This window comes from Hyla sarda, unplaced genomic scaffold (assembly GCF_029499605.1).
Source record: "Hyla sarda isolate aHylSar1 unplaced genomic scaffold, aHylSar1.hap1 scaffold_326, whole genome shotgun sequence".
Classification (NCBI taxonomy): Eukaryota; Metazoa; Chordata; class Amphibia; order Anura; family Hylidae; genus Hyla; species Hyla sarda.
The window spans coordinates 3,790-61,255 of record NW_026609999.1 but is presented as its reverse complement, the minus strand read 5'-3'; the positions used below and the strand labels follow the sequence as shown (position 1 = coordinate 61,255).

At 50.8% G+C, this 57,466-nt stretch overlaps 1 protein-coding gene across 3 annotated transcripts; it reads left to right on the top strand.

The window, feature by feature from the left end:
- The first annotated feature begins 2,525 nt into the window (after positions 1–2,525).
- Positions 2,526–53,826, top strand: LOC130329911 (thialysine N-epsilon-acetyltransferase-like). 3 transcript variants are annotated; one of them, XM_056553536.1, is made up of 4 exons: positions 2,526–2,593; positions 25,833–25,946; positions 26,028–26,079; positions 53,577–53,826. In XM_056553536.1, the coding sequence occupies exons 1-4, from the start codon at positions 2,549–2,551 to the stop codon at positions 53,705–53,707; spliced, it is 342 nt and encodes a 113-aa protein (XP_056409511.1). In that variant the 5' UTR covers positions 2,526–2,548; the 3' UTR covers positions 53,708–53,826. The 3 variants fall into 3 exon arrangements, with proteins under 3 accessions (XP_056409511.1, XP_056409513.1, XP_056409512.1); XM_056553538.1 differs by lacking the exon at positions 2,526–2,593 and adding an exon at positions 11,116–11,166 and having other exon boundaries at positions 53,577–53,818; XM_056553537.1 differs by lacking the exon at positions 2,526–2,593 and adding an exon at positions 25,506–25,616 and having other exon boundaries at positions 53,577–53,817.
- The last annotated feature ends 3,640 nt before the right edge of the window (positions 53,827–57,466 follow it).

The following is a 57,466-nucleotide window of genomic DNA, read 5'->3' as shown; positions in this document are numbered from 1 at the left end:
CTTTCTGTGGCGCTTTGTTGCAAAGTCCTAAATCTTTTCCGATAAGTCTCAGGAGTCAGATAATTTTTTTTTAGCAGGGCAGAATTTATTGCCTCATAGTCCTGGTCACTTTCAGAGGGAAGCGAAGCAAACACATCCAGAGCTTTCCCTCGCAGCCGTGGGGTTAGATATCGTCCCCACTGTTCCTTAGGTAGATGGAACTGCCGGCAAACCTTTTCAAATCCCCTCAGGAACACATCCAGATCACCATCTTTCTCCAACATGGGGAAATGTTCCAAGTGGGGTTTGTGGTCTCCTTGATCCTGCACATCACTCCGTGCGGATGAAGCATCCCCTCTCAGCCTCAGAACCTCCAGTTCATGCCTCCGCTGGGCCTCTCTTTCTGTGGCTTGTGCCTGGGCCTCTCTCTCTGCGGCTCGTGCCTGGGCCTCTCTTTCTGCGGCTTGAGCCTGGGCCTCTCTCTCTGCGGCTCGTGCCTGGGCCTCTCTCTCTGCGGCTCGTATCTGGGCCTCTCTCTCTGCGGCTCATGCCTGGGCCTCTCTCTCTGCGGCTCGTGCCTGGGCCTCTCTCTCTGCGGCTCGTGCCTGGGCCTCTCTCTCTGCGGCTCGTGCCTGGGCCTCTCTCTCTGCCTCTCGTGCCTCTCTCTCTGCAGTTTGGTACTGGAGAAGCAGTTGGAGTTTCATATTGGCATCCACATTCCCAAGGTGTTGTAAGGCAGTCCGCATATAAGAGTCCGCGGCCTCATGTGGAGTACTGTCCTGATGGGGAGTAATGTTGTATTCCCCAGTTGATATCAGTCCTTGGATGGCAGTTCCAGCTGTAGGACTTTGATGTCCGTGCAGAAGAGCTGAGTGACATGAGGCCTACTCCACAAGATCAGCAATAAGTTGTTCCTTGTTCTTTCCTGCAGTAGGGATGTCCTTTTCTTGGCACATTAGCTCCAGTGCAGGCTTGGACTGCCTGCGATATGCCTCCATATTTCCGAGACAGAGGAGGTAAAACAGGAGATGGAGAGGACAGAACTGTCTTGCACTCTTTTTGTATGACTTATAAACCAGCACTGAGCTCTGTCTTTGGAATTTACTCACAAAAAGATGTCTGCAATTTCTTTTTAGAGCTAAGATTTCCTTACAGGTAAAATCCAGCAAGCACTAAAAATCTCTAAATATATCCCGACGCTGCCACCAGTTGTCACGATCACACCCTATCGGTCCAGCCGAGACGCTAGAGAGAGTGTGATGGTGCAAGGGTTAAAGCCACCAGACCTCTGGGTATCCACTACTAGTCTCAGCAAGTCACCAAATTAACCCTTAGATAAACGTGTTTCACCAGAGCTGCCTTCAGAAAGGTGAGCTCATATATTTAGAGATCAAAGACCAGAGCTGATTAATTAAACATTTAATCTGATAAAAGGTATCACAGTGCTAAATATATAAAAATACAGGAACAAATGACATACAGGTATAAAAATATATAAAAGAGTTTAGCAAGACAAGTTCAGAAAGCAAAAGATGAAGTTCTTACAGCATGATGGTATAGCAGTCCATGAGAGTGAGTTCCAGCTGTTCTTAGGATGGTCTTGTCAGCTTGGGGCACAGCCTTGAACCGCCTGAATCTAGCATTGTTTAAATATTATATATCTGCCTCTTTGGAAGGGAGACTCCATTCCCCCCTCCCCTCTGATCCCACCAGGGGGACTTCAAAGGAGATGTAAACAAACAGCCAGACCCCCAATAAAATGCAATACACAAGCCCATAGTCTGAATGACCCCTCACCCATGTCTTGGATAATACATCACACAGTTATAATTATAATACACATATAGGATTTTAATAATCAGGCCTTGGGCCTGACAATGGGCATTGGAACTGCGAGGAGAGGAGCCCCACTACTCCCATCATCCTCCATTCCACTCCCCGGTGAGGAGCCTCACTACTCCCATCATCCTCCAGTTCCCGGTGAGGAGCCTCACTACTCCCATCATCCTCCAGTTCCTGGTGAGGAGCCTCACTACTCCCATTATCCTCCAGTCCCAGGTGAGGAGCCTCACTACTTGCATCATCCTCCAGTCCCCAGTGAGCAGCCTCAATACTCCCATCATCCTCCAGTCCCCAGTGAGCAGCCTCACTACTCCCATCATCCTCCAGTCCTTGGTGAGGAGCCTCACTACTCCCATCATCCTCCAGTCCTCGGTGAGGAGCCTCACTACTCCCATCATCCTCCAGTCCTCGGTGAGGAGCCTCACTACTTCCATCATCCTCCAGTCCCCAGTGAGCAGCCTCACTACTCCCATCATCCTCCAGTCCTCGGTGAGGAGCCACACTACTCCCATCATCCTCCAGTCCTCGGTGAGGAGCCATACTACTCCCATCATCCTCCAGTCCTCGGTGAGGAGCCACACTACTCCCATCCTCCATGTCCCTGTTTCTCCTCGCTCTGTCTGATGTTTCCTTTGTACATAACAGCTTCTTATTTCTGGTACATGTCCGCCCTCTACTGACCTACCAGGGTACTGCGCCTCACTGCAGAGCTGCCGACTGTGACGCCATGAGTCAAAGGTCACTGACAGTCCTCCATATTGTCTGCAGAGAGGTAAGAGACAGAACGACAGCACATACTACACTACATATATATATTCATACCCCTCATCACATTACATATATATTCATACCCCTCATCACACCACATATATATTCATACCCCTCATCACATTACATATATATTCATACTCCTTATCACACCACATATATATTCATACCCCTCATCACACTACATATATATTCATACCCCTCATCACACCACATATATATTCATACCCCTCATCACACCACATATATATTCATAGCCCTCATCACACCACATATATATTCATACCCCTCATCACACCACATATATATTCATACCCCTCATCACACCAAATATTTATTCATACCTCTCATCACACTGCATATACCCTGGGGAGAGCGTAACTTTATCACTTTGTGATAATAATCAGTAGAGGCTCTGGGGGTGCTCGGGTGCAGTGCAGTTGGTTCTGGGGGTGCTCAGGTGCAGTGCAGTTGGCTCTGGGGGTGCTCGAGTACAGTGCAGTTGGCTCTGGGGGTGCTCGGATGCAGTGCAGTTGGCTCTGGGGGTGCTCGGATGCAGTGCAGTTGGCTCTGGGGGTGCTCGGATGCAGTGCAGTTGGCTCTGGGGGTGCTCGGATGCAGTGCAGTTGTTTGTAGGTCGCCGGCTTCTGCAATGTGAGGCTCCAGGGAAAATATTTATTGTCTTATATATAGACAGGACTAAACGAGGCCAGAAGGACTGAAACTGTGACAAATCTATGGTGCCTCCTGTATGATGGTGCTGCAATGGTGATGTACAGGGAGGGGTGAGAGCAGCTGCAGAGGTAATGTACAGGGAGGGGTGAGAACAGCTGCAGAGGTAATGTACAGGAGGGGTGAGAGCAGCTGCAGAGGTGATGTACAGGGAGGGGCGAGAGCAGCTGCAGAGGTGATGTACAGGAGGGGCGAGAGCAGCTGCAGAGGTAATGTACAGGAGGGGCGAGAACAGCTGCAGAGGTAATGTACAGGAGGGGTGAGAGCAGCTGCAGAGGTGATGTACAGGAGGGGTGAGAGCAGCTGCAGAGGTGATGTACAGGAGGGGTGAAAGCAGCTGCAGAGGTGATGTACAGGAGGGGTGAGAGCAGCTGCAGAGGTGATGTACTGGAGGGGTGAGAGCAGCTGCAGAGGTGATGTACAGGAGGGGTGAGAGCATCTGAAGAGGAAATGTACAGGGAGGGGTGAGAGCAGATGCAGAGGTGATGTACAGTAGGGGTGAGAGCAGCTGCAGAGATAATGTACAGGGAGGGGAGAGAGAATCTGCAGGAGGTGATGTACAGGAGGGCTGAGAGCAGCTGCAGACGTGATGCACAGGAGGGGTGAGAGCAGCTGCAAAGGTGATGTACAGGAGGAGTGAGAGCAGCGGTAGAGGTGATGTACAGGAGGGGTGAGAGCAGCTGTAGAGGTGATGTACAGGGAGGGATGAGAGCAGCTGCAGAGGTGAAGTACAGGAGGGGTGAGAGCTGCTGCAGAGGTGATGTACAGGAGGAGTGAGAGCAGCTGCAGAGGTGATGTACAGGAGGAGTGAGAGCAGCTGCAGAGGAGATGTACAGGGAGGGGTGAGAGCAGCTGCAGAGGTGATGTACAGGGAGGGGTGAGAGCAGCTGCAGAGGTGATGTACAGGAGGGGTGAGAGCAGCTGCAGAGGTGATGTACAAGGAGGGGTGAGAGCAGCTGCATAGGTGATTTACAGGAGGAGTGAGAGCAGCTGCAGAGGAGATGTACAGGGAGGAGTGAGAGCAGCTGCAGAGGTGATGTACAGGGAGGGGTGAGAGCAGCTGCAGAGGTGATGTACAGGAGGGGTGAGAGCAGCTGCAGAGGTGATGTACAGGAGGGGGAGAGCAGCTGTAGAGGAGATGTACAGGGAGGGGTGAGAGCAGCTGCAGAGGTGATGTACAGGGAGGGGTGAGAGCTGCTGCAGATGTGATGTACAGGAGGGGTGAGAGCAGCTGCAGAGGTGATGTACAGGAGGGGTGAGAGCAGCTGCAGAGGTGATGTACAGGGAGGGGTGAGAGCAGCTGCAGAGGTGATGTACAGGGAGGGGTGAGAGCAGCTGCAGAGGTGATGTACAGGAGGAGTGAGAGCAGCTGCAGAGGTGATGTACAGGAGGGGTGAGAGCAGCTGCAGAGGTGATGTACAGGAGGGGTGAGAGCAGCTGCAGAGGTAATGTACAGAAGGGGTGAGAGCAGCTGCAGAGGTGATGTACAGGGAGGGGAGAGAGCATCTGCAGGAGGTGATGTACAGGAGGGGTGAGAGCATCTGCAGAGGTGATGTACAGGAGGGGTGAGAGCATCTGCAGAGGTGATGTACAGGAAGGGTGAGAGCATCTGCAGAGGAGATGTACAGGAGGGGTGAGAGCAGCTGCAGAGGTGATGTACAGGAGGGGTAAGAGCAGCTGCAGAGGTGATGTACACGGAGGGGTTAGAGCATCTGCAGAGGTGATGTACAGGAGGGGTGAGAGCAGCTGCAGAGGTGATGTACAGGAGGGGTGAGAGCAGCTGCAGAGGTGATGTACAGGGAGGGGTGAGAGCATCTGCAGAGGTGATGTACAGGAGGGGTGAGAGCAGCTGCAGAGGTGATGTACAGGAGGGGTGAGAGCAGCTGCAGAGGTGATGTACAGGAGGGGTGAGAGCATCTGCAGAGGTGATGTACAGGAGGGGTGAGAGCAGCTGCAGAGGTGATGTACAGGGAGGGGTGAGAGCAGATGCAGAGGTAATGTACAGGAGGGGTGAGAGCAGCTGCAGAGGTGATGTACAGGGAGGGGTGAGAGCAGCTGCAGAGGTGATGTACAGGAGGGGTGAGAGCAGCTGCAGAGGTAATGTACAGGAGGGGTGAGAGCAGCTGCAGAGGTAATGTACAGGAGGGGTGAGAGCAGCTGCAGAGGTGATGTACAGGAGGGGTGAGAGCAGCTGCAGAGGTGAATTACAGGAGGGGTGAGAGCTGCTGCAGAGGTGATGTACAGGAGGAGTGAGAGCAGCTGCAGAGGATGTACAGGAGGAGTGAGAGCAGCTGCAGAGGAGATGTACAGGGAGGGGTGAGAGCAACTGCAGAGGTGATGTACAGGGAGGGGTGAGAGCAGCTGCAGAGGTGATGTACAGGGAGGGGTGAGAGCAGCTGCAGAGGTGATGTACAGGAGGGGTGAGAGCAGCTGCAGAGGTGATGTACAGGAGGGGGAGAGCAGCTGTAGAGGAGATGTACAGGGAGGGGTGAGAGCAGCTGCAGAGGTGATGTACAGGGAGGGGTGAGAGCTGCTGCAGATGTGATGTACAGGAGGGGTGAGAGCAGCTGCAGAGGTGATGTACAGGAGGGGTGAGAGCAGCTGCAGAGGTGATGTACAGGGAGGGATGAGAGCAGCTGCAGAGGTGATGTACAGGGAGGGGTGAGAGCAGCTGCAGAGGTGATGGACAGGAGGAGTGAGAGCAGCTGCAGAGTTGATGTACAGGAGGGGTGAGAGCAGCTGCAGAGGTAATGTACAGAAGGGGTGAGAGCAGCTGCAGAGGTGATGTACAGGGAGGGGAGAGAGCATCTGCAGGAGGTGATGTACAGGAGGGGTGAGAGCATCTGCAGAGGTGATGTACAGGAGGGGTGAGAGCATCTGCAGAGGTGATGTACAGGAGGGGTGAGAGCAGCTGCAGAGGAGATGTACAGGAGGGGTGAGAGCAGCTGCAGAGGTGATGTACAGGAGGGGTGAGAGCAGCTGCAGAGGTGATGTACACGGAGGGGTTAGAGCATCTGCAGAGGTGATGTACAGGGAGGGGTGAGAGCATCTGCAGAGGTGATGTACAGGAGGGGTGAGAGCAGCTGCAGAGGTGATGTACAGGGAGGGGTGAGAGCATCTGCAGAGGTGATGTACAGGAGGGGTGAGAGCAGCTGCAGAGGTGAGAGCAGCTGCAGAGGTGATGTACAGGAGGGGTGAGAGCATCTGCAGAGGTGATGTACAGGAGGGGTGAGAGCAGCTGCAGAGGAGATGTACAGGAGGGGTGAGAGCAGCTGCAGAGGTGATGTACAGGAGGGGTGAGAGCAGCTGCAGAGGTGATGTACACGGAGGGGTTAGAGCATCTGCAGAGGTGATGTACAGGAGGGGTGAGAGCAGCTGCAGAGGTGATGTACAGGAGGGGTGAGAGCAGCTGCAGAGGTGATGTACAGGGAGGGGTGAGAGCATCTGCAGAGGTGATGTACAGGAGGGGTGAGAGCAGCTGCAGAGGTGATGTACAGGAGGGGTGAGAGCAGCTGCAGAGGTGATGTACAGGAGGGGCGAGAGCAGCTGCAGAGGTGATGTACAGGAGGGGTGAGAGCAGCTGCAGAGGTGATGTACAGGAGGGGTGAGAGCATCTGCAGAGGTGATGTACAGGAGGGGTGAGAGCAGCTGCAGAGGTGATGTATAGGAGGGGTGAGAGCAGCTGCAGAGGTGATGTACAGGAGGGGTGAAAGCAGCTGCAGAGGTGATGTACAGGAGGGGCGAGAGCAGCTGCAGAGGTGATGTACAGGAGGGGTGAGAGCAGCTTCAGAGGTGATGTACAGGAGGGTTGAGAGCAGCTGCAGAGGTGATGTACAGGGAGGGGTGAGAGCAGCTGCAGAGGTGATGTACAGGAGGGGTGAGAGCAGCTGCAGAGGTAATGTACAGGAGGGGTGAGAGCAGCTGCAGAGGTGATGTACAGGAGGGGTGAGAGCAGCTGCAGAGGTGATGTACAGGAGGGGTGAGAGCAGCTGCAGAGGTGATGTACAGGAGGGGTGAGAGCAGCTGCAGAGGTGATGTACACGGAGGGGTTAGAGCATCTGCAGAGGTGATGTACAGGAGGGGTGAGAGCAGCTGCAGAGGTGATGTACAGGAGGGGTGAGAGCAGCTGCAGAGGTGATGTACAGGGAGGGGTGAGAGCAGATGCAGAGGTAATGTACAGGAGGGGTGAGAGCAGCTGCAGAGGTGATGTACAGGGAGGGGTGAGAGCAGCTGCAGAGGTGATGTACAGGAGGGGTGAGAGCAGCTGCAGAGGTAGTGTACAGGAGGGGTGAGAGCAGCTGCAGAGGTGATGTACAGGAGGGGTGAGAGCAGCTGCAGAGATAATGTACAGTAGGGGTGAGAGCAGCTGCAGAGATAATGTACAGGGAGGGGAGAGAGCATCTGCAGGAGGTGATGTACAGGAGGGGTGAGAGCAGCTGCAGAGGTGATGTACAGGAGGGCTGAGAGCAGCTGCAGACGTGATGCACAGGCGGGGTGAGAGCAGCTGCAGAGGTGATGTACAGAAGGGGTGAGAGCAGCTGCAGAGGTGATGTACTGGAGGGGTGAGAGCAGCTGCAGAGGTGATGTACAGGGAGGGGTGAGAGCAGCTGCAGAGGTGATGTACAGGAGGGGTGAGAGCAGCTGCAGAGGAGATGTACAGGGAGGGATGAGAGCAGCTGCAGAGGTGATGTACAGGGAGGGTTGAGAGCAGCTGCAGAGGTGATGTACAGGAGGGGTGAGAGCAGCTGCAGAGGTGATGTACAGGAGGGGGAGAGCAGCTGTAGAGGTGATGTACAGTGAGGGGTGAGAGCAGCTGCAGAGGTAATGTACAGGAGGGGTGAGAGCATCTGCAGAGGTGATGTACAGGAGGGGTGAGAGCAGCTGCAGAGGTGATGTACAGGAGGGGTGAGAGCAGATGCAGAGGTGATGTACAGGGAGGGGTGAGAGCAGATGCAGAGGTAATGTACAGGAGGGGTGAGAGCAGCTGCAGAGGTGATGTACAGGGAGGGGTGAGAGCAGCTGCAGAGGTGATGTACAGGAGGGGTGAGAGCAGCTGCAGAGGTAATGTACAGGAGGGGTGAGAGCAGCTGCAGAGGTGATGTACAGGAGGGGTGAGAGCAGCTGCAGAGATAATGTACAGTAGGGGTGAGAGCAGCTGCAGAGATAATGTACAGGGAGGGGAGAGAGCATCTGCAGGAGGTGATGTACAGGAGGGGTGAGAGCAGCTGCAGAGGTGATGTACAGGAGGGCTGAGAGCAGCTGCAGACGTGATGCACAGGCGGGGTGAGAGCAGCTGCAGAGGTGATGTACAGAAGGGGTGAGAGCAGCTGCAGAGGTGATGTACTGGAGGGGTGAGAGCAGCTGCAGAGGTGATGTACAGGGAGGGGTGAGAGCAGCTGCAGAGGTGATGTACAGGAGGGGTGAGAGCAGCTGCAGAGGAGATGTACAGGGAGGGATGAGAGCAGCTGCAGAGGTGATGTACAGGGAGGGTTGAGAGCAGCTGCAGAGGTGATGTACAGGAGGGGTGAGAGCAGCTGCAGAGGTGATGTACAGGAGGGGGAGAGCAGCTGTAGAGGTGATGTACAGTGAGGGGTGAGAGCAGCTGCAGAGGTAATGTACAGGAGGGGTGAGAGCATCTGCAGAGGAGATGTACAGGGAGGGGTGAGAGCAGCTGCAGAGGTGATGTACAGGGAGGGGTGAGAGCTGCTGCAGAGGTGATGTACAGGAGGGGTGAGAGCAGCTGCAGAGGTGATGTACAGGAGGGGTGAGAGCATCTGCAGGAGGTGATGTACAGGGAGGGGTGAGAGCAGCTGCAGAGGTAATGTAAAGGAGGGGTGAGAGCATCTGCAGAGGAGATGTACAAGGAGGGGTGAGAGCATCTGCAGAGTTGATGTACACGGAGGGGTGAGAGCAGCTGCAGAGGTGATGTACAGAGAGGGGTGAGAGCAGCTGCAGAGGAGATGTACAGGAGGGGTGAGAGCAGCTGCAGAGGAGATGTACAGGAGGGGTGAGAGCAGCTGCAGAGGAGATGTACAGGAGGGGTGAGAGCAGCTGCAGAGGTGATGTACAGTGAGGGGTGAGAGCAGCTGCAGAGGTGATGTACAGGGAGGGGTGAGAGCAGCTGCAGAGGTGATGTACAGGGAGGGGTGAGAGCATCTGCAGGAGGTCATGTACAGGGAGGGGTGAGAGCAGCTGCAGACGTGATGTACAGGAGGGGTGAGAGCATCTGCAGAGGTGATGTACAGGAGGGGTGAGAGCAGCTGCAGAGGAGATGTACAAGGAGGGGTGAGAGCATCTGCAGAGGTGATGTACACGGAGGGGTGAGAGCAGCTGCAGAGGTGATGTACAGAGAGGGGTTAGAGCATCTGCAGAGGTGATGTACAGGAGGGGTGAGAGCAGCTGCAGAGGAGATGTACAGGAGGGGTGAGAGCAGCTGCAGAGGTGATGTACAGTGAGGGGTGAGAGCAGCTGCAGAGGTGATGTACAGGGAGGGGTGAGAGCAGCTGCAGAGGTGATGTACAGGGAGGGGTGAGAGCATCTGCAGGAGGTCATGTACAGGGAGGGGTGAGAGCAGCTGCAGACGTGATGTACAGGAGGGGTGAGAGCATCTGCAGAGGTGATGTACAGGAGGGGTGAGAGCAGCTGCAGAGGAGATGTACAGGAGGGGTGAGAGCAGCTGCAGAGGTGATGTACAGGAGGGGTGAGAGCAGCTGCAGAGGTGATGTACAGGAGGGGTGAGAGCAGCTGCAGAGGTAATGTACAGGGAGGGGTGAGTGGACCTGCATTGGTGATGTACAGGAGTGAGAGCATCTGCAGAGACAGGAGCGGACACAGACAGCAGAGGGCCCCTGTGCAAAGAATGTGCCTGGGCACCCCCCCCACAGCACTGTGCCCCCTCATGTACCTGGACCCCACCGGAGGGCCTCCACTTACCCCGCGTGTGTAGTGTCGCCACTTGCCTTGTCCACCACAGGTGGATGGAACGGCTCCTGAGGTGGGCTCCGGGTGGCCCCTGTCCCTCTCAGTGTGCGGCCCAGTGAGTACTCCCCCGGGTCAGCCTGACCCATATCTAGCTGGGAGGCAGAGGGCAGTGCTCCCCTTTACTTTCGCACCCCTGGACTTAGCATGACACCCCTTGGCACCCCCTGGTTCCTTGGCTTCTTATCCTTAGTGATAGAAGTGACTTACAGGCAGGGCCAGACTGGGACCAAAAATAGGCCCAGGCATTTTAAAATAAACAGCCCATTCTTATGGTGGGGGTCTGACTCATGGGACCCCCACCAATCACCTTGGTTCAAGTGGCTCCCCAGATGTTGGAAAGCTGCAACTCCCATCATGTCTGAAGTGACTACAGCTGATGGGACAGTCGGGAGACTACACAATGATATCAGTGACTACAGCTCTGATGGGACAGTTAGGAAAATACACAATGATATCAGTGACTACAGCTCTGATGGAACAGTCAGGAGAATACACAATGATATCAGTGACTACAGCTGATGGGACAGTCAGGAGACTACACAATGATATCAGTGACTACAGCTCTGATGGGACAGTTAGGAAAATACACAATGATATCAGTGACTACAGCTCTGATGGGACAGTTAGGAAAATACACAATGATATCAGTGACTACAGCTCTGATGGGACAGTTAGGAAAATACACAATGATATCAGTGACTACAGCTCTGATGGGACAGTTAGGAAAATACACAATGATATCACTGACCTGAGTGACGTCTTCTCTGTTGTCTTTACTTTTCTTCTTCATCTGGTCCAGACACCAGGATTTCTTCCATCTTCTCTGCAGAGTCTGACACCTGGACATCATTGGTTCCTACATTTGTCAGTAGATCCTCATCCTCTGTATGATGACAATAATCATTATAACCTTGCCAAATACTGTACCCCCTGAATATAATACTGCCAAATACTGTACCCCCTGAATATAATACTGCCAACCACTGTACCCCCTGAATATAATACTGCCAATCACTGTACCCCCTGAATACTGCCAAATACTGTACCCCCTGAATATAATACTGCCAATCACTGTACCCCCTGAATACTGCCAAATACTGTACCCCCTGAATATAATACTGCCAATCACTGTACCCCCTGAATACTGCCAAATACTGTACCCCCTGAATATAATACCGCCAAATACTGTACCCCCTGAATATAATACTGCCAATCACTGTACCCCCTGAATACTGCCAATCACTGTACCCCCTGAATATAATACTGCCAAATACTGTACCCCTGAATATAATACTGCCAAATACTGTACCCCCTGAATATAATACTGCCAAATACTGTACCCCTGAATATAATACTGCCAATCACTGTACCCCCTGAATATAATACTGCCAAATACTGTACCCCCTGAATATAATACTGCCAACCACTGTACCCCCTGAATACTGCCAACCACTGTACCCCCTGAATATAATACTGCCAACCACTGTACCCCCTGAATATAATACTGCCAAATACTGTACCCCCTGAATATAATACTGCCAAATACTGTACCCCCTGAATATAATACTGCCAACCACTGTACTCCATGAATATTGCCAACCGCTGTACCCCCTGAATATAATACTGCCAACCACTGTACCCCCTGAATACTGCCAACCACTGTACCCCTTGAATACTGCCAACCACTGTACCCCCTGAATATAATACTGCCAAATACTGTACCCCTGAATATAATACTGCCAACCACTGTACCCCCTGAATATAATACTGCCAAATACTGTACCCCCTGAATATAATACTGCCAAATACTGTACCCCCTGAATATAATACTGCCAACCACTGTACTCCATGAATATTGCCAACCGCTGTACCCCCTGAATATAATACTGCCAACCACTGTACCCCTTGAATACTGCCAACCACTATACCCCCTGAATATAATACTGCCAAATACTGTACCCCTGAATATAATACTGCCAACCACTGTACCCCCTGAATACTGCCAACCACTGTACCCCTGAATATAATACTGCCAACATCTGTACCCCCTGAATATAATACTGCCAAATACTGTACCCCCTGAATATAATACTGCCAAATACTGTACCCCCTGAACATAATACTGCCAACCACTGTACTCCCGAATATAATACTGCCAACCACTGTACCCCCGAATATAATACTGCCAACCACTGTACCCCCTGAATACTGCCAACCACTGTACCCCCTGAATACTGCCAACCACTGTACCCCTGAATATAATACTGCCAACCACTGTAACCCCTGAATACTGCCAACCACTGTACCCCTGAATATAATACTGCCAAATACTGTACCCCCTGAATATAATACTGCCAACCACTGTACTCCATGAATATTGCCAACCACTGTACCCCTGAATATAATACTGCCAATCACTGTACCCCCTGAATATAATGCTGCCAATCACTGTACCCCCTGAATATAATACTGCCAACCACTGTACCCCCTGAATATAATACTGCCAACCACTGTACCCCTGAATATAATACTGCCAACCACTGTACCCCCTGAATATAATACTGCCAATCACTGTACCCCCTGAATATAATACTGCCAATCACTGTACCCCCTGAATATAATACTGCCAACCACTGTACCCCCTGAATATAATACTGCCAATCACTGTACCCCCTGAATATAATACTGCCAACCACTGTACCCCTGAATATAATACTGCCAACCACTGTACTCCATGAATATTGCCAACCACTGTACCCCTGAATATAATACTGCCAACCACTGTACCCCTGAATATAATACTGCCAACCACTGTACCCCTGAATATAATACTGCCAACCACTGTACTCCATGAATATTGCCAACCACTGTACCCCTGAATATAATACTGCCAACCACTGTACCCCCTGAATACTGCCAACCACTGTACCTCCTGAATATAATACTGCCAAATACTGTACCCCCTGAATATAATACTACCAAATACTGTACCCCCTGAATATAATACTGCCAAATACTGTACCCCCTGAATATAATACTGCCAAATACTGTACCCCCTGAATATAATACTGCCAAATACTATACCCCCTGAATATAATACTGCCAAATACTGTACCCCCTGAATATAATACTGCCAAATACTGTACCCCCTGAATATAATACTGCCAAATACTGTACCCCCTGAATATAATACTGCCAACCACTGTACCCCCTGAATACTGCCAACCACTGTACCCACTGAATACTGCCAACCACTATACCCCCTGAATATAATACTGCCAAATACTGTACCCCTGAATATAATACTGCCAAATACTGTACCCCTGAATATAATACTGCCAAATACTGTACCCCCTGAATATAATACTGCCAACCACTGTACCCCCTGAATACTGCCAACCACTGTACCCCCGAATATAATACTGCCAACCACTGTACCCCCTGAATACTGCCAACCACTTTACTCCCTGAATACTGCCAACCACTGTACCCCTGAATATAATACTGCCAACCACTGTACCCCCTGAATACTGCCAACCACTGTACCCCCTGAATATAATACTGCCAAATACTGTACCCCCTGAATATAATACTGCCAACCACTGTACCCCCTGAATATAATACTGCCAACCACTGTACCCCCTGAATATAATACTGCCAACCACTGTACCCCCTGAATATAATACTGCCAAATACTGTACCCCCTGAATATAATACTGCCAACCACTGTACTCCCGGAATATAATACTGCCAACCACTGTACCCCCTGAATATAATACTGCCAAATACTGTACCCCCTGAATATAATACTGCCAACCACTGTACCCCCTGAATATAATACTGCCAACCACTGTACCCCCTGAATATAATACTGCCAACCACTGTACCCCCTGAATATAATACTGCCAACCACTGTACCCCCTGAATATAATACTGCCAACCACTGTACCCCCTGAATACTGCCAACCACTGTACCCCCTGAATATAATACTGCCAACCACTGTACCCCCTGAATACTGCCAACCACTGTACCCCTGAATATAATACTGCCAAATACTGTACCCCCTGAATATAATACTGCCAACCACTGTACCCTCTGAATATAATACTGCCGACCACAGTACCCCCTGAATATAATACTGCCAACCACTGTACCCCCTGAATACTGCCAACCACTGTACCCCCTGAATATAATACTGCCAACCACTGTACCCCCTGAATACTGCCAACCACTGTACCCCTGAATATAATACTGCCAAATACTGTACCCCCTGAATATAATACTGCCAACCACTGTACCCCCTGAATATAATACTGCCGACCACAGTACCCCCTGAATACTGCCAACCACTGTACCCCTGAATATAATACTGCCAACCACTGTACCCCTGAATATAATACTGTCAATCACTGTACTCCATGAATATAATACTGCCAACCACTGTACCCCCTGAATATAATACTGGCAACCACTGTACCCCCTGAATATAATACTGCCAACCACTGTACCCCCTGAATACTGCCAACCACTGTACCCCTGAATATAATACTGCCAATCACTGTACTCCATGAATATAATACTGCCAACCACTGTACCCCCTGAATATAATACTGGCAACCACTGTACCCCCTGAATATAATACTGCCAACCACTGTACCCCTGAATACTGCCAACCACTGTACCCCTGAATATAATACTGCCGACCACAGTACCCCCTGAATACTGCCAACCACTGTACCCCTGAATATAATACTGCCAAATACTGTACCCCTGAATACTGCCAACCACTGTACCCCTGAATATAATACTGCCAACCACAGTACCCCCTGAATATAATACTGCCAATCACTGTACTCCATGAATATAATACTGCCAACCACTGTACCCCCAGAATATAATACTGCCAACCACTGTACCCCCTGAATACTGCCAACCACTGTACCCCCTGAATACTGCCAACCACTGTACCCCTGAATATAATACTGCCAACCACTGTACCCCCTGAATATAATGCTGCCAATCACTGTACTCCATGAATATAATACTGCCAACCACTCTACCCCCTGAATACTGCCAACCACTGTACCCCTGAATATAATACTGCCAACCACTGTACCCCCTGAATATAATACTGCCAACCACTGTACCCTGAATATAATACTGCCAATCACTGTACTCCATGAATATAATACTGCCACACACTGTACCCCCTGAATATAATACTGCCAAATACTGTACCCCCTGAATATAATACTGCCAATCACTGTACCCCCTGAATATAATACTGCCAACCACTGTACCCCTGAATACTGCCAACCACTGTACCCCCTAAATATAATACTGCCAACCACTGTACCCCTGAATATAATACTGCCAACCACTGTACCCCTGAATATAATACTGCCAAATACTGTACCCCCTGAATATAATACTGCCAACCACTGTACCCCCTGAATATAATACTGCCAAATACTGTACCCCCTGAATATAATACTGCCAAATACTGTACCCCCTGAATATAATACTGCCAACCACTGTACCCCCGAATATAATACTGCCAACCACTGTACCCCCGAATATAATACTGCCAACCACTGTACCCCTGAATATAATACTGCCAACCACTGTATCTCCTAAATATAATACTGCCAACCACTGTACCCCCTGAATATAATACTGCCAACCACTGTATCCCCTGAATATAATACTGCCAACCACTGTATCCCCTGAATATAATACTGCCAACCACTGTACCCCCTGAATACTGCCAACCACTGTACCCCTGAATATAATACTGCACACCACTGTACCCCTGAATATAATACTGGCAACCACTGTATCCCCTGAATACTGCCAACCACTGTACCCCTGAATATAATACTGCCAACCACAGTACCCCCTGAATATAATACTGCCAACCACTGTACCCCTGAATATAATACTGCCAACCACTGTACCCCCTGAATATAATACTGCCAACCACTGTACCCCCGAATATAATACTGCCAACCACTGTACCCCTGAATATAATACTGCCAACCACTGTACCCCCTGAATACTGCCAACCACTGTACCCCTGAATATAATACTGCCAAATACTTTACCCCCTGAATATAATACTGCCAACCACTGTACCCCTGAATTTAATACTGCCAAATACTTTACCCCCTGAATATAATACTGCCAACCACTGTACCCTGAAAACTGCCAACCACTGTACTCCTGAATATAATACTGCCAACCACTGTACCCCCTGAATACTGCCAACCACTGTACCCCTGAATATAATACTGCCAAATACTGTACCCCTGAATATAATACTGCCAATCACTGTACCCCCTGAATATAATACTGCCAACCACTGTACCCCCTGAATACTGCCAACCACTGTACCCCTGAATATAATACTGCCAAATACTGTACCCCTTAATATAATACTGCCAATCACTGTACCCCCTGAATATAATACTGCCAACCACTGTACCCCTGAATATAATACTGCCAACCACTGTACTCCTGAATATAATACTGCCAACCACTGTACTCCTGAATATAATACTGCCAACCACTGTACTCTATTAATATAATACTGCCAAATACTGTACCCCTGAATATAATACTGCCAACCCCTGTACCCCCGAATATAGTACTGCAAAATACTGTACCCCTGAATATAATACTGCCAACCACTGTACCCCCTGAATACTGCCAACCACTGTACCCCTGAATATAATACTGCACACCACTGTACCCCTGAATATAATACTGGCAACCACTGTATCCCCTGAATACTGCCAACCACTGTACCCCTGAATATAATACTGCCAACCACAGTACCCCCTGAATATAATACTGCCAACCACTGTACCCCTGAATATAATACTGCCAACCACTGTACCCCCTGAATATAATACTGCCAACCACTGTACCCCCGAATATAATACTGCCAACCACTGTACCCCTGAATATAATACTGCCAACCACTGTACCCCCTGAATACTGCCAACCACTGTACCCCTGAATATAATACTGCCAAATACCGTACCCCCTGAATATAATACTGCCAACCACTGTACCCCTGAATATAATACTGCCAACCACTGTACCCTGAAAACTGCCAACCACTGTACTCCTGAATATAATACTGCCAACCACTGTACCCCTGAATTTAATACTGCCAACCACTGTACCCTGAAAACTGCCAACCACTGTACTCCTGAATATAATACTGCCAACCACTGTACCCCCTGAATACTGCCAACCACTGTACCCCTGAATATAATACTGCCAAATACTGTACCCCTGAATATAATACTGCCAACCACTGTACCCCCTGAATACTGCCAACCACTGTACCCCTGAATATAATACTGCCAAATACTGTACCCCTGAATATAATACTGCCAATCACTGTACCCCCTGAATATAATACTGCCAACCACTGTACTCCATGAATATAATACTGCCAACCACTGTACCCTGAATATAATACTGCCAACCACAGTACCCCCTGAATATAATACTGCCAACCACAGTACCCCCTGAATATAATACTGCCAACCACTGTACCCTGAATATAATACTGCCAACCACAGTACCCCCTGAATATAATACTGCCAACCACAGTACCCCCTGAATATAATACTGCCAACCACTGTACTCCTGAATATAATACTGCCAACCACTGTACTCTATTAATATAATACTGCCAAATACTGTACCCCTGAATATAATACTGCCAACCCCTGTACCCCCGAATATAGTACTGCAAAATACTGTACCCCTGAATATAATACTGCCAACCACTGTACTCCCTGAATATAATACTGCCAACCACAGTACTCCCTGAATATAATACTGCCAAATACTGTACTCTAGTAATATAATACTGCCAAATACTGTACCCCTGAATATAATACTGCCAACCACTGTACCCCTGAATATAATACTGCCAACCACTGTATCCCCTGAATACTGCCAACCACTGTACCCCTGAATATAATACTGCCAAACACTGTACCCCCTGAATATAATACTGCCAACCACTGTACCCCTGAATATAATACTGCCAACCACTGTACCCCCTGAATATAATACTGCGAACCACTGTACCCCCTGAATACTGCCAACCACTGTACCCCTGAATATAATACTGCCAACCACTGTACCCTGAATACTGCCAACCACTGTACCCTGAATATAATACTGCCAACCACTGTACCCCTGAATATAATACTGCCAACCACTGTACCCCCTGAATACTGCCAACCACTGTATCCCTGAATATAATACTGCCAACCCCTGTACCCCTGAATATAATACTGCCAATCACTGTACCCCTGAATATAATACTGCCAACCACTGTACCCTGAATACTGCCAACCACTGTACCCTGAATATAATACTGCCAAATACTGTACCCCCTGAATATAATACTGCCAACCACAGTACCCCCTGAATATAATACTGCCAACCACTGTACCCCTGAATATAATACTGCCAACCACTGTACCCTGAATATAATACTGCCAACCACTGTACCCTGAATATAATACTGCCAAATACTGTACCCCCTGAATATAATACTGCCAACCACTGTACCCCTGAATATAATACTGCCAACCACTGTACCCTGAATATAATACTGCCAAATACTGTACCCCCTGAATATAATACTGCCAACCACAGTACCCCCTGAATATAATACTGCCAACCACTGTACCCCTGAATATAATACTGCCAACCACTGTACCCCCTGAATACTGCCAACCACTGTACCCCTGAATATAATACTGCCACACACTGTACCCTCTGAATATAATACTGCCAACCACTGTACCCCCGAATATAATACTGCCAACCACTGTACCCCCGAATATAATACTGCCAACCACTGTACCCCTTAATATAATACTGCCAACCACTGTACCCCCGAATATAATACTGCCAACCACTGTACCCCCGAATATAATACTGCCAACCACTGTACCCCTTAATATAATACTGCCAACCACTGTACCCCCTGAATACTGCCAACCACTGTACCCCTGAATATAATACTGCCAAATACTGTACCCCCTGAATATAATACTGCCAACCACTGTACCCCTGAATATAATACTGCCAACCACTGTACCCCTGAATACTGCCAACCACTGTACCCCTGAATATAATACTGCCAACCACTGTACCCTGAATACTGCCAACCACTGTACCCCTGAATATAATACTGCCAACCACTGTACCCCTGAATATAATACTGCCAACCACTGTACCCCCTGAATACTGCCAACCACAGTACCCCCTGAATATAATACTGCCAACCACTGTACTCTATTAATATAATACTGCCAAATACTGTACCCCTGAATATAATACTGCCAAATACTGTACCCCTGAATATAATACTGCCAACCACTGTACTCCCTGAATATAATACTGCCAACCACTGTACCCTCTGAATATAATACTGCCAACCACTGTACCCTCTGAATATAATACTGCCAACCACTGTACCCCTGAATATAATACTGCCAACCACTGTACTCCCTGAATATAATACTGCCAAATACTGTACTCTATTAATATAATACTGCCAAATACTGTACCCCTGAATATAATACTGCCAACCACTGTACTCTATTAATATAATACTGCCAAATACTGTACCCCTGAATATAATACTGCCAACCACTGTACCCCTGAATATAATACTGCCGACCACTGTATCCCCTGAATACTGCCAACCACTGTACCCCTGAATATAATACTGCCAAATACTGTACCCCCTGAATATAATACTGCCAACCACTGTACCCCTGAATATAATACTGCCAACCACTGTACCCCCTGAATACTGCCAACCACTGTACCCCTTAATATAATACTGCCAACCACTGTACCCTGAATATAATACTGCCAACCACTGTACCCCTGAATATAATACTGCCAACCACTGTACCCCCGAATATAATACTGCCAACCACTGTACCCTGAATATAATACTGCCAACCACTGTACCCCCTGAATACTGCCAATCACTGTACCCCTGAATATAATACTGCCAACCACTGTACCCTGAATACTGCCAACCATTGTACCCTGAATATAATACTGCCAACCACTGTACCCCTGAATATAATACTGCCAACCACTGTACCCCCTGAATACTGCCAACCACTGTACCCCTGAATATAATACTGCCAAATACTGTACCCCCTGAATATAATACTGCCAAATACTGTACCCTCTGAATATAATACTGCCAACCACTGTACCCCAGAATATAATACTGCCAACCACTGTACCCCTGAATATAATACTGCCAATCACTGTACCCCTGAATATAATACTGCCAACCACTGTACCCTGAATACTGCCAACCACTGTACCCTGAATATAATACTGCCAACCACTGTACCCCTGAATATAATACTGCCAACCACTGTACCCCCTGAATATAATACTGCCAACCACTGTACCCCCTGAATACTGCCAACCACTGTACCCCTGAATATAATACTGCCAAATACTGTACCCCCTGAATATAATACTGCCAATCACTGTACCCCTGAATATAATACTGCCAACCACTGTACCCTGAATACTGCCAAATACTGTACCCCTGAATATAATACTGCCAACCACTGTACCCCTGAATATAATACTGCCAACCACTGTACCCCTGAATATAATACTGCCAACCACTGTACTCCCTGAATATAATACTGCCAAATACTGTACTCTATTAATATAATACTGCCAAATACTGTACCCCTGAATATAATACTGCCAACCACTGTACCCTCTGAATATAATACTGCCAACCACTGTACCCCTGAATATAATACTGCCAACCACTGTACTCCCTGAATATAATACTGCCAAATACTGTACTCTATTAATATAATACTGCCAAATACTGTACCCCTGAATATAATACTGCCAACCACTGTACTCTATTAATATAATACTGCCAAATACTGTACCCCTGAATATAATACTGCCAACCACTGTACCCCTGAATATAATACTGCCGACCACTGTATCCCCTGAATACTGCCAACCACTGTACCCCTGAATATAATACTGCCAAATACTGTACCCCCTGAATATAATACTGCCAACCACTGTACCCCTGAATATAATACTGCCAACCACTGTACCCCCTGAATACTGCCAACCACTGTACCCCTTAATATAATACTGCCAACCACTGTACCCTGAATATAATACTGCCAACCACTGTACCCCTGAATATAATACTGCCAATCACTGTACCCCTGAATATAATACTGCCAACCACTGTACCCTGAATACTGCCAACCATTGTACCCTGAATATAATACTGCCAACCACTGTACCCCTGAATATAATACTGCCAACCACTGTACCCCCTGAATACTGCCAACCACTGTACCCCTGAATATAATACTGCCAAATACTGTACCCCCTGAATATAATACTGCCAAATACTGTACCCTCTGAATATAATACTGCCAACCACTGTACCCCGGAATATAATACTGCCAACCACTGTACCCCTGAATATAATACTGCCAACCACTGTACCCCTGAATATAATACTGCCAACCACTGTACCCCCTGAATATAATACTGCCAACCACTGTACCCCCTGAATACTGCCAACCACTGTACCCCTGAATATAATACTGCCAAATACTGTACCCCCTGAATATAATACTGCCAATCACTGTACCCCTGAATATAATACTGCCAACCACTGTACCCTGAATACTGCCAAATACTGTACCCCTGAATATAATACTGCCAACCACTGTACCCCTGAATATAATACTGCCAACCACTGTACCCCCTGAATACTGCCAACCACTGTACCCCTGAATATAATACTGCCAACCACTGTACCCTGAATATAATACTGCCAACCACTGTACCCTGAATATAATACTGCCAACCACTGTACCCCTGAATATAATACTGCCAATTACTGTACCCCTGAATATAATACTGCCAACCACTGTACCCTGAATACTGCCAACCACTGTACCCTGAATATAATACTGCCAACCACTGTACCCCTGAATATAATACTGCCAACCACTGTACCCCCTGAATACTGCCAACCACTGTACCCCTGAATATAATACTGCCAAATACTGTACCCCCTGAATATAATACTGCCAACCACTGTACCCCTGAATATAATACTGCCAAATACTGTACCCCCTGAATATAATACTGCCAAATACTGAACCCTCTGAATATAATACTGCCAACCACTGTACCCCCTGAATACTGCCAACCACTGTACCCCTGAATATAATACTGCCAATCACTGTACCCCTGAATATAATACTGCCAACCACTGTACCCTGAATACTGCCAACCACTGTACCCCTGAATATAACACTGCCAAATACTGTACCCCCTGAATATAATACTGCCAACCACTGTACCCCCTGAATACTGCCAACCACTGTACCCCTGAATATAATACTGCCAATCACTGTACCCCTGAATACTGCCAACCACTGTACCCCTGAATATAATACTGCCAACCACTGTACCCCCTGAATACTGCCAACCACTGTACCCCTGAATATAATACTGCCAAATACTGTACCCCCTGAATATAATACTGCCAACCACTGTACCCCTGAATATAATACTGCCAAATACTGTACCCCCTGAATATAATACTGCCAAATACTGAACCCTCTGAATATAATACTGCCAACCACTGTACCCCCTGAATACTGCCAACCACTGTACCCCTGAATATAATACTGCCAATCACTGTACCCCTGAATATAATACTGCCAACCACTGTACCCTGAATACTGCCAACCACTGTACCCCTGAATATAACACTGCCAAATACTGTACCCCCTGAATATAATACTGCCAACCACTGTACCCCCTGAATACTGCCAACCACTGTACCCCTGAATATAATACTGCCAATCACTGTACCCCTGAATACTGCCAACCACTGTACCCCCTGAATATAATACTGCCAACCACTATACACCACCCCACGCACTCCATCCTCAGTCTTCTCATCACCCCATACACTCCATCCTCAGTCTCCTCATCACCCCATACACCCCATACACCCCATGCACTCCATCCTCAGTCTCCTCATCACCCCATACACCCCATACACCCTATGCACTCCATCCTCAGTCTCCTCATCACCCCATACACCCCATACACCCTATGCACTCCATCCTCAGTCTCCTCATCACCCCATACACCCCATACACCCCATGCACTCCATCCTCAGTCTCCTCATCACCCCATACACCCCATGCACTCCATCCTCAGTCTCCTCATCACCCCATACACCCCATGCACTCCATCCTCAGTCTCCTCATCACCCCATACACCCCATGCACTCCATCCTCAGTCTCCTCATCACCCCATACACCCCATGCACTCCATCCTCAGTCTCCTCATCACCCCATACACCCCATACACCCTATGCACTCCATCCTCAGTCTCCTCATCACCCCATACACCCCATACACCCTATGCACTCCATCCTCAGTCTCCTCATCACCCCATACACCCCATACACCCTATGCACTCCATCCTCAGTCTCCTCATCACCCCATACACCCCATGCACTCCATCCTCAGTCTCCTCATCACCCCATACACCCCATACACCCCATGCACTCCATCCTCAGTCTCCTCATCACCCCATACACCCCATGCACTCCATCCTCAGTCTCCTCATCACCCCATACACCCCATGCACTCCATCCTCAGTCTCCTCATCACCCCATATACCCCATGCACTTCATCCTCAGTCTCCTCATCACCCCATACACCCCATGCACTCCATCCTCAGTCTCCTCATCACCCCATACACCCCATGCACTCCATCCTCAGTCTCCTCATCACCCCATACACCCCATGCACTTCATCCTCAGTCTCCTCATCACCCCATACACCCCACGCACTCCATCCTCAGTCTCCTCATCACCCCATGCACTCCATCCTCAGTCTCCTCATCACCCCATACACCCCATGCACTCCATCCTCAGTCTCCTCATCACCCCATATACCTTAAGCACCTCATCATTATTACACAGCTGACACCCCCCCCCCCCCCAGTCCTTCTCATCAACATTAAACCCCCTAATTACAACACCCCTGACCCCCCTTCTGGTCCTCCTTATCAACACTACGCTCTCCCAGACCCCCAATCTTTCTTATCATTACACCACCAACCTCTTCAACACCCCTCCTGTCCTCTTCATCATCATTACAATCCCCCCCCTGCACCCGACCGTCGCTCTCCTCACCTTATCTGTTCAGTGATGCGGCTGTGAGGCGGGAGGGTTTGCTGCTCCTGTCGCTTCTGCCGGGGTCAGAGGCCATGACACGTGACGTCAGGGGATTGGAACAGACGTGCGTGCCTGCGCGGGGCACGTCTGTTCCCATCAGCCCCTGCACGTCTGTTCCCATCAGCCCCTGCACGTCTGTCCCCATCAGCCCCTGCACGTCTGTCCCCATCAGCCCCTGCACGTCTGTCCCCATCAGCCCCTGCACGTCTGTCCCCATCAGCCCCTGCACGTCTGTCCCCATCAGCCCCTGCACGTCTGTCCCCATCAGCCCCTGCACGTCTGTTCCCATCAGCCCCTGCACGTCTGTTCCCATCAGCCCCTGCACGTCTGTCCCCATCAGCCCCTGCACGTCTGTCCCCATCAGCCCCTGCACGTCTGTCCCCATCAGCCCCTGCACGTCTGTTCCCATCAGCCCCTGCACGTCTGTTCCCTTCAGCCCCTGCACGTCTGTTCCCATCAGCCCCTGCACGTCTGTTCCCATCAGCCCCTGCACGTCTGTTCCCATCAGCCCCTGCACGTCTGTTCCCTTCAGCCCCTGCACGTCTGTTCCCATCAGCCCCTGCACGTCTGTTCCCATCAGCCCCTGCACGTCTGTCCCCATCAGCCCCTGCACGTCTGTTCCCTTCAGCCCCTGCACGTCTGTTCCCATCAGCCCCTGCACGTCTGTTCCCATCAGCCCCTGCACGTCTGTTCCCATCAGCCCCTGCACGTCTGTTCCCTTCAGCCCCTGCACGTCTGTTCCCATCAGCCCCTGCACGTCTGTTCCCATCAGCCCCTGCACGTCTGTTCCCATCAGCCCCTGCACGTCTGTTCCCATCAGCCCCTCCACGTCTGTTCCCATCAGCCCCTCCACGTCTGTTCCCATCAGCCCCTGCACGTCTGTTCCCATCAGCCCCTGCACGTCTGTTCCCATCAGCCCCTGCACGTCTGTTCCCATCAGCCCCTGCCTGTCCGTCTCGCCCGGCCGGTTTAAAGGTAAATTACTGCTGTCAGCGGCAGGTCCGGGACCTGTTGCTGCAGCATATAGTATGAAGTACTGGCAGGGGGCCAGACTGTGAGGCTCAGGCTGTGACCTGGGTTACTAGGGGGCCCCCTAACACGCTGGGCCCCTGTGCAGCCGAACCGGCTGAACAAGTGATATGTCCGCCCCTGTCAGAGATAATTCATACTAACGACATTGACTCATTGTAGCATACACACCATCCTGTAGAGACAATATACGACTGTACTACTCCCCCCATCATGGACTGCACCATTCGTCCTGCTGAACCTGGAGACTCCCCTCACATCATGAAGATGATCCGGGTATGATGACTCCTCCTCCAGTAATGTAATAAGGTTATAATAATACAATTGTGATATAACAGGATTATTACCCATCTGTAGGAACTGGCGGAGTATGAGAAGATCACACACTTCATCCAGCTGACGGAGGAAGGTACCGGGGGGGCAGAGCGCAGTATAGTGGGGGGTGTGTGCAGTATAGTGGGGTGTGTGTGCAGTATAGTGGGGTGCGTGTGCGCAGTACAGTGGGGTGCGTGTGCGCAGTATAGTGGGGTGTGTGTGTGCAGTATAGTGGGGTGTGTGTGCAGTATAGTGGGGTGTGTGTGCAGTATAGTGGGTGTATGCAGTATAGTGGAGTGTGTGCAGTATAGTGTGGTGTGTGTGCAGTATAGTGGGGGGGGGGGTGTGTGCAGTATAGTGGGGGGGGTGTGTGCAGTATAGTGGGGTGTGTGTGCAGTATAGTGGGGTGTGTGTGCAGTATAGTGGGGGGGGGTGTGTGCAGTATAGTGGGGGGGGGGTGTGTGCAGTATAGTGGGGTGTGTGTGCAGTATAGTGGGGTGTGTGTGCAGTATAATGGGGTGTGTGTGCAGCATAGTGGGGTGTGTGTGTGCAGTATAGTGGGGTGTGTGTGCAGTATAGTGGGGTGTGTGTGCAGTATAGTGGGGTGTGTGTGCAGTATAGTGGGGTGTGTGTGCAGTATAGTGGAGTGTGTGTGCAGTATAGTGGGGTGTGTGTGCAGTATAGTGGGGTGTGTGTGCAGTATAGTGGGGTGTGTGTGCAGTATAGTGGAGTGTGTGCGCAGTATAGTGGGGTGTGTGTGCAGTATAGTGGGGTGTGTGTGCAGTATAGTGGGGTGTGTGTGTGCAGTATAGTGGGGTGTGTGTGCAGTATAGTGGGGTGTGTGTGCAGTATAGTGGAGTGTGTGTGCAGTATAGTGGGGTGTGTGTGTGCAGTATAGTGGGGTGTGTGTGTGCAGTATAGTGGGGTGTTTGTGCAGTATAGTGGGGTGTGTGTGCAGTATAGTGGGGTGTGTGTGCAGTATAGTGGAGTGTGTGTGCAGTATAGTGGAGTGTGTGTGCAGTATAGTGGAGTGTGTGTGCAGTATAGTGGAGTGTGTGTGCAGTATAGTGGGGTGTGTGTGCAGTATAGTGGAGTGTGTGTGCAGTATAGTGGGGTGTGTGCGCAGTATAGTGGTGTGCGTGTGCAGTATAGTGGGGTGTGTGCAGTATAGTGGGAGGTGTGTGTGCAGTATAGTGGGGTGTGTGTGCAGTATAGTGGGGTGTGTGTGCAGTATAGTGGGGTGTGTGTGCAGTATAGTGGGGGTGTGTGCAGTATAGTGGGGTGTGTGTGCAGTATAGTGGAGTGTGTGCAGTATAGTGGGGTGTGTGTGCAGTATAGTGGGGTGTGTGTGCAGTATAGTGGGGTGTGTGTGCAGTATAGTGGGGTGTGTGTGCAGTATAGTGGGGTGTGTGTGCAGTATAGTGGTGTGTGTGTGCAGTATAGTGGGGTGTGTGTGCAGTATAGTGGGGTGTGTGTGCAGTATAGTGGGGTGTGTGTGCAGTATAGTGGGGTGTGTGTGCAGTATAGTGGAGTGTGTGCAGTATAGTGGGGTGTGTGTGCAGTATAGTGGGGTGTGTGTGCAGTATAGTGGGGGGGTGTGCAGTATAGTGGAGTGTGTGCAGTATAGTGGGGTGTGTGTGCAGTATAGTGGAGTGTGTGCAGTATAGTGGGGGGTGTGTGCAGTATAGTGGAGTGTGTGTGCAGTATAGTGGAGTGTGTGTGCAGTATAGTGGAGTGTGTGTGCAGTATAGTGGAGTGTGTGCAGTATAGTGGTGTGTGTGTGCAGTATAGTGGTGTGTGCGCAGTATAGTGGGGGGTGTGCGCAGTATAGTGGGGGGGTGTGTGCAGTATAGTGTGGTGTGTGTGCAGTATAGTGGGGTGTGTGCAGTATAGTGGGGTGTGTGTGCAGTATAGTGGGGTGTGTGTGCAGTATAGTGGGGTGTGTGTGCAGTATAGTGGGGTGTGTGTGCAGTACAATGGGGTGTGTGTGCAGTATGGTGGGGGGTGCAGTATAGTGTGGGGGGTGCAGTATAGTGGGGTGTGTGTGCAGTATAGTGGGGTGTGTGCAGTATAGTGTGGTGTGTGTGCAGTATAGTGGGGTGTGTGTGCAGTATAGTGGGGTGTGTGTGCAGTATAGTGGGGTGTGTGCAGTATAATGGGGTGTGTGTGCAGTATAGTGGGGTGTGTGTGCAGTATAGTGGGGTGTGTGCAGTATAGTGGGGTGTGTGTGCAGTATAGTGGGGTGTGTGTGCAGTATAGTGGGGTGTTTGTGCAGTATAGTGGGGTGTGTGTGCAGTATAGTGGTGTGTGTGCAGTATAGTGGGGTGTGTGTGCAGTATAGTGGGGTGTGTGTGCAGTATAGTGGGGTGTGTGTGCAGTATAGTGGGGTGTGTGTGCAGTATAGTGGGGTGTGTGTGTGCAGTATAGTGGAGTGTGTGCAGTATAGTGGGGGGTGTGTGCAGTATAGTGGGGTGTGTGTGCAGTATAGTGGGGTGTTTGTGCAGTATAGTGGGGTGTGTGTGCAGTATAGTGGGGTGTGTGTGCAGTATAGTGGGGTGTTTGTGCAGTATAGTGGGGTGTGTGCGAAGTATGGTGGGGTGTGTGCGAAGTATAGTGGGGTGTGTGCGCAGTATAGTGGGGTGTGTGTGCAGTATAGTGGGGTGTGTGTGCAGTATAGTGGTGTGTGTGTGCAGTATAGTGGTGTGTGTGTGCAGTATAGTGGAGTGTGTGTGCAGTATAGTGGGGTGTGTGTGCAGTATAGTGGAGTGTGTGTGCAGTATAGTGGGGTGTGTGTGCAGTATAGTGGTGTGTGTGTGCAGTATAGTGGTGTGTGTGTGCAGTATAGTGGAGTGTGTGTGCAGTATAGTGGGGTGTGTGTGCAGTATAGTGGGGTGTGTGTGCAGTATAGTGGGGTGTGTGTGCAGTATAGTGGGGTGTGTGTGCAGTATAGTGGGGTGTGTGTGCAGTATAGTGGGGTGTTTGTGCAGTATAGTGGGGGGGGGGTGTGCAGTATAGTGGGGTGTTTGTGCAGTATAGTGGGGGGGGGGGTGCGCAGTATAGTGGGGTGTTTGTGCAGTATAGTGGGGTGTGTGTGCAGTATAGTGGGGGGGGGTGCGCAGTATAGTGGGGTGTTTGTGCAGTATAGTGGGGTGTGTGTGCAGTATAGTGGGGTGTGTGTGCAGTATAGTGGGGTGTGTGCAGTATAGTGGGGTGTGTGTGCAGTATAGTGGGGTGTGTGCGCAGTATAGTGGGGGGGGGTGCGCAGTATAGTGGGGTGTGTGTGCAGTATAGTGGGGGTGTGTGCGCAGTATAGTGGGGTGTGTGCGCAGTATAGTGGGGTGTGTGCGCAGTATAGTGGGGGGTGTGTGCGCAGTATAGTGGGGGGTGTGCGCAGTATAGTGGGGGGGGTGCGCAGTATAGTGGAGGGGGTGGTGCAGTATAGTGGGGTGTGCGTGTGCAGTATAGTGGGGTGTGTGTGCAGTATAGTGGGGTGCGTGTGCGCAGTATAGTGGGGTGTGTGCGCAGTATAGTGGGGTGTGTGCGCAGTATAGTGGGGTGTGTGTGCAGTATAGTGAAGTGTGTGTGCAGTATAGTGGGGTGTGTGCGCAGTATAGTGGGGTGTGTGTGCATTATAGTGGAGTGTGTGCATTATAGTGGAGTGTGTGCAGTATAGTAGGGGGGGGGTGCGCAGTATAGTGGGGTGTGTGCGCAGTATAGTGGGGTGTGTGTGCATTATAGTGGAGTGTGTGCATTATAGTGGAGTGTGTGCAGTATAGTAGGGGGGGGGGGTGCGCAGTATAGTGGGGTGTGTGTGCATTATAGTGGAGTGTGTGCAGTATAGTGGGGGGGGGGGTGCGCAGTATAGTGGGGTGTGTGTGCATTATAGTGGTGTGTGTGCAGTATAGTGGGGGGGGGTGCGCAGTATAGTGGAGTGTGTGTGCATTATAGTGGAGTGTGTGTCCAGTATAGTGGGGTGTGTGTGGCAGTTGTGTGCAGTATAGTGGGGTGTGTGTGTGCAGTATAGTGGGGTGTGTGCGCAGTATAGTGGGGTGTGTGCGCAGTATAGTGGGGTGTGTGCGCAGTATAGTGGGGGGGGTGCGCAGTATAGTGGGGGGTGTGCGCAGTATAGTGGGGTGTGTGTGCAGTATAGTGGGGGGTGTGCGCAGTATAGTGGGGGGGGGTGCAGTATAGTGGTGTGCGTGTGCAGTATAGTGGGGTGTGTGTGCAGTATAGTAGGGGGGGGTGCGCAGTATAGTGGGGTGTGTGCGCAGTATAGTGGGGTGTGTGTGCGCATTATAGTGGAGTGTGTGCATTATAGTGGAGAGTGTGCATTATAGTGGAGTGTGTGCAGTATAGTAGGGGGGTGCGCAGTATAGTGGGGTGTGTGTGCATTATAGTGGAGTGTGTGCAGTATAGTGGGGGGGGGGTGCGCAGTATAGTGGGGTGTGTGTGCATTATAGTGGTGTGTGTGCAGTATAGTGGGGGGGGGGTGCGCAGTATAGTGGAGTGTGTGTGCAGTATAGTGGGGTGTGTGTGCATTATAGTGGAGTGTGTGTGCAGTATAGTGGGGTGTGTGTGCAGTATAGTGGGGTGTGTGTGCAGTATAGTGGGGTGTGTGTGTGCAGTATAGTGGGGTGTGTGCGCAGTATAGTGGGGGGTGTGCGCAGTATAGTGGGGTGTGTGTGCAGTATAGTGGGGTGTGTGTGCATTATAGTGGAGTGTGTGTGCAGTATAGTGGGGGGGGGGTGCGCAGTATAGTGGAGTGTGTGTGCAGTATAGTGGGGTGTGTGTGCATTATAGTGGAGTGTGTGTGCAGTATAGTGGGGTGTGTGTGCAGTATAGTGGGGTGTGTGTGCAGTATAGTGGGGTGTGTGTGCAGTATAGTGGGGGGTGTGCGCAGTATAGTGGGGGGGGGTGCAGTATAGTGGTGTGCGTGTGCAGTATAGTGGGGTGTGTGTGCAGTATAGTGGGGTGCGTGTGCGCAGTATAGTGGGGTGTGTGCGCAGTATAGTGGGGTGTGTGCGCAGTATAGTGGGGTGTGTGTGCAGTATAGTGAAGTGTGTGTGCAGTATAGTGGGGTGTGTGCGCAGTATAGTGGGGTGTGTGTGCATTATAGTGGAGTGTGTGCATTATAGTGGAGTGTGTGCAGTATAGTAGGGGGGGGTGCGCAGTATAGTGGGGTGTGTGCGCAGTATAGTGGGGTGTGTGTGCATTATAGTGGAGTGTGTGCATTATAGTGGAGTGTGTGCAGTATAGTAGGGGGGGGTGCGCAGTATAGTGGGGTGTGTGTGCATTATAGTGGTGTGTGTGCAGTATAGTGGGGGGGGGTGCGCAGTATAGTGGAGTGTGTGTGCATTATAGTGGAGTGTGTGTGCAGTATAGTGGGGTGTGTGTGCAGTATAGTGGGGTGTGTGTGCAGTATAGTGGGGTGTGTGTGTGCAGTATAGTGGGGTGTGTGTGTGCAGTATAGTGGGGTGTGTGTGCAGTATAGTGGGTGTGTGTGTGCAGTATAGTGGGGTGTGTGTGCAGTATAGTGGTGTGTGTGTGCAGTATAGTGGGGTGTGTGTGCGCGGTATAGTGGGGTGTGTGTGCAGTATAGTGGGGTGTGTGTGTGCAGTATAGTGGGGTGTGTGTGCAGTATAGTGGGGTGTGTGTGCAGTATAGTGGTGTGTGTGTGCAGTATAGTGGGGTGTGTGTGCAGTATAGTGGGGTGTGTGTGTGCAGTATAGTGGGGTGTGTGTGCAGTATAGTGGTGTGTGTGTGCAGTATAGTGGGTGTGTGTGCGCGGTATAGTGGGGTGTGTGTGCAGTATAGTGGGGTGTGTGTGTGCAGTATAGTGGGGTGTGTGTGCAGTATAGTGGGGTGTGTGTGCAGTATAGTGGGGTGTGTGTGCAGTATAGTGGGGGGGGGTGCGCAGTATAGTGGGGTGTGTGTGCAGTATAGTGGGGTGTGTGCGCAGTATAGTGGGGTGTGTGCGCATTATAGTGGGGTGTGTGTGCAGTATAGTGGGGTGTGTGTGCAGTATAGTGGGGTGTGTGTGTGCAGTATAGTGGGGTGTGTGTGCAGTATAGTGGTGTGTGTGTGCAGTATAGTGGGGTGTGTGTGCAGTATAGTGGGGGGGTGCGCAGTATAGTGGGGTGTGTGTGCAGTATAGTGGGGTGTGTGCATTATAGTGGGGTGTGTGTGCAGTATAGTGGGGTGTGTGCAGTATAGTGGGGGGGGTGCGCAGTATAGTGGGGTGTGTGTGCAGTATAGTGTGGTGTGTGTGCAGTATAGTGGGGTGTGTGTGCAGTATAGTGGGGTGTGTGCGCAGTATAGTGAAGTGTGTGTGCAGTATAGTGGGGTGTGTGTGCAGTATAGTGGGGTGTGTGCGCAGTATAGTGGGGTGTGTGTGCATTATAGTGGAGTGTGTGCATTATAGTGGAGTGTGTGCAGTATAGTAGGGGGGGGTGCGCAGTATAGTGGGGTGTGTGCGCAGTATAGTGGGGTGTGTGTGCATTATAGTGGAGTGTGTGCATTATAGTGGAGTGTGTGCAGTATAGTAGGGGGGGTGCGCAGTATAGTGGGGTGTGTGTGCATTATAGTGGAGTGTGTGTGCAGTATAGTGGGGTGTGTGCAGTATAGTGGGGTGTGTGTGCAGTATAGTGGGGGGTGTGTGCAGTATAGTGGGGGGTGTGCGCAGTATAGTGGGGGGTGTGCGCAGTATAGTGGGGGGTGTGCGCAGTATAGTGGGGGGTGTGCGCAGTATAGTGGGGGGTGTGCGCAGTATAGTGGGGGGGTGCGCAGTATATTGGGGGTGTGCGCAGTATAGTGGGGGGGTGCGCAGTATAGTGGGGGGGGTGCGCAGTATAGTGGGGGGGGTGCGCAGTATAGTGGGGGGGTGCGCAGTATAGCGGGGGGGTGCGCAGTATAGCGGGGGGGTGCGCAGTATAGCGGGGGGGTGCGCAGTATAGCGGGGGGGGTGCGCAGTATAGCGGGGGGGTGCGCAGTATAGCGGGGGTGTGCGCAGTATAGCGGGGGGGGTGCGCAGTATAGCGGGGGTGTGCGCAGTATAGCGGGGTGTGTGCGCAGTATAGCGGGTTGTGTGCGCAGTATAGCGGTGTGTGTGTGCAGTATAGCGGTGTGTGTGTGCAGTATAGCGGTGTGTGTGTGCAGTATAGTGGAGTGTGTGTGCAGTATAGTGGGGTGTGTGTGCAGTATAGTGGAGTGTGTGTGCAGTATAGCGGTGTGTGTGTGCAGTATAGCGGTGTGTGTGTGCAGTATAGCGGTGTGTGTGCAGTATAGCGGTGTGTGCAGTATAGCGGTGTGTGTGCAATATAGCGAAGTGTGTGTGCAGCATAGCGGGGTGTGTGTGCAGCATAGCGGGGTGTGTGTGCAGCATAGTGGAGTGTGTGTGCAGCATAGCGGGGTGTGTGTGCAGCATAACGGGGTGTGTGTGCAGCATAGCGGGGTGTGTGTGCAGCATAGCGGGGTGTGTGTGCAGTATAGCGGGTTGTGTGTGCAGTATAGTGGGGTGTGTGTGCAGTATAGTGGGGTGTGTGTGCAGTATAGTGGAGTGTGTGTGCAGTATAGTGGGGTGTGTGTGCAGTATAGCGGGGTGTGTGTGCAGTATAGCGGGGGGGGGGGTGTGCAGTATAGTGGGGGGTGTGTGCAGTATAGTGGGGGGGGGGTGTGCAGTATAGTGGGGGGTGTGTGCAGTATAGTGGGGGGGGGGTGTGCAGTATAGTGGGGTGTGTGTGCAGTATAGTGGGGTGTGTGTGCAGTATAGTGGGGTGTGTGTGCAGCATAGCGGGGTGTGTGTGCAGCATAGCGGGGTGTGTGTGCAGCATAACGGGGGGGTGCAGCATAGCGGGGGGGGGGGTGCAGCATAGCGGGGGGGGGGGTGCAGCATAGCGGGGGGGGGGGGGGTGCAGTATAGCGGGGGGGGTGCAGTATAGCGGGGGGGGGGGGGTGTGTGCAGTATAGCGGGGGGGGGGGGGGTGTGCAGTATAGCGGGGGGGGGATGCAGTATAGCGGGGGGTGTGTGCAGTATAGCGGGGTGTGTGTGCAGTATAGCGGGGGGGGTGTGCAGCATAGTGGGGGGTGTGTGCAGTATAGTGGGGTGTGTGTGCAGTATAGAGGGGTGTGTGTGCAGCATAGTGGGGTGTGTGTGCAGTATAGTGGGGTGTGTGTGCAGTATAGTGGGGGGTGTGTGCAGTATAGTGGGGTGTGTGTGCAGTATAGTGGGGTGTGTGTACAGTATAGTGGGGTGTGTGTGCAGTATAGTGGGGGGTGTGTGCAGTATAGTGGGGGTGTGTGCAGTATAGTGGGGTGTGTGTGCAGTATAGTGGGGTGTGTGTGCAGTATAGCGGGGTGTGTGTGCAGTATAGTGGGTTGTGTGTGCAGTATAGTGGTGTGTGTGTGTGCAGTATAGTGGGGGGTGTGTGCAGTATAGTGGGGTGTGTGTACAGTATAGTGGGGTGTGTGCGCAGTATAGTGGGGTGTGTGTGCAGTATAGTGGGGTGTGTGTGCAGTATAGTGGGGTGTGTGCAGTATAGTGGGGTGTGTGTGCAGTATAGTGGGGTGTGTGTGCAGTATAGCGGGGTGTGTGTGCAGTATAGTGGGTTGTGTGTGCAGTATAGTGGGGTGTGTGTGCAGTATAGTGGGGTGTGTGTGCAGTATAGTGGGGTGTGTGTGCAGTATAGCGGGGTGTGTGTGCAGTATAGCGGGGGGGGGGTGCAGTATAGCGGGGGGGGGGTGTGCAGTATAGTGGGGGGGTGTGTGCAGTATAGTGGGGGGGGGGTGTGCAGTATAGTGGGGGGTGTGTGCAGTATAGTGGGGTGTGTGCAGTATAGTGGGGTGTGTGTGCAGTATAGTGGGGTGTGTGCAGTATAGTGGGGTGTGTGTGCAGTATAGTGGGGTGTGTGTGCATTATAGTGGAGTGTGTGTGCAGTATAGTGGGGTGTGTGTGCAGTATAGTGGGGTGTGTGTGCAGTATAGTGGGGTGTGTGTGCAGTATAGTGGGGTGTGTGTGCAGTATAGTGGGGTGTGTGTGCAGTATAGCGGGGTGTGTGTGCAGTATAGCGGGGTGTGTGTGCAGTATAGTGGGGGGTGTGTGCAGTATAGTGGGGGGGGGGGGTGCAGTATAGTGGGGGGTGTGTGCAGTATAGTGGGGGGGGGTGTGCAGTATAGTGGGGTGTGTGTGCAGTATAGTGGGGTGTGTGTGCAGTATAGTGGGGTGTGTGTGCAGCATAGCGGGGTGTGTGTGCAGCATAGCGGGGTGTGTGTGCAGCATAACGGGGGGGGTGTGCAGCATAGCGGGGGGGGGTGTGCAGCATAGCGGGGGGGGGGGTGCAGTATAGCGGGGGGGGGTGTGTGCAGTATAGCGGGGGGGGGGGTGTGCAGTATAGCGGGGGGGGGGATGCAGTATAGCGGGGGGTGTGTGCAGTATAGCGGGGTGTGTGTGCAGTATAGCGGGGGGGGGGTGCAGCATAGTGGGGGGTGTGTGCAGTATAGTGGGGTGTGTGTGCAGTATAGTGGGGTGTGTGTGCAGCATAGTGGGGTGTGTGTGCAGTATAGTGGGGTGTGTGTGCAGTATAGTGGGGGGTGTGTGCAGTATAGTGGGGTGTGTGTGCAGTATAGTGGGGTGTGTGTGCAGTATAGTGAGGGGTGTGTGCAGTATAGTGGGGTGTGTGTGCAGTATAGTGGGGGGTGTGTGCAGTATAGTGGGGTGTGTGTACAGTATAGTGGGGGGTGTGTGCAGTATAGTGGGGGGTGTGTGCAGTATAGTGGGGTGTGTGCAGTATAGTGGGGTGTGTGTGCAGTATAGTAGGGGGGGGGTGCGCAGTATAGTGGGGTGTGTGTGCAGTATAGTGGGGTGTGTGTGCAGTATAGTGGGGTGTGTGTGCAGTATAGTGGGGGTGTGTGCAGTATAGTGGGGGGTGTGCGCAGTATAGTGGGGGGTGTGCGCAGTATAGTGGGGGGTGTGCGCAGTATAGTGGGGGGTGTGCGCAGTATAGTGGGGGGTGTGCGCAGTATAGTGGGGGGTGTGCGCAGTATAGTGGGGGGTGTGCGCAGTATAGTGGGGGGGTGCGCAGTATATTGGGGGGGTGCGCAGTATAGTGGGGGGGGTGCGCAGTATAGTGGGGGGGGTGCGCAGTATAGGGGGGGGTGCGCAGTATAGCGGGGGGGTGCGCAGTATAGCGGGGGGGTGCGCAGTATAGCGGGGGGGTGCGCAGTATAGCGGGGGGGTGCGCAGTATAGCGGGGGGGGTGCGCAGTATAGCGGGGGGGTGCGCAGTATAGCGGGGGTGTGCGCAGTATAGCGGGGGGGGGGTGCGCAGTATAGCGGGGGTGTGCGCAGTATAGCGGGGTGTGTGCGCAGTATAGCGGGTTGTGTGCGCAGTATAGCGGTGTGTGTGTGCAGTATAGTGGAGTGTGTGTGCAGTATAGTGGGGGGTGTGTGCAGTATAGTGGGGGGTGTGTGCAGTATAGTGGGGTGTGTGTGCAGTATAGTGGGGTGTGTGTGCAGTATAGTGGAGTGTGTGTGCAGTATAGCGGTGTGTGTGTGCAGTATAGCGGTGTGTGTGTGCAGTATAGCGGTGTGTGTGTGCAGTATAGCGGAGTGTGTGTGCAGTATAGTGGGGTGTGTGTGCAGTATAGTGGGGTGTGTGTGCAGTATAGTGGTGTGTGTGTGCAGTATAGTGGGGTGTGTGTGCAGTATAGTGGGGTGTGTGCGCAGTATAGTGGGGTGTGTGTGCAGTATAGTGGGGTGTGTGTGCAGTATAGTGGGGTGTGTGTGCAGTATAGCGGTGTGTGTGTGCAGTATAGCGGTGTGTGTGTGCAGTATAGCGGTGTGTGTGTGCAGTATAGTGGAGTGTGTGTGCAGTATAGTGGAGTGTGTGTGCAGTATAGTGGGGTGTGTGTGCAGTATAGTGGGGTGTGTGTGCAGTATAGTGGGGTGTGTGTGCAGTATAGTGGAGTGTGTGTGCAGTATAGTGGGGTGTGTGTGCAGTATAGTGGGGTGTGTGTGCAGTATAGCGGTGTGTGTGTGCAGTATAGCGGTGTGTGTGTGCAGTATAGCGGTGTGTGTGCAGTATAGCGGTGTGTGCAGTATAGCGGTGTGTGCAGTATAGCGGTGTGTGCAGTATAGCGGTGTGTGTGCAATATAGCGAAGTGTGTGTGCAGCATAGCGGGGTGTGTGTGCAGCATAGCGGGGTGTGTGTGCAGCCTAGCGGGGTGTGTGTGCAGCATAGCGGGGTGTGTGTGCAGCATAACGGGGTGTGTGTGCAGCATAGCGGGGTGTGTGTGCAGTATAGCGGGTTGTGTGTGCAGTATAGTGGGGTGTGTGTGCAGTATAGTGGGGTGTGTGTGCAGTATAGTGGGGTGTGTGTGCAGTATAGTGGGGTGTGTGTGCAGTATAGCGGGGTGTGTGTGCAGTATAGCGGGGTGTGTGTGTGCAGTATAGTGGGGGGTGTGTGCAGTATAGTGGGGGGGGGGGTGCAGTATAGTGGGGGGTGTGTGCAGTATAGTGGGGGGGGGGGGTGCAGTATAGTGGGGTGTGTGTGCAGTATAGTGGGGTGTGTGTGCAGTATAGTGGGGTGTGTGTGCAGCATAGCGGGGTGTGTGTGCAGCATAGCGGGGTGTGTGTGCAGCATAGCGGGGGGGGTGCAGCATAGCGGGGGGGGTGTGCAGCATAGCGGGGGGGTGTGCAGCATAGCGGGGGGGGGGGGTGCAGTATAGCGGGGGGTGTGCAGTATAGCGGGGGGGGGGGGTGTGTGCAGTATAGCGGGGGGGGGTGTGCAGTATAGCGGGGGGGGGTGCAGTATAGCGGGGGGGGGTGTGCAGTATAGCGGGGTGTGTGTGCAGTATAGTGGAGTGTGTGTGCAGTATAGTGGGGTGTGTGTGCAGTATAGTGGAGTGTGTGTGCAGTATAGTGGAGTGTGTGTGCAGTATAGTGGGGTGTGTGTGCAGTATAGTGGAGTGTGTGTGCAGTATAGTGGAGTGTGTGTGCAGTATAGTGGGGTGTGTGTGCAGTATAGTGGAGTGTGTGTGCAGTATAATGGGGTGTGTGTGCAGTATAGTGGGGTGTGTGTGCAGTATAGTGGAGTGTGTGTGCAGTATAGTGGGGTGTGTGTGCAGTATAGTGGAGTGTGTGTGCAGTATAGTGGAGTGTGTGCGCAGTATAGCGGTGTGTGTGCGCAGTATAGCGGTGTGTGTGTGCAGTATAGTGGGGGGTGTGTGCAGTATAGTGGGGGGTGTGTGCAGTATAGTGGGGTGTGTGTGCAGTATAGTGGGGTGTGTGTGCAGTATAGTGGAGTGTGTGTGCAGTATAGCGGTGTGTGTGTGCAGTATAGCGGTGTGTGTGTGCAGTATAGCGGTGTGTGTGTGCAGTATAGTGGAGTGTGTGTGCAGTATAGTGGGGTGTGTGTGCAGTATAGTGGGTGTGTGTGCAGTATAGTGGTGTGTGTGTGCAGTATAGTGGTGGTGTGTGTGCAGTATAGTGGGGGGTGTGTGCAGTATAGCGGGGTGTGTGTGCAGTATAGTGGGGTGTGTGTGTGCAGTATAGTGGGGTGTGTGTGCAGTATAGTGGGGTGTGTGCAGTATAGTGGGGTGTGTGTGCAGTATAGTGGGGTGTGTGCGCAGTATAGTGGGGTGTGTGTGCAGTATAGTGGGGTGTGTGTGCAGTATAGTGGGGTGTGTGTGCAGTATAGCGGTGTGTGTGTGCAGTATAGCGGTGTGTGTGTGCAGTATAGCGGTGTGTGTGTGCAGTATAGTGGAGTGTGTGTGCAGTATAGTGGGGTGTGTGTGCAGTATAGTGGGGTGTGTGTGCAGTATAGTGGGGTGTGTGTGCAGTATAGTGGAGTGTGTGTGCAGTATAGTGGGGTGTGTGTGCAGTATAGTGGGGTGTGTGTGCAGTATAGTGGGGTGTGTGTGCAGTATAGTGGGGTGTGTGTGCAGTATAGCGGTGTGTGTGTGCAGTATAGCGGTGTGTGTGCAGTATAGCGGTGTGTGCAGTATAGCGGTGTGTGCAGTATAGCGGTGTGTGTGCAATATAGCGAAGTGTGTGTGCAGCATAGCGGGGTGTGTGTGCAGCATAGCGGGGTGTGTGTGCAGCCTAGCGGGGTGTGTGTGCAGCATAGCGGGGTGTGTGTGCAGCATAACGGGGTGTGTGTGCAGTATAGTGGGGTGTGTGTGCAGCATAGCGGGTTGTGTGTGCAGTATAGTGGGGTGTGTGTGCAGTATAGTGGGGTGTGTGTGCAGTATAGTGGGGTGTGTGTGCAGTATAGTGGGGTGTGTGTGCAGTATAGTGGGGTGTGTGTGCAGCATAACGGGGTGTGTGTGCAGTATAGTGGAGTGTGTGTGCAGTATAGCGGGGTGTGTGTGCAGCATAGCGGGTTGTGTGTGCAGTATAGTGGGGTGTGTGTGCAGTATAGTGGGGTGTGTGTGCAGTATAGTGGGGTGTGTGTGCAGTATAGTGGGGTGTGTGTGCAGTATAGCGGGGTGTGTGTGCAGTATAGCGGGGGGGGTGTGTGCAGTATAGTGGGGGGTGTGTGCAGTATAGTGGGGGGTGTGTGCAGTATAGTGGGGGGTGTGTGCAGTATAGTGGGGGGGGGGGTGCAGTATAGTGGGGTGTGTGTGCAGTATAGTGGGGTGTGTGTGCAGTATAGTGGGGTGTGTGTGCAGCATAGCGGGGTGTGTGTGCAGTATAGTGGGGTGTGTGTGCAGCATAGCGGGGTGTGTGTGCAGCATAGCGGGGTGTGTGTGCAGCATAACGGGGGGGGGGTGCAGCATAGCGGGGGGGGGGGTGCAGCATAGCGGGGGGGGGTGCAGTATAGCGGGGGGTGTGCAGTATAGCGGGGGGGGGGGGGTGTGCAGTATAGCGGGGGGGGGGGTGTGCAGTATAGCGGGGGGGGGTGCAGTATAGCGGGGGGGGGGTGTGTGCAGTATAGCGGGGTGTGTGTGCAGTATAGCGGGGGGGGTGTGCAGCATAGTGGGGGGTGTGTGCAGTATAGTGGGGTGTGTGTGCAGTATAGTGGGGTGTGTGTGCAGCATAGTGGGGTGTGTGTGCAGTATAGTGGGGTGTGTGTGCAGTATAGTGGGGTGTGTGTGCAGTATAGTGGGGGGTGTGTGCAGTATAGTGGGGGGTGTGTGCAGTATAGTGGGGTGTGTGTGCAGTATAGTGGGGTGTGTGTGCAGTATAGTGGGGGGTGTGTGCAGTATAGTGGGGGGTGTGTGCAGTATAGTGGGGTGTGTGTGCAGTATAGTGGGGTGTGTGTGCAGCATAGTGGGGTGTGTGTGCAGTATAGTGGGGTGTGTGTGCAGTATAGTGGGGTGTGTGTGCAGTATAGTGGGGTGTGTGTGCAGTATAGTGGGGTGTGTGTGCAGTATAGTGGGGGGGGGGGTGTGCAGTATAGTGGGGTGTGTGTGCAGTATAGTGGGGTGTGTGTGCAGCATAGTGGGGGGTGTGCGCAGTATAGTGGAGTGTGTGTGCAGCATAGTGGGGTGTGTGCAGTAAAGTGGTGTGTGTGTGTGTGTGTGTGCAGCATATTGGGGGGGGGGGCGGTGGGTGCAGCATAGTGGAGTGTGTGTGCAGCATAGTGGAGTGTGTGTGCAGTATAGTGGGGTGTGTGTGCAGTATAGTGGGGTGTGTGTGCATTATAGTGGAGTGTGTGCAGTATAGTGGGGTGTGTGTGCAGTATAGTGGGTGTGTGTGCAGTATAGTGGGGTGTGTGTGCAGTATAGTGGGGTGTGTGTGCAGTATAGTGGGGGGGGGGGGTGTGCAGTATAGTGGGTGTGTGTGTGCAGTATAGTGGGGTGGGTGTGCAGTATAGTGGGGTGGGTGTGCAGTATAGTGGGGTGGGTGTGCAGTATAGTGGGGTGTGTGTGCAATATAGTGGAGTGTGTGTGCAGTATAGTGGAGTGTGTGTGCAGTATAGTGGGGTGTGTGTGCAGTATAGTGGAGTGTGTGTGCAGTATAGTGGAGTGTGTGTGCAGTATAGTGGGATGTGTGTGCACTATAGTGGGGTGTGTGTGCAGTATAGTGGAGTGTGTGTGCAGTATAGTGGGGTGTGTGTGCAGCATAGTGGGGTGTGTGTGCAGCATAGTGGGGTGTGTGCAGTATAGTGGGGTGTGTGTGCAGTATAGTGGGGTGTGTGTGCAGTATAGTGGGGTGTGTGCAGTATAGTGGGGGGGGGGTGCAGTATAGTGGGATGTGTGTGCACTATAGTGGGGTGTGTGTGCAGTATAGTGGAGTGTGTGTGCAGTATAGTGGGGTGTGTGTGCAGTATAGTGGGGTGTGTGTGCAGTATAGTGGGGTGTGTGTGCAGTATAGTGGGGTGTGTGTGCAGTATAGTGGGGTGTGTGTGCAGTATAGTGGGGGGGTGTGCAGTATAGTGGGGTGTGTGTGCAGCATAGTGGGGTGTGTGTGCAGTAAAGTGGTGTGTGTGTGTGTGTGTGTGCAGCATATTGGGGGGGGGCGGTGGGTGCAGCATAGTGGAGTGTGTGTGCAGCATAGTGGAGTGTGTGTGCAGTATAGTGGGGTGTGTGTGCAGTATAGTGGGGTGTGTGTGCATTATAGTGGAGTGTGTGCAGTATAGTGGGGTGTGTGTGCAGTATAGTGGGGTGTGTGCAGTATAGTGGGGTGTGTGTGCAGTATAGTGGGGTGTGTGTGCAGTATAGTGGGGTGTGTGTGCAGCATAGTGGAGTGTGTGTGCAGTATAGTGGGGTGTGTGTGCAGTATAGTGGGGGTGTGTGTGCAGTATAGTGGGGGGGGGGGGTGCAGTATAGTGGGGTGGGTGTGCAGTATAGTGGGGGTGTGTGTGCAGTATAGTGGAGTGTGTGTGCAGTATAGTGGAGTGTGTGTGCAGTATAGTGGGGTGTGTGTGCAGTATAGTGGAGTGTGTGTGCAGTATAGTGGTGTGTGTGTGCAGCATAGTGGAGTGTGTGTGCAGTATAGTGGGGGGGTGTGCAGTATAGTGGGGTGTGTGCGCAGTATAGTGGGGTGTGTGTGCAGTATAGTGGAGTGTGTGTGCAGTATAGTGGAGTGTGTGTGCAGTATAGTGGGATGTGTGTGCAGTATAGTGGGATGTGTGTGCAGTATAGTGGGGGGTGTGTGCAGTATAGTGGGGTGTGTGTGCAGTATAGTGGGGTGTGTGTGCAGTATAGTGGAGTGTGTGCAGTATAGTGGGGTGTGTGTGCAGTATAGTGGGGTGTGTGTGCAGCATAGCGGGGTGTGTGTGCAGCCTAGCGGGGTGTGTGTGCAGCATAGCGGGGTGTGTGTGCAGCATAACGGGGTGTGTGTGCAGCATAGCGGGGTGTGTGTGCAGTATAGCGGGTTGTGTGTGCAGTATAGTGGGGTGTGTGTGCAGTATAGCGGGGTGTGTGTGCAGTATAGCGGGGGGTGTGTGTGCAGTATAGTGGGGGGTGTGTGCAGTATAGTGGGGGGGGGGGTGCAGTATAGTGGGGGGTGTGTGCAGTATAGTGGGGGGGGGGGGTGCAGTATAGTGGGGTGTGTGTGCAGTATAGTGGGGTGTGTGTGCAGTATAGCGGGGTGTGTGTGCAGCATAGCGGGGTGTGTGTGCAGCATAGCGGGGGGGGTGCAGCATAGCGGGGGGGGGTGTGCAGCATAGCGGGGGGGGTGTGCAGCATAGCGGGGGGGGGGGGTGCAGTATAGCGGGGGGTGTGCAGTATAGCGGGGGGGGGGGGGTGTGTGCAGTATAGCGGGGGGGGGGGTGTGCAGTATAGCGGGGGGGGGTGCAGTATAGCGGGGGGGGGGGTGTGCAGTATAGCGGGGTGTGTGTGCAGTATAGTGGAGTGTGTGTGCAGTATAGTGGGGTGTGTGTGCAGTATAGTGGAGTGTGTGTGCAGTATAGTGGAGTGTGTGTGCAGTATAGTGGGGTGTGTGTGCAGTATAGTGGAGTGTGTGTGCAGTATAGTGGAGTGTGTGTGCAGTATAGTGGGGTGTGTGTGCAGTATAGTGGAGTGTGTGTGCAGTATAATGGGGTGTGTGTGCAGTATAGTGGGGTGTGTGTGCAGTATAGTGGAGTGTGTGTGCAGTATAGTGGGGTGTGTGTGCAGTATAGTGGAGTGTGTGTGCAGTATAGTGGAGTGTGTGCGCAGTATAGCGGTGTGTGTGTGCAGTATAGTGGGGTGTGTGTGCAGTATAGTGGGGTGTGTGTGCAGTATAGCGGTGTGTGTGTGCAGTATAGTGGAGTGTGTGTGCAGTATAGCGGTGTGTGTGTGCAGTATAGTGGGGTGTGTGTGCAGTATAGTGGGGTGTGTGTGCAGTATAGTGGAGTGTGTGTGCAGTATAGTGGGGGGTGTGTGCAGTATAGTGGGGGGTGTGTGCAGTATAGTGGGGTGTGTGTGCAGTATAGTGGGGTGTGTGTGCAGTATAGTGGAGTGTGTGTGCAGTATAGCGGTGTGTGTGTGCAGTATAGCGGTGTGTGTGTGCAGTATAGCGGTGTGTGTGTGCAGTATAGTGGAGTGTGTGTGCAGTATAGTGGGGTGTGTGTGCAGTATAGTGGGTGTGTGTGCAGTATAGTGGTGTGTGTGTGCAGTATAGTGGGGTGTGTGTGCAGTATAGTGGGGTGTGTGCGCAGTATAGTGGGGTGTGTGTGCAGTATAGTGGGGTGTGTGTGCAGTATAGTGGGGTGTGTGTGCAGTATAGCGGTGTGTGTGTGCAGTATAGCGGTGTGTGTGTGCAGTATAGCGGTGTGTGTGTGCAGTATAGTGGAGTGTGTGTGCAGTATAGTGGGGTGTGTGTGCAGTATAGTGGGGTGTGTGTGCAGTATAGTGGGGTGTGTGTGCAGTATAGTGGGGTGTGTGTGCAGTATAGTGGGGTGTGTGTGCAGTATAGTGGAGTGTGTGTGCAGTATAGCGGTGTGTGTGTGCAGTATAGCGGTGTGTGTGCAGTATAGCGGTGTGTGCAGTATAGCGGTGTGTGTGCAATATAGCGAAGTGTGTGTGCAGCATAGCGGGGTGTGTGTGCAGCATAACGGGGTGTGTGTGCAGCATAGCGGGGTGTGTGTGCAGCATAGCGGGGTGTGTGTGCAGTATAGCGGGTTGTGTGTGCAGTATAGTGGGGTGTGTGTGCAGTATAGCGGGTTGTGTGTGCAGTATAGCGGGTTGTGTGTGCAGTATAGTGGGGTGTGTGTGCAGTATAGTGGGGTGTGTGTGCAGTATAGTGGGGTGTGTGTGCAGTATAGTGGGGTGTGTGTGCAGTATAGCGGGGTGTGTGTGCAGTATAGCGGGGGGGGTGTGTGCAGTATAGTGGGGGGTGTGTGCAGTATAGTGGGGGGGGGTGCAGTATAGTGGGGGGTGTGTGCAGTATAGTGGGGGGGGGGTGCAGTATAGTGGGGTGTGTGTGCAGTATAGTGGGGTGTGTGTGCAGTATAGTGGGGTGTGTGTGCAGCATAGCGGGGTGTGTGTGCAGCATAGCGGGGTGTGTGTGCAGCATAACGGGGGGGGGGTGCAGCATAGCGGGGGGGGTGTGCAGCATAGCGGGGGGGGGGTGCAGCATAGCGGGGGGGGGTGCAGTATAGCGGGGGGGTGTGCAGTATAGCGGGGGGGGGGGGGTGTGCAGTATAGCGGGGGGGGGGGGTGTGCAGTATAGCGGGGGGGGGTGCAGTATAGCGGGGGGGGGGGGTGTGTGCAGTATAGCGGGGTGTGTGTGCAGTATAGCGGGGGGGGTGTGCAGCATAGTGGGGGGTGTGTGCAGTATAGTGGGGTGTGTGTGCAGTATAGTGGGGTGTGTGTGCAGCATAGTGGGGTGTGTGTGCAGTATAGTGGGGTGTGTGTGCAGTATAGTGGGGTGTGTGTGCAGTATAGTGGGGTGTGTGTGCAGTATAGTGGGGGGTGTGTGCAGTATAGTGGGGTGTGTGTGCAGTATAGTGGGGTGTGTGTGCAGTATAGTGGGGGGGGTGTGCAGTATAGTGGTGTGTGTGTGCAGTATAGTGGAGTGTGTGTGCAGTATAGTGGAGTGTGTGTGCAGTATAGTGGGATGTGTGTGCACTATAGTGGGGTGTGTGTGCAGTATAGTGGAGTGTGTGTGCAGTATAGTGGGGTGTGTGTGCAGCATAGTGGGGTGTGTGCAGTATAGCGGGGGGTGTGTGTGCAGTATAGTGGGGTGTGTGTGCAGTATAGTGGGGTGTGTGCAGTATAGTGGGGGGGGGTGTGCAGTATAGTGGGGTGTGTGTGCAGTATAGTGGGGTGTGTGTGCAGTATAGTGGGGGGGTGTGCAGTATAGTGGGGTGTGTGTGCAGCATAGTGGGGTGTGTGTGCAGTAAAGTGGTGTGTGTGTGTGTGTGTGTGCAGCATATTGGGGGGGGCGGTGGGTGCAGCATAGTGGAGTGTGTGTGCAGCATAGTGGAGTGTGTGTGCAGTATAGTGGGGTGTGTGTGCAGTATAGTGGGGTGTGTGTGCATTATAGTGGAGTGTGTGCAGTATAGTGGGGTGTGTGTGCAGTATAGTGGGGTGTGTGCAGTATAGTGGGGTGTGTGTGCAGTATAGTGGGGTGTGTGTGCAGTATAGTGGGGTGTGTGTGCAGCATAGTGGAGTGTGTGTGCAGTATAGTGGGGTGTGTGTGCAGTATAGTGGGGGGGTGTGTGCAGTATAGTGGGGGGGGGGGTGCAGTATAGTGGGGTGGGTGTGCAGTATAGTGGGGTGTGTGTGCAGTATAGTGGAGTGTGTGTGCAGTATAGTGGGGTGTGTGTGCAGTATAGTGGAGTGTGTGTGCAGTATAGTGGGGTGTGTGTGCAGTATAGTGGGGTGTGTGTGCAGTATAGTGGGGGGGTGTGCAGTATAGTGGTGTGTGTGTGCAGCATAGTGGAGTGTGTGTGCAGTATAGTGGGGGGGTGTGCAGTATAGTGGGGTGTGTGCGCAGTATAGTGGGGTGTGTGTGCAGTATAGTGGAGTGTGTGTGCAGTATAGTGGAGTGTGTGTGCAGTATAGTGGGATGTGTGTGCAGTATAGTGGGATGTGTGTGCAGTATAGTGGGGTGTGTGTGCAGTATAGTGGAGTGTGTGCAGTATAGTGGGGTGTGTGTGCAGTATAGTGGGGTGTGTGTGCAGCATATTGGGGGGGGGCGGTGGGTGCAGTATAGTGGAGTGTGTGTGCATTATAGTGGAGTGTGTGCATTATAGTGGGGTGTGTGTGCAGTATAGTGGGGTGTGTGTGCAGTATAGTGGGGTGTGTGTGCAGTATAGTGGAGTGTGTGTGCAGTATAGTGGGATGTGTGTGCAGTATAGTGGGGTGTGTGTGCAGTATAGTGGAGTGTGTGTGCAATATAGTGGGGTGTGTGTGCAGTATAGTGGGGTGTGTGTGCAGTATAGTGGGGTGTGTGCGCAGTATAGTGGGGTGTGTGTGCAGTATAGTGGGGTGTGTGCAGTATAGTGGGGTGTGTGTGCAGCATATTGGGGGGGGGCGGTGGGTGCAGTATAGTGGAGTGTGTGTGCATTATAGTGGAGTGTGTGCATTATAGTGGGGTGTGTGTGCAGTATAGTGGTGTGTGTGTGCAGTATAGTGGGGTGTGTGTGCAGTATAGTGGGGGGTGTGTGCAGTATAGTGGAGTGTGTGCAGTATAGTGGGGTGTGTGTGCAGTATAGTGGTGTGTGTGTGCAGTATAGTGGGGGGTGTGTGCAGTATAGTGGGGTGTGTGCAGTATAGTGGGGTGTGTGTGCAGTATAGTGGGGTGTGTGTGCAGTATAGTGGGGTGTGTGCGCAGTATAGTGGGGTGTGTGTGCATTATAGTGGAGTGTGTGCATTATAGTGGAGTGTGTGCATTATAGTGGAGTGTGTGCAGTATAGTGGGGTGTGTGCGCAGTATAGTGGAGTGTGTGTGCAGTATAGTGGGGTGTGTGTGCAGTATAGTGGAGTGTGTGTGCAGTATAGTGGGGTGTGTGCAGTATAGTGGGGTGTGTGCGCAGTATAGTGGGGTGTGTGTGCATTATAGTGGAGTGTGTGCAGTATAGTGGGGTGTGTGCGCAGTATAGTGGGGGGGGGGTGCGCAGTATAGTGGAGTGTGTGTGCAGTATAGTGGGGTGTGTGTGCAGTATAGTGGGGTGTGTGTGCATTATAGTGGAGTGTGTGCAGTATAGTGGGGTGTGTGTGCAATATAGTGGGGTGTGTGTGCAGCATAGTGGGGTGTGTGTGCATTATAGTGGGGTGTGTGTGCAGTATAGTGGGGGGTGTGTGCAGTATAGTGGGGTGTGTGTGCAGTATAGTGGAGTGTGTGTGCAGTATAGTGGAGTGTGTGTGCAGTATAGTGGGATGTGTGTGCACTATAGTGGGGTGTGTGTGCAGTATAGTGGAGTGTGTGTGCAGTATAGTGGGGTGTGTGTGCAGCATAGTGGGGTGTGTGAAGTATAGTGGGGTGTGTGTGCAGTATAGTGGGGTGTGTGCAGAATAGTGGGGGGGGGGGTGTGCAGTATAGTGGGGTGTGTGTGCAGTATAGTGGGGTGTGTGTGCAGTATAGTGGGGGGGTGTGCAGTATAGTGGGGTGTGTGTGCAGCATAGTGGGGTGTGTGTGCAGTAAAGTGGTGTGTGTGTGTGTGTGCAGCATATTGGGGGGGGCGGTGGGTGCAGCATAGTGGAGTGTGTGTGCAGCATAGTGGGGTGTGTGTGCATTATAGTGGAGTGTGTGCAGTATAGTGGGGTGTGTGTGCAGTATAGTGGGGTGTGTGCAGTATAGTGGGGTGTGTGCAGTATAGTGGGGTGTGTGTGCAGTATAGTGGGGTGTGTGTGCAGTATAGTGGGGTGTGTGTGCAGCATAGTGGAGTGTGTGTGCAGCATAGTGGGGTGTGTGTGCAGCATAGTGGGGTGTGTGTGCAGTATAGTGGGGGTGTGTGTGCAGTATAGTGGGGGGGGTGTGCAGTATAGTGGGGTGGGTGTGCAGTATAGTGGGGTGTGTGTGCAGTATAGTGGGGTGTGTGTGCAGTATAGTGGAGTGTGTGTGCAGTATAGTGGAGTGTGTGTGCAGTATAGTGGTGTGTGTGTGCAGTATAGTGGGGTGTGTGTGCAGTATAGTGGAGTGTGTGTGCAGTATAGTGGGGTGTGTATGCAGTATAGTGGGGTGTGTGTGTGCAGTATAGTGGGGTGTGTGTGCAGTATAGTGGGGTGTGTGTGCAGTATAGTGGGGGTGTGTGTGCAGTATAGTGGGGGGGGTGTGCAGTATAGTGGTGTGTGTGTGCAGCATAGTGGAGTGTGTGTGCAGTATAGTGGGGGGGGTGTGCAGTATAGTGGGGTGTGTGCGCAGTATAGTGGGGTGTGTGCGCAGTATAGTGGAGTGTGTGTGCAGTATAGTGGAGTGTGTGTGCAGTATAGTGGGAGATGTGTGTGCAGTATAGTGGGATGTGTGTGCAGTATAGTGGGGTGTGTGTGCAGTATAGTGGGGTGTGTGTGCAGTATAGTGGAGTGTGTGCAGTATAGTGGAGTATGTGTGCAGTATAGTGGGGTGTGTGTGCAGTATAGTGGAGTGTGTGTGCAGTATAGTGGGATGTGTGTGCAGTATAGTGGGGTGTGTGTGTGCAGTATAGTGGAGTGTGTGCAGTATAGTGGGTGTGTGTGCAGTATAGTGGAGTGTGTGTGCAGTATAGTGGTGTCTGTGTGCAGTATAGTGGGGTGGTGTGTGCAGCATATTGGGGGGGGCGGTGGTGCAGTATAGTGGAGTGTGTGTGCATTATAGTGGAGTGTGTGCATTATAGTGGGGTGTGTGTGCAGTATAGTGGGGTGTGTGTGCAGTATAGTGGGATGTGTGTGCAGTATAGTGGGGTGTGTGTGCAGTATAGTGGAGTGTGTGTGCAATATAGTGGGGTGTGTGCGCAGTATAGTGGGGTGTGTGTGCAGTATAGTGGGGTGTGTGCAGTATAGTGGGGTGTGTGTGCAGCATATTGGGGGGGGGGGCGGTGGGTGCAGTATAGTGGAGTGTGTGTGCATTATAGTGGAGTGTGTGCATTATAGTGGGGTGTGTGTGCAGTATAGTGGGGTGTGTGTGCAGTATAGTGGGGTGTGTGTGCAGTATAGGTGGGGTGTGTGCGCAGTATAGTGGGGTGTGTGTGCATTATAGTGGAGTGTGTGCATTATAGTGGAGTGTGTGCATTATAGTGGAGTGTGTGCAGTATAGTGGGGTGTGTGCGCAGTATAGTGGAGTGTGTGTGCAGTATAGTGGGGGTGTGTGTGCAGTATAGTGGAGTGTGTGTGCAGTATAAGTGGGGTGTGTGCAGTATAGTGGGGTGTGTGCGCAGTATAGTGGGGTGTGTGTGCATTATAGTGGAGTGTGTGCAGTATAGTGGGGTGTGTGCGCAGTATAGTGGGGGGGGGGGGGGTGCGCAGTATAGTGGAGTGTGTGTGCAGTATAGTGGGGTGTGTGTGCATTATAGTGGAGTGTGTGCAGTATAGTGGGGTGTGTGTGCAGTATAGTGGGGTGTGTGTGCAGCATAGTGGGGTGTGTGTGCATTATAGTGGGGTGTGTGTGCAGTATAGTGGTGGTGTGTGTGCAGTATAGTGGGGGGGTGTGTGCAGTATAGTGGGGGTGTGTGTGCAGTATAGTGGGGTGTGTGCAGTATAGTGGGGTGCGTGTGCAGTATAGTGGGGTGTGTGTGCATTATAGTGGAGTGTGTGCAGTATAGTGGGGGTGTGTGTGCAGTATAGTGGTGGTGTGTGTGCAGTATAGTGGGGGGGTTGTGTGCAGTATAGTGGTGGTGTGTGTGCAGTATAGTGAGGTGTGTGTGTGCAGTATAGTGGGGTGTGTGTGCAGTATAGTGTGGTGTGTGTGCAGTATAGTGGGGTGTGTGTGCAGTATAGTGGGGTGTGTGTGCAGTATAGTGGGGTGTGTGTGCAGTATAGTGGGGTGTGTGCACAGTATAGTGGGGTGTGTGCGCAGTATAGTGGGGTGTGTGTGCAGTATAGTGGTGGTGTGTGTGCAGTATAGTGGGGGGGGTGTGTGCAGTATAGTGGTGGTGTGTGTGCAGTATAGTGAGGTGTGTGTGTGCAGTATAGTGGGGTGTGTGTGCAGTATAGTGTGGTGTGTGTGCAGTATAGTGGGGTGTGTGTGCAGTATAGTGGGGGTGTGTGTGCAGTATAGTGGGGTGTGTGTGCAGTATAGTGGGGTGTGTGCACAGTATAGTGGGGTGTGTGCGCAGTATAGTGGGGTGTGTGCAGTATAGTGGTGTGTGTGCAGCATATTGGGGGGGGGGCGGTGGGTGCAGTATAGTGGGGGGGTGTTACAGTATAGTCGGGTGTGCAGCATAGTGGGTGTGGGTTCAGTATAGTAGGGTGTGTGCAGTATAGTGGGGTGTGTGTGCAGTATAGTGGTGTGTGTGTGCAGTATAGTGGGGGGTGTGCGCAGTATAGTGGGGTGTGTGTGCAGTATAGTGAGGTGTGTGTGTGCAGTATAGTGGGGTGTGTGTACAGTATAGTGGGGGTGTGTGTGCAGTATAGTGGTGTGTGTGTACAGTATAGTGGTGTGTGTGCAGTATCGTGGTGTGTGTGCAGTATAGTGGTGTGTGTGCAGTATAGTGGTGTGTGTGCAGTATAGTGGAGTGTGTGTGCAGTATAGTGGTGTGTGTGTACAGTATAGTGGTGTGTGTGCAGTATCGTGGTGTGTGTGCAGTATAGTGGTGTGTGCAGTATAGTGGGGTGTGTGTGCAGTATAGTGGTGTGTGTGCAGTATAGTGGGAGTGTGTGTGCAGTATAGTAGGGTACCTGCAGTATAGTGGGGGTGTGTGTGCAGTATAGTGGAGTGTGTGTGCAGTATAGTAGGGTACATGCAGTATAGTGGGGTGTGTGTGCAGTATAGTGGGGTGTGTGCAGTATAGTGGGGTGTGTGTGCAGTATAGTAGTGGGGTGTGTGGGCAGTATAGTGGGGTGCGTGTGTGCAGTATAGTGGGATGTGTGTGCAGAATAGAGGTTTGTGTGCAGTTTAGTTGGGTGTGTGCAGTATAGTAGGGTACGTGCAGTAAAGTGGGGTGTGTGTGCAGTATAGTTGAGTGTGTGCAGTATAGTGGTGTGTGTGCAATATAGTGGAGTGTGTGTGCAGTATAGTGGGGTGTGTGTGTGTGCAGTATAGTGGGGTGTGTGTGTGCAGTAAAGTGGGGTGTGTGCAGTATAGTTGGGTGTGTGTGCAGTATAGTGGGGTGTGTGTGCAGTATAGTGGGGTGTGTGTGCAGTATAGTGGGGTGTGTGTGCAGTATAGTGGGGTGTGTGTGCAGTATAGTGGTGTGTGTGCAGCATATTGGGGGGGGGGGCGGTGGGTGCAGTATAGTGGGGGGGTGTACAGTATAGTCGGGGTGTGCAGCATAGTGGTGTGGGTTCAGTATAGTAGGGTGTGTGCAGTATAGTGGGGGGGGTGCGCAGTATAGTGGGGTGTGTGTGCAGTATAGTGGTGTGTGTGTGCAGTATAGTGGGGGGTGTGCGCAGTATAGTGGGGTGTGTGTGCAGTATAGTGAGGTGTGTGTGTGCAGTATAGTGGGGTGTGTGTACAGTATAGTGGGGTGTGTGTGCAGTATAGTGGTGTGTGTGTACAGTATAGTGGTGTGTGTGCAGTATCGTGGTGTGTGTGCAGTATAGTGGTGTGTGTGCAGTATAGTGGTGTGTGTGCAGTATAGTGGAGTGTGTGTGCAGTATAGTGGTGTGTGTGTACAGTATAGTGGTGTGTGTGCAGTATCGTGGTGTGTGTGCTGTATAGTGGTGTGTGTGCAGTATAGTGGGGTGTGTGTGCAGTATAGTGGTGTGTGTGCAGTATAGTGGAGTGTGTGTGCAGTATAGTAGGGTACCTGCAGTATAGTGGGGTTTGTGTGCAGTATAGTGGAGTGTGTGTGCAGTATAGTAGGGTACATGCAGTATAGTGGGGTGTGTGTGCAGTATAGTGGGGTGTGTGCAGTATAGTGGGGTGTGTGTGCAGTATAGTAGTGGGGTGTGTGGGCAGTATAGTGGGGTGCGTGTGTGCAGTATAGTGGGATGTGTGTGCAGAATAGAGGTTTGTGTGCAGTTTAGTTGGGTGTGTGCAGTATAGTAGGGTACGTGCAGTAAAGTGGGGTGTGTGTGCAGTATAGTTGAGTGTGTGTGCAGTATAGTGGTGTGTGTGCAATATAGTGGAGTGTGTGTGCAGTATAGTGGGGTGTGTGTGTGTGCAGTATAGTGGGGTGTGTGTGTGCAGTATAGTGGGGTGTGTGCAGTATAGTTGGGTGTGTGTGCAGTATAGTGGGGTGTGTGTGCAGTATAGTGGGGTGTGTGTGCAGTATAGTGGGGTGTGTGTGCAGTATAGTGGGGTGTGTGTGCAGTATAGTGGGGTGTGTGTGCAGTATAGTGGAGTGTGTGTGCAGTATAGTGGGGTGTGTGCAGTATAGTGGGGTGTGTGCAGTATAGTGGGGTGTGTGCAGTATAGTGGGGTGTGTGCAGTATAGTGGGGTGTGTGCAGTATAGTGGGGTGTGTGCATTATAGTTGGGTGTGTGTGCATTATAGTGGAGTGTGTGTGCAGTATAGTGGAGTGTGTGTGCAGTATAGTGGTGTGTGTGTGCAGTATAGTGGGGTGTGTGTGCAGTATAGTGGTGTGTGTGTGCAGTATAGTGGGGTGTGTGTGCAGTATAGTGGTGTGTGTGTGTGCAGTATAGTGGTGTGTGTGTGCAGTATAGTGGGGTGTGTGTGCAGTATAGTGGGGTGTGTGTGCAGTATAGTGGGGTGTGTGTGCAGTATAGTGGGGTGTGTGTGCAGTATAGTGGTGTGTGTGTGCAGTATAGTGGGGTGTGTGTGCATTATAGTTGGGTGTGTGTGCAGTATAGTGGAGTGTGTGTGCAGTATAGTGGTGTGTGTACAGTATAGTGGTGTGTGTGTGCAGTATAGTGGTGTGTGTGTGTGTGTGTGTGCAGTATAGTGGGGTGTGTGTGCAGTATAGTGGGGTGTGTGTGCAGTATAGTGGGGTGTGTGTGCAGTATAGTGGGGTGTGTGTGCAATATAGTGGGGTGTGTGTGCAGTATAGTTGACTGTGTGTGCAGTATAGTTGACTGTGTGTGCAGTATAGTGGGGTGTGTGCAGTATAGTGGGGTGTGTGCAATATAGTGAGGTGTGTGTGTGCAGTATAGTGGTGTGTGTGTGCAGTATAGTGGTGTGTGTGTGCAGTATAGTGGGGTGTGTGTGCAGTATAGTGGGGTGTGTGTGCAGTATAGTGGGGTGTGTGTGCAGTATAGTGGGGTGTGTGTGCAGTATAGTGGGGTGTGTGCAGTATAGTGGGGTGTGTGCAGTATAGTGAGGTGTGTGTGCAGTATAGTGAGGTGTGTGTGTGCAGTATAGTGCGGTGCATGTGTGCAGTAAAGTAGGGGTGTGTGTGCAGTATAGTGGGGTGTGTGTGCAGTATAGTGGAGTGTGTGTGCAGTATAGTGGGGTGCATGTGTGCAGTAAAGTAGGGGTGTGTGTGCAGTATAGTGGGGTGTGTGTGCAGTATAGTGGAGTGTGTGTGCAGTATAGAGGTTTGTGTGCAGTTTAGTTGGGTGTGTGCAGTACTGTTAAGGGTATGGGTAGTATTGTGGGATGTGTGAGTGTAGTATAGTTCGGTTCAGTAGGGCGAGGGGTCTGTTGCAGTAACATTAGGTAGCTGACTATCTTCTTACACTGTTGCAGTATTGCACCGAGATGGGTTCGGGGAGACACCGTGGTTTCGTTGTGTGGTCATTGAGCTGCAGGAAAAAGAGAAAATTCAGTATGGTGAGAAAACGGTAACAGAGGATGGGGGGTACTGTTGTGGTGTATGATGTGATAGTAGCGTTGTGGTGTATGATGTGTTAGTAGTGGTTATGGTGTATGATGTGGTAGTAGTGGTGTGGTGTATGATGTGGTAGTAGTGTTTATGGTGTATGATGTGGTAATAGTGGTTGTGGTGTATGATGTTGTAGTAGTGGTTGTGGTGTATGATGTGATAGTAGCGTTGTGGTGTATGATGTGATAGTAGTGGTTATGGTGTATGATGTGGTAGTAGTGGTTGTGGTGTATGATGTGGTAGTAGTGGTTGTGGTGTATGATGTAGTAGTGGTTGTGGTGTATGATGTGATAGTAGCGTTGTGGTGTATGATGTGATAGTAGTGGTTGGGGTGTATGATGTGGTAGTAGTAGTTGTGGTGTATGATGGGGTAGCAGTGGTTGTTGTGTATGATGGGGTAACAGTGGTTTTGGTGTTTGATGTGGTAGTAGTGGCTGTGGTGTATGATGTGATAGTAGTAGTTGGGGTGTATGATGTGGTAGTAGTAGTTGTGGTGTATGATGGGGTAGCAGTGGTTGTGGTGTATGATGGGGTAACAGTGGTTTTGGTGTATGATGTGGTAGTAGTGGTTGTACTGTATAATGAGGTAGTAGCGGTGTGGTGTATGACGAGGTAGTAGTGGTTGTGGTGTATGGCGAGGTAGTAGCGGTGGGGTGTATGATGTGGTAGTAGTGCTTGTGGTGTATGATGTGGTAGTAGTGCTTGTGGTGTTTGATGTGGTAGCAGTGATTGTGGTATGTGATGTGTTAGTAGTGGTTGTGGTGTATGATGTGGTAGTTGAAGTGTATGATGTGGTAGCAGTGGTTGTGGTGTATGATGGGGTAGTAGTGATTGTAGTGTATGATGTGGTAGTTGTGGTGTATGATGAGGTAGTAGTGGTTAAGGTGTATGACGTGGTAGTAGTGATTGTGGTATGTGATGGGGTAGTAGTGATTGTAGTGTATGATGTGGTAGTTGTGGTGTATGATGAGGTAGCAGTGGTTAAGGCATATGATGTGGTAATAGTGGTTGTGGTGTATTATGTGGTAGAAGTGGTTGTGGTGTATGATGAGGTAGTAGTGGTTGTGGTGTATAATGTGGTAGAAGTGGTTGTGGTGTATGATGTGGTAGTAGTGGTTGTGGTGTATGATGGGGTAGTAGTGGTTGTGGTGTATGATGTGGTAGTTGTGGTGTATGATGGGTAGTAGTTGTCATGTATGATGTGGTAGTAGTGGTTGTGGTGTATGATGTGGTAGTAGTTGTTGTGGTGTATGATGTGGTAGTAGAAGTTGTGGTGTATGATGTGGTAGTAGTGGTTGTCGTGTATGATGTGGTAGTAGTGGTTGTGGTGTATGATGGGGTAGTAGTGGTTGTGGTGTATGATGTGGTAGTAGTGGTTGTGGTGTATGATGTGGTAGTAGTGGTTGTGGTGTAAGATGTGGTAGTTGTGGTGTATGATGTGGTAGTAGTGGTTGTGGTCTACTATGGGGTAGTAGTGATTGTGGTGTATGATGGGGTAGTAGTGGTTGTAGTGTATGATGTGGTAGTAGTGGTTGTGGTGTATGATGGGGTAGTAGTGGTTGTGGTGTACGATGGGATAGTAGTGGTTGTGGTGTATGATGTGGTAGTTGTGGTGTATGATGAGGTAGTAGCGGGGTTGGTGTATGATGTGGTTGTAGTGGTTAAGGTGTATGATGTGGTAGTAGTGGTTGAGGTGTATGATGTGTTAGTAGTGGTTGTGGTGTATGATGTGGTAGTAGTGGTTGTGGTGTATGATGTGGTAGTAGTGGTTGTGGTGTATAATGTGGTAGTAGTGGTTGAGGTGTATGATGTGGTAGTAGTGGTTGTGGTGTATGATGGGGTAGTAGTGGTTGTGGTGTATGATGAGGTAGTAGCGGGGTTGGTGTATGATGTGGTTGTAGTGGTTAAGGTGTATGATGTGGTAGTAGTGGTTGAGGTGTATGATGTGGTAGTGGTGTATGATGTGGTGGTAGTAGTGGTTGTGGTGTATGATGTGGTAGTAGAAGTTGTGGTGTGTGATGTGGTAGTAGTGGTTGTGGTGTATGATGGGGTAGTAGTGGTTGTGTATGATGTGGTAGTAGCGGGGTTGGTGTATGATGTGGTTGTAGTGGTTAAGGTGTATGATGTGGTAGTAGTGGTTGAGGTGTATGATGTGGTAGTAGTGGTGTATGATGTGGTAGTATTGGTTGTGGTGTATGATGTGGTAGTAGTGGTTGTGGTGTATGATGTGGTAGTAGAAGTTGTGGTGTATGATGTGGTAGTAGTGGTTGTGGTGTATGATGTGGTAGTAGTGGTTAAGGTGTATTATGTGGTAGTAGTAGTAGTTGTGGTGTATGATGTGGTAGTAGTGGTTGTGGTGTATGATGTGGTAGCAGTGGTTAAGGTGTATGATGTGGTAGTAGTGGTTGAGGTGTATGATGTGGTTGTAGTGGTTAAGGTGTATGATGTGGTAGTAGTGGTTGAGGTGTATGATGTGGTAGTAGTGGTGTATGATGTGGTAGTATTGGTTGTGGTGTATGATGTGGTAGTAGTGGTTGTGGTGTATGATGTGGTAGTAGAAGTTGTGGTGTATGATGTGGTAGTAGTGGTTGTGGTGTATGATGTGGTAGTAGTGGTTAAGGTGTATTATGTGGTAGTAGTAGTAGTTGTGGTGTATGATGTGGTAGTAGTGGTTGTGGTGTATGATGTGGTAGCAGTGGTTAAGGTGTATTATGTGGTAGTAGTAGTAGTAGTAGTTGTGGTGTATGATGTTGTCAGAAGTAGACATAATACATATAATAATATAGATATAATACATTAAATAATATAGAGATAATACATATAATAATATAGATATAATACATTAAATAATATAGATATAATACATATAATAATATAGAGATAATACATATAATAATATAGATATAATACATATAATAATAGATATAATACATATAATAATATATATATAATACATATAATAATATAGTCATAATACATATAATAATAGATATAATACATATAACAATATAGACATAATACATATAATAATATTGATATCATACATTTAATAATATAGATATAATACATATAATAATATAGATACAATACATATAATAATATAGATACAATACATATAATAATATAGATACAATACATATAATAATATAGATATAATACATATAATAATATAGATATAATACATATAATAATATAGATATAATACATATAATAATAGATATAATACATATAATAATATAGATATAATACATATAATAATATAGATACAATACATATAATAATATAGATATAATACATATAATAATATAGATACAATACATATAATATAGATATAATACATATAATAATATAGATATAATACATATAATAATATAGATATAATACATATAATAATATAGATACAATACATATAATAATATATATATAATACATATAATAATATAGACATAATACATATAATAATATAGATATAATACATATAATAATATAGATACAATACATATAATAATATAGATACAATACATATAATAATATAGATATAATACATATAATAATATAGATATAATACATATAATAATAGATATAATACATATAATAATATAGACATAATACATATAATATAGATAAAATACATATAATAATAGATATAATACATATAATAATATAGATATAATACATATAATAATATAGATATAATACATATAATAATATAGACATAATACATATAATAATATAGATATAATACATATAATAA

Coding starts and splice junctions, on each gene's coding strand:
- LOC130329911 (XM_056553536.1), top strand. CDS start 2,549: ATGAGTCAAAGGTCACTGACAGTCCTCCATATTGTCTGCAGAGAG. Junction 2,594..25,832: donor TCCATATTGTCTGCAGAGAG/GTAAGAGACAGA, acceptor GACTCATTGTAG/CATACACACCATCCTGTAGA. Junction 25,947..26,027: donor ACATCATGAAGATGATCCGG/GTATGATGACTC, acceptor ACCCATCTGTAG/GAACTGGCGGAGTATGAGAA.